General features: G+C 42.3%; 5 non-coding genes across 5 annotated transcripts; 3 read left to right on the top strand and 2 right to left on the bottom strand.

Moving 5' to 3' along the window:
- Positions 1-40442: 40442 nt before the first annotated feature.
- LOC135053720 (5S ribosomal RNA) lies at positions 40443-40561 on the bottom strand. The gene has a single exon (XR_010243035.1). It is a non-coding gene; the product is annotated as a 5S ribosomal RNA (ribosomal RNA).
- A 6607-nt stretch (positions 40562-47168) lies between these two features.
- Positions 47169-47287, bottom strand: LOC135053603 (5S ribosomal RNA). The gene has a single exon (XR_010242933.1). It is a non-coding gene; the product is annotated as a 5S ribosomal RNA (ribosomal RNA).
- A 7281-nt stretch (positions 47288-54568) lies between these two features.
- LOC135053484 (5S ribosomal RNA) lies at positions 54569-54687 on the top strand. The gene has a single exon (XR_010242829.1). It is a non-coding gene; the product is annotated as a 5S ribosomal RNA (ribosomal RNA).
- Positions 54688-61289: 6602 nt separating this feature from the next.
- LOC135054439 (5S ribosomal RNA) lies at positions 61290-61408 on the top strand. Its single transcript, XR_010243521.1, has one exon. It is a non-coding gene; the product is annotated as a 5S ribosomal RNA (ribosomal RNA).
- Positions 61409-68012: 6604 nt separating this feature from the next.
- LOC135053368 (5S ribosomal RNA) lies at positions 68013-68131 on the top strand. Its single transcript, XR_010242728.1, has one exon. It is a non-coding gene; the product is annotated as a 5S ribosomal RNA (ribosomal RNA).
- Positions 68132-72089: the final 3958 nt, after the last annotated feature.

Raw genomic sequence — 72089 nt, 5'->3', positions numbered from 1 at the left:
ACTGGACATATACGGCAGTATCACTGGACTGGACTTATACGCCAGTACCACTGGCATTATACGGCAGGATCACAGGATTTATACGGCAGTACCACTGGACATATACAGCAGCACTGCTGTATATACGGCAGTATCAATGGACATATACGACAGGATCACTGGACTTATACGGCAGGATCACTGTAATTTTACGGCAGGATCACTGGAATTATACGGCAGGATCACTGGATTTATACGGCAGTACCGCTGGACATATATGGCAGTGTCGATGTACATATACGGCAGTATCAATGGACATATACAGCAGGATCACTGGACATATACGGCAGTACCACTGTACATATATACGGCAGCACAGGGACACCACCACTGGTCTGATGCAGGATAACAAGGCACCACTGCAATGGACTGGACTTATACAGCAGCACTGGACATATGGCAGCTGAGGACACCACCATTGTGACTGGGCTGATGCAGCACAACACACCACCACTGGACTGATGCAGCACAACACAGCACCACTGCACTGGACTGATGCAGCACAACACAGCAACACTGTAAGGGACTTATACAGCAGCACTGGACATATGGCAGCAGAAGACACAACCACTGTGACTGGACAGATGCAGCACAAGACACGGACATTGAGGACACTGAGAAAACAGAGACATGTCCTCTCTCTACACTCTCCAATGCCGGAGTGAAAATGGCAGGGACGCCCGGCTCCTTATATGGAATCCAAACCCCGCGAGAATCCGACAGCGGGATGATGAAATTTTGCCTCGTTCTGGTTTCCGAGTCAGGTGGGAAAACCCAAGCCTGTCTCGGATCCGGGATTGGATGGTGAAGTCTGGTAGGGTTCGGTTCTCTGAGAACCGAACCCACTCATCTCTAGTAAAAATAAAGCAGCCAGTATTTACCCTGCACAGAAACACAATAATCCACCCAATCTAACTATCTCTGCACATGTTTTATCTGCCCCACCTGCAGGGCCGGATTAAGCCTTGGAATGTCCAGAGCACTTAAGGCAGGGGGGCCCTGGTGGAAGGTGGGGGTGTATATTAGATTGCGCATACCTCCCAACATGCCCTATTCCAGGAGGGACAAAATGCTCTCTACCGGGACTTCCCACTCAATATATGATTGGCGTCACCTGTGTTGAACTATTTAATTGACAAGAAAGGTATTTCAACACAGGTGATTGCAATCATAAATTAAGAGCATGTTGTCCCGCCTGGAATGTGTCGTGGTGAGAGGTATGGATTGTGTATATTAAATTTAAACAATGGCGTTTATTAGTTTGAAACTAATTGTTTAATAATGGCTGGGTACTGTTATAGCTGCAGCTAATTGAAAGTCAAATATTATATAACATTTTTAGGCAACTTATTCTTAAAATACACATACAAAAATAAAATAATTTATCTTATCACATGCAAGAATAGCAGCAGCCTCTGTATTACTTACACACTGGGACAGGACTCACAAGGACTCTGTGTGTGTGTGTGTGTGTGTGTGTGTGTGTGTGTGTGTGTGTGTGTGTGTGTGTGTGTACTGTGTGTGTCTACCTCTAGACCCAAATAGTTTAGTTGCATATCAGTTTACACAAGACTCAGACACCCAAGCAGGGAAGAGGAGAAGCTGGGATCCCGGTGTCACTTACAGCTCTCTCCACCCTCCTATCTCTGCTCTGGTTGGAAAGGTCTATCGGTAGCTCATAAAACCTGATACTACTGTGTCTTTGCCTTCACTGCATACTGTCCAGCTCACATTCTGTCTGCTGGTTCTGCTGCTGCTTAAGAGGGAAAGCTAGCTGACAAAGGGGGGCCTGGGATACAGTATGCCCTGCATCCCCCCTTAATCTGGCTATACCCACCTGCAGTGCACATGGTTTTACCCATTAGAGAAAGATTGTGCTTTTGTGATCAGGTCTGAATTAGGCCCTGAGTTTCAAATTCAGCTTCAGTAATAAGGAATATTCCCTGTATTTATAACTCTCAGTAATGCACTGCTGGTATGTTAATGTCCTATGAACGTATTTTGGTGTGAGGTGTATAAAATTATACTCTTAATATTATATGCGGTTCAAATCTGGAGCTCTCTATTTGCTAATTTAACTGCAGTTGATGTGTTCCACACATGATTGTAAAATGTGTCCAGTTATAACATTATTTCACAAAGTCTTACCTATATACAGTCTAAAATCACCACTCGTGCAGCGTCCTTGGCTCGCCCAAGGACCAACTTCCGGTTACGTCATCTTCCATGGACAATCCTGCCCTTACGATGTCGTAGACCGGTGTGTGAGTTTCCCCATCACATGACAACATATACACAAAGAAGCTCCGATAACGGATCACCACAGGATCTATCATTATAAAACAGCTCATTAGAAGAATGGCCGCATACATCAAAGAGAAAGCTTGACATGCACCATAGTTGTACTGTTGTCATTAATACATAGCTTAGACATACTCTAAAACATATTTATAAAAATACATTTTATAAAAAGTATGCAAACGATAGAGTCTCATTGAGGCCGTTTGGAGCCACCGCACAACAAGTACCTTTGGCGGTCCAAACGAGGGCCCAGCGAGAAAGCCCAGTCGAGCCAGAACCTGACATGGCGGGCAGTGCGAAAGGGAAGGGCGGAAAAGGCGCAAAGCCGAAGAAGTAATTTACAATCTATCTTCGAGTTCCCTTTCCCAAGATGACATTAACGTGCTATCCAAAGGTTTCAACTTTGTACCCACCAACTTGCACAGTGACTTTGATAGTAGAATTGATCTTTGCAGACTCAATAGACAGCTACGTCTTAAAGAGTTATTTAACTCTAGAGTTGATGTGAATGTTAAATCCACATATTGCCCGATTAGGTCTAGATCCTCGTTTGATCCGTATTCAACTAACCCGGCAATCAGAGTATTCACAAGAACTGTTTCTAATTGTATTCATGACTGTGGAAAACGCTGCTCTCACCATGATTCAGGCTCGGTGGCAAACTTAGCTCACCAAACTATTATATTCCCCTTCGGGTGGTGGTCAATACCGGGCGGCTGTCGGGGTTTAAACCACCGGTAATTTCTCTGCTATCAGGATTCCGGCGTCATTTTTTCTCAGCCGGGATCCCGTCATTCAGGAAATTAACTGTGTCCTGTACCTAATCGGTGTGGAGGGAGAAATTCTGAGTTGATTGTAGATGTGCTAAATTTAGCACATCTATGATCATTTACTCTGACCTGCGGGTGGACGCCCAGCACAGGGCTAGTCCACCACGTATGTTAGGCCCCACCCCTCGCACAAGTACAAAAGCATTGTCACATCCTGAGTCACAGCGGCTTCGTGTGACATCACACAGCCACCGCAGCCCGTCCCCCGCATGGTCAGGGCATGCCTGCACTGCCCGGACTGCGCCCCCCAAAACGGCAGCCAAACACTGCCGGCATGCACCCTCCCGCCCAGGCAGAGGCGATCGCTGTGCTGAGATGCTGATAGCATCTCTGGCATGCACATGCGCACTGCGGCACATGCGCATGCGCAGTCCAGACCTGATCGCCCACTGTGCAAAGAGGCACAGCAGCGATCAGGTCTGAATTAGCCCTTTATTTCCAGCCCTAATTATAGTGTGATAATATTGTAAAATAATGTTTTATATGGTACAATTTTTTTCTATTTTTTTTTGTTGTACTGTATATTAAATGTTGATTGATAAAAAAAAGTCTAGAGGTTACTGAACTCAAAGTTGTAAATGTACATTTTTTTGTCATTTTTACTCTTTGACTTTCTCTACTTTGGCTAAGGATAACAGACAGATCAGCTGAACGTGATCTCATTATATACCCCACTGGAAACACTGTATTATTTCTCTAAAGTTTGTGTTTAATAAATATTATACAGCTAATTTTGAGAAATACTTTCCACTAGAGATGAGCGGGTTCGGTTCCTCGGAATCCGAACCCGCCCGAACTTCATGTTTTTTTACACGGGTCCGAGCGACTCGGATCTTCCCGCCTTGCTCGGTTAACCCGAGCGCGCCCGAACGTCATCATGACGCTGTCGGATTCTCGCGAGGCTCGGATTCTATCGCGAGACTCGGATTCTATATAAGGAGCCGCGCATCGCCGCCATTTTCACTAGAGATGAGCGGGTTCGGTTCCTCGGAATCCGAACCCGCCAGAACTTCATGTTTTTTTTCACGAGTCCGAGCGACTCGGATCTTCCCGCCTTGCTCGGTTAACCCGAGCGCGCCCGAACGTCATCATGACGCTGTCGGATTCTCGCGAGGCTCGGATTCTATCGCGAGACTCGGATTCTTTATAAGGAGCCGCGCGTCGCCGCCATTTTCACACGTGCATTGAGATTGATAGGGAGAGGACGTGGCTGGCGTCCTCTCCGTTTAGACACTTGATTTACTAATTTTGGGGAGCATTAGGAGTACTCAGTAGTGTACAGTGCAGAGTTTTGCTGATAGTGACCAGTGACCACCACTTTTATTTATAATCCGTTCTCTGCCTGAAAAAAGCGATACACAGCACACAGTGACTCAGTCACATACATACCATATCTGTGTGCACTGCTCAGGCTCAGGCCAGTGTGCTGCATCATCTTATTATATATCTGTCTGACTGCTCAGCTCACACAGCTTATAATTGTGGGGGAGACTGGGGAGCACTACTGCAGTGCCAGTAGGTTATAGCAGGAGCCAGGAGTACATAATATTATATTAAAATTAAACAGTGCACACTTTTGCTGCAGGAGTGCCACTGCCAGTGTGACTAGTGACCAGTGACCTGACCACCAGTATATAATATTAGTAGTATTCTATCTCTTTATCAACCAGTCTATATTAGCAGCAGACACAGTACAGTGCGGTAGTTCACGGCTGTGGCTACCTCTGTGTCGGCACTCGGCAGCCCGTACATAATTGTATATACCAGTGACCTAACCGTGGTTTTTTTTTCTTTCTTTATACATACATACTAGTTACGAGTATACTATCTCTTTATCAACCAGTCTATATATTAGCAGCAGACACAGTACAGTGCGGTAGTTCACGGCTGTGGCTACCTCTGTGTCGGCACTCGGCAGCCCGTCCATAATTGTATATACCAGTGACCTAACCGTGGTTTTTTTTTCTTTCTTTATACATACATACTAGTTACGAGTATACTATCTCTTTATCAACCAGTCTATATATTAGCAGCAGACACAGTACAGTGCGGTAGTTCACGGCTGTGGCTACCTCTGTGTCGGCACTCCGCAGCCCGTCCATAATTGTATATACCAGTGACCTAACCGTGGTTTTTTTTTCTTTCTTTATACATACATACTAGTTACGAGTATACTATCTCTTTATCAACCAGTCTATATATTAGCAGCAGACACAGTACAGTGCGGTAGTTCACGGCTGTGGCTACCTCTGTGTCGGCACTCCGCAGCCCGTCCATAATTGTATATACCAGTGACCTAACCGTGGTTTTTTTTTTCTTTCTTTATACATACATACTAGTTACGAGTATACTATCTCTTTATCAACCAGTCTATATATTAGCAGCAGACACAGTACAGTGCGGTAGTTCACGGCTGTGGCTACCTCTGTGTCGGCACTCCGCAGCCCGTCCATAATTGTATATACCAGTGACCTAACCGTGGTTTTTTTTTCTTTCTTTATACATACATACTAGTTACGAGTATACTATCTCTTTATCAACCAGTCTATATATTAGCAGCAGACACAGTACAGTGCGGTAGTTCACGGCTGTGGCTACCTCTGTGTCGGCACTCCGCAGCCCGTCCATAATTGTATATACCAGTGACCTAACCGTGTTTTTTTTTTCTTTCTTTATACATACATACTAGTTACGAGTATACTATCTCTTTATCAACCAGTCTATATATTAGCAGCAGACACAGTACAGTGCGGTAGTTCACGGCTGTGGCTACCTCTGTGTCGGCACTCCGCAGCCCGTCCATAATTGTATATACCAGTGACCTAACCGTGGTTTTTTTTTCTTTCTTTATACATACATACTAGTTACGAGTATACTATCTCTTTATCAACCAGTCTATATATTAGCAGCAGACACAGTACAGTGCGGTAGTTCACGGCTGTGGCTACCTCTGTGTCGGCACTCCGCAGCCCGTCCATAATTGTATATACCAGTGACCTAACCGTGGTTTTTTTTTCTTTCTTTATACATACATACTAGTTACGAGTATACTATCTCTTTATCAACCAGTCTATATATTAGCAGCAGACACAGTACAGTGCGGTAGTTCACGGCTGTGGCTACCTCTGTGTCGGCACTCGGCAGCCCGTCCATAATTGTATACTAGTATCCAATCCATCCATCTCCATTGTTTACCTGAGGTGCCTTTTAGTTGTGCCTATTAAAATATGGAGAACAAAAATGTTGAGGTTCCAAAATTAGGGAAAGATCAAGATCCACTTCCACCTCGTGCTGAAGCTGCTGCCACTAGTCATGGCCGAGACGATGAAATGCCAGCAACGTCGTCTGCCAAGGCCGATGCCCAATGGCATAGTACAGAGCATGTCAAAACCAAAACACCAAATATCAGTAAAAAAAGGACTCCAAAACCTAAAATAAAATTGTCGGAGGAGAAGCGTAAACTTGCCAATATGCCATTTACCACACGGAGTGGCAAGGAACGGCTGAGGCCCTGGCCTATGTTCATGGCTAGTGGTTCAGCTTCACATGAGGATGGAAGCACTCAGCCTCTCGCTAGAAAACTGAAAAGACTCAAGCTGGCAAAAGCACCGCAAAGAACTGTGCGTTCTTTGAAATCCCAAATCCACAAGGAGAGTCCAATTGTGTCGGTTGCGATGCCTGACCTTCCCAACACTGGACGTGAAGAGCATGCGCCTTCCACCATTTGCACGCCCCCTGCAAGTGCTGGAAGGAGCACCCGCAGTCCAGTTCCTGATAGTCAGATTGAAGATGTCAGTGTTGAAGTACACCAGGATGAGGAGGATATGGGTGTTGCTGGCGCTGGGGAGGAAATTGACCAGGAGGATTCTGATGGTGAGGTGGTTTGTTTAAGTCAGGCACCCGGGGAGACACCTGTTGTCCGTGGGAGGAATATGGCCGTTGACATGCCAGGTGAAAATACCAAAAAAATCAGCTCTTCGGTGTGGAGGTATTTCACCAGAAATGCGGACAACAGGTGTCAAGCCGTGTGTTCCCTTTGTCAAGCTGTAATAAGTAGGGGTAAGGACGTTAACCACCTCGGAACATCCTCCCTTATACGTCACCTGCAGCGCATTCATAATAAGTCAGTGACAAGTTCAAAAACTTTGGGTGACAGCGGAAGCAGTCCACTGACCAGTAAATCCCTTCCTCTTGTAACCAAGCTCACGCAAACCACCCCACCAACTCCCTCAGTGTCAATTTCCTCCTTCCCCAGGAATGCCAATAGTCCTGCATGCCATGTCACTGGCAATTCTGACGAGTCCTCTCCTGCCTGGGATTCCTCCGATGCATCCTTGCGTGTAACGCCTACTGCTGCAGGCGCTGCTGTTGTTGCTGCTGGGAGTCGATGGTCATCCCAGAGGGGAAGTCGTAAGCCCACTTTTACTACTTCCAGTAAGCAATTGACTGTTCAACAGTCCTTTGCGAGGAAGATGAAATATCACAGCAGTCATCCTACTGCAAAGCGGATAACTGAGGCCTTGGCATCCTGGGTGGTGAGAAACGTGGTTCCGGTATCCATCATTACTGCACAGCCAACTAGAGACTTGTTGGAGGTACTGTGTCCCCGGTACCAAATACCATCTAGGTTCCATTTCTCTAGGCAGGCGATACCGAAAATGTACACAGACCTCAGAAAAAGAGTCACCAGTGTCCTAAAAAATGCAGCTGTACCCAATGTCCACTTAACCACGGACATGTGGACAAGTGGAGCAGGGCAGGGTCAGGACTATATGACTGTGACAGCCCACTGGGTAGATGTATGGACTCCCGCCGCAAGAACAGCAGCGGCGGCACCAGTAGCAGCATCTCGCAAACGCCAACTCTTTCCTAGGCAGGCTACGCTTTGTATCACCGCTTTCCAGAATACGCACACAGCTGAAAACCTCTTACGGCAACTGAGGAAGATCATCGCGGAATGGCTTACCCCAATTGGACTCTCCTGTGGATTTGTGGCATCGGACAACGCCAGCAATATTGTGTGTGCATTAAATCTGGGCCAATTCCAGCACGTCCCATGTTTTGCACATACCTTGAATTTGGTGGTGCAGAATTTTTTAAAAAAACGACAGGGGCGTGCAAGAGATGCTGTCGGTGGCCAGAAGAATTGCGGGACACTTTCGGCGTACAGGCACCACGTACAGAAAATTGGAGCACCACCAAAAACTACTGAACCTGCCCTGCCATCATCTGAAGCAAGAAGTGGTAACGAGGTGGAATTCAACCCTCTATATGCTTCAGAGGTTGGAGGAGCAGCAAAAGGCCATTCAAGCCTATACAATTGAGCACGATATAGTAGGTGGAATGCACCTGTCTCAAGTGCAGTGGAGAATGATTTCAACGTTGTGCAAGGTTCTGATGCCCTTTGAACTTGCCACACGTGAAGTCAGTTCAGACACTGCCAGCCTGAGTCAGGTCATTCCCCTCATCAGGCTTTTGCAGAAGAAGCTGGAGGCATTGAAGGAGGAGCTAACACGGAGCGATTCCGCTAGGCATGTGGGACTTGTGGATGCAGCCCTTAATTCGCTTAACAAGGATTCACGGGTGGTCAATCTGTTGAAATCAGAGCACTACATTTTGGCCACCGTGCTCGATCCTAGATTTAAAGCCTACCTTGGATCTCTCTTTCCGGCAGACACAGGTCTGCTGGGGTTGAAAGACCTGCTGGTGACAAAATTGTCAAGTCAAGCGGAACGCGACCTGTCAACATCTCCTCCTTCACATTCTCCCGCAACTGGGGGTGCGAGGAAAAGGCTACGAATTCCGAGCCCACCCGCTGGCGGTGATGCAGGGCAGTCTGGAGCGACTGCTGATGCTGACATCTGGTCCGGACTGAAGGACCTGACAACGATTACGGACATGTCGTCTACTGTCACTGCATATGATTCTCTCAACATTGATAGAATGGTGGAGGATTATATGAGTGACCGCATCCAAGTAGGCACGTCACACAGTCCGTACTTATACTGGCAGGAAAAAGAGGCAATTTGGAGGCCCTTGCACAAACTGGCTTTATTCTACCTAAGTTGCCCTCCCACAAGTGTGTACTCCGAAAGAGTGTTTAGTGCCGCCGCTCACCTTGTCAGCAATCGGCGTACGAGGTTACATCCAGAAAATGTGGAGAAGATGATGTTCATTAAAATGAATTATAATCAATTCCTCCGCGGAGACATTGACCAGCAGCAATTGCCTCCACAAAGTACACAGGGAGCTGAGATGGTGGATTCCAGTGGGGACGAATTGATAATCTGTGAGGAGGGGGATGTACACGGTGATATATCGGAGGGTGAAGATGAGGTGACATCTTGCCTCTGTAGAGCCAGTTTGTGCAAGGAGAGATTAATTGCTTCTTTTTTGGGGGGGGTCCAAACCAACCCGTCATATCAGTCACAGTCGTGTGGCAGACCCTGTCACTGAAATGATGGGTTGGTTAAAGTGTGCATGTCCTGTTTTGTTTATACAACATAAGGGTGGGTGGGAGGGCCCAAGGATAATTCCATCTTGCACCTCTTTTTTCTTTTCTTTTTCTTTGCATCATGTGCTGATTGGGGAGGGTTTTTTGGAAGGGACATCCTGCGTGACACTGCAGTGCCACTCCTAGATGGGCCCGGTGTTTGTGTCGGCCACTAGGGTCGCTAATCTTACTCACACAGCTACCTCATTGCGCCTCTTTTTTTCTTTGCGTCATGTGCTGTTTGGGGAGGGTTTTTTGGAAGGGACATCCTGCGTGACACTGCAGTGCCACTCCTAGATGGGCCCGGTGTTTGTGTCGGCCACTAGGGTCGCTAATCTTACTCACACAGCTACCTCATTGCGACTCTTTTTTTCTTTGCGTCATGTGCTGTTTGGGGAGGGTTTTTTGGAAGGGACATCCTGCGTGACACTGCAGTGCCACTCCTAGATGGGCCCGGTGTTTGTGTCGGCCACTAGGGTCGCTAATCTTACTCACACAGCTACCTCATTGCGCCTCTTTTTTTCTTTGCGTCATGTGCTGTTTGGGGAGGGTTTTTTGGAAGGGACATCCTGCGTGACACTGCAGTGCCACTCCTAGATGGGCCCAAGGATAATTCCATCTTGCACCTCTTTTTTCTTTTCTTTTTCTTTGCATCATGTGCTGATTGGGGAGGGTTTTTTGGAAGGGACATCCTGCGTGACACTGCAGTGCCACTCCTAGATGGGCCCGGTGTTTGTGTCGGCCACTAGGGTCGCTTATCTTACTCACACAGCGACCTCGGTGCAAATTTTAGGACTAAAAATAATATTGTGAGGTGTGAGGTATTCAGAATAGACTGAAAATGAGTGTAAATTATGGTTTTTGAGGTTAATAATACTTTGGGATCAAAATGACCCCCAAATTTTATGATTTAAGCTGTTTTTTAGTGTTTTTGGAAAAAAACACCCGAATCCAAAACACACCCGAATCCGACAAAAATAATTCGGTGAGGTTTTGCCAAAACGCGTTCGAACCCAAAACACGGCCGCGGAACCGAACCCAAAACCAAAACACAAAACCCGAAAAATTTCAGGCGCTCATCTCTAATTTTCACACGTGCATTGAGATTGATAGGGAGAGGACGTGGCTGGCGTCCTCTCCATTTAGATTAGAAGAGAGAGAGTGAGATTGAGACAGAGACACTTGATTTACTGGAGCTTAGGAGTACTAGAGAGTGCAGAGTTTACTAGTGACTGACCACTGACCAGTGACCACCAGTGCAGTTTTATTTAATATAATCCGTTCTCTGCCTGAAAAAAACGATACACAGTGACTCAGTCACATACCATATCTGTGCTCAGCCCAGTGTGCTGCATCATCTATGTATAATATCTGACTGTGCTCACACAGCTTAATTGTGGGGGAGACTGGGGAGCAGTTATAGGTTAAAGCAGGAGCCAGGAGTACATACATATTATTAAAATTAAACAGTGCACACTTTTGCTGCAGGCAGGAGTGCCACTGCCAGTGTGACTGACCAGTGACCTGACCACACTGACCACCAGTATAGTATACTATATTGTGATTGCCTGAAAAAGTTAAACACTCGTCGTGTGACTTGTGTGGTGTTTTTTTTTTTATTCTATAAAAAACTCATTCTGCTGACAGTGTCCAGCAGGTCCGTCATTATATAATATATACCTGTCCGGCTGCAGTAGTGATATATATATATTTTTTATATCATTATTTATCATCCAGTCGCAGCAGACACAGTACGGTAGTTCACGGCTGTAGCTACCTCTGTGTCGGCACTCGGCAGTCCATCCATAATTGTATACCACCTACCCGTGGTTTTTTTTTTCTTTCTTCTTTATACATACTACATCTCATTATCATCCAGTCTATATTAGCAGCAGACACAGTACAGTACGGTAGTCCACGGCTGTAGCTACCTCTGTGTCGGCACTCGGCAGTCCATCCATAATTGTATACCACCTACCCGTGGTTTTTTTTTTCTTTCTTCTTTATACATACTACATCTCATTATCATCCAGTCTATATTAGCAGCAGACACAGTACAGTACGGTAGTCCACGGCTGTAGCTACCTCTGTGTCGGCACTCGGCAGTCCGTCCATAATTGTATACCACCTACCCGTGTTTTTTTTTCTTTCTTCTTTATACATACATACTACATCTCATTATCAACCAGTCTATATTAGCAGCAGACACAGTACAGTACGGTAGTCCACGGCTGTAGCTACCTCTGTGTCGGCACTCGGCAGTCCATCCATAATTGTATACCACCTACCCGTGGTTTTTTTTTCTTTCTTCTTTATACATACTACATCTCATTATCATCCAGTCTATATTAGCAGCAGACACAGTACAGTACGGTAGTCCACGGCTGTAGCTACCTCTGTGTCGGCACTCGGCAGTCCGTCCATAATTGTATACCACCTACCCGTGGTTTTTTTTTCTTTCTTCTTTATACATACATACTACATCTCATTATCATCCAGTCTATATTAGCAGCAGACACAGTACAGTACGGTAGTCCACGGCTGTAGCTACCTCTGTGTCGGCACTTGGCAGTCCATCCATAATTGTATACCACCTACCCGTGGTTTTTTTTTCTTTCTTCTTTATACATACTACATCTTATTATCAACCAGTCTATATTAGCAGCAGACACAGTACAGTACGGTAGTCCACGGCTGTAGCTACCTCTGTGTCGGCACTCGGCAGTCCATCCATAATTGTATACCACCTACCCGTGTTTTTTTTTTCTTTCTTCTTTATACATACATACTACATCTCATTATCATCCAGTCTATATTAGCAGCAGACACAGTACAGTACGGTAGTCCACGGCTGTAGCTACCTCTGTGTCGGCACTCGGCAGTCCATCCATAATTGTATACCACCTACCCGTGGTTTTTTTTTCTTTCTTCTTTATACATACTACATCTCATTATCATCCAGTCTATATTAGCAGCAGACACAGTACAGTACGGTAGTCCACGGCTGTAGCTACCTCTGTGTCGGCACTCGGCAGTCCATTCATAATTGTATACTAGTATCCATCCATCTCCATTGTTTACCTTAGGTGCCTTTTAGTTGTGCCTATTAAAATATGGAGAACAAAAATGTTGAGGTTCCAAAATTAGGGAAAGATCAAGATCCACTTCCACCTCGTGCTGAAGCTGCTGCCACTAGTCATGGCCGAGACGATGAAATGCCAGCAACGTCGTCTGCCAAGGCCGATGCCCAATGTCATAGTACAGAGCATGTCAAATCCAAAACACCAAATATCAGTAAAAAAAGGACTCCAAAACCTAAAATAAAATTGTCGGAGGAGAAGCGTAAACTTGCCAATATGCCATTTACCACACGGAGTGGCAAGGAACGGCTGAGGCCCTGGCCTATGTTCATGGCTAGTGGTTCAGCTTCACATGAGGATGGAAGCACTCAGCCTCTCGCTAGAAAACTGAAAAGACTCAAGCTGGCAAAAGCACCGCAAAGAACTGTGCGTTCTTCGAAATCCCAAATCCACAAGGAGAGTCCAATTGTGTCGGTTGCGATGCCTGACCTTCACAACACTGGACGTGAAGAGCATGCGCCTTCCACCATTTGCACGCCCCCTGCAAGTGCTGGAAGGAGCACCCACAGTCCAGTTCCTGATAGTCAGATTGAAGATGTCAGTGTTGAAGTACACCAGGATGAGGAGGATATGGGTGTTGCTGGCGCTGGGGAGGAAATTGACCAGGAGGATTCTGATGGTGAGGTGGTTTGTTTAAGTCAGGCACCCGGGGAGACACCTGTTGTCCGTTGGAGGAATATGGCCGTTGACATGCCTGGTGAAAATACCAAAAAAATCAGCTCTTCGGTGTGGAAGTATTTCAACAGAAATGCGGACAACAGGTGTCAAGCCGTGTGTTCCCTTTGTCAAGCTGTAATAAGTAGGGGTAAGGACGTTAACCACCTCGGAACATCCTCCCTTATACGTCACCTGCAGCGCATTCATAATAAGTCAGTGACAAGTTCAAAAACTTTGGGTGACAGCGGAAGCAGTCCACTGACCAGTAAATCCCTTCCTCTTGTAACCAAGCTCACGCAAACCACCCCACCAACTCCCTCAGTGTCAATTTCCTCCTTCCCCAGGAATGCCAATAGTCCTGCAGGCCATGTCACTGGCAATTCTGACGAGTCCTCTCCTGCCTGGGATTCCTCCGATGCATCCTTGCGTGTAACGCCTACTGCTGCTGGCGCTGCTGTTGTTGCTGCTGGGAGTCGATGGTCATCCCAGAGGGGAAGTCGTAAGCCCACTTGTACTACTTCCAGTAAGCAATTGACTGTTCAACAGTCCTTTGCGAGGAAGATGAAATATCACAGCAGTCATCCTGCTGCAAAGCGGATAACTGAGGCCTTGACAACTATGTTGGTGTTAGACGTGCGTCCGGTATCCGCCGTTAGTTCACAGGGAACTAGACAATTTATTGAGGCAGTGTGCCCCCGTTACCAAATACCATCTAGGTTCCACTTCTCTAGGCAGGCGATACCGAAAATGTACACGGACCTCAGAAAAAGACTCACCAGTGTCCTAAAAAATGCAGCTGGACCCAATGTCCACTTAACCACGGACATGTGGACAAGTGGAGCAGGGCAGGGTCAGGACTATATGACTGTGACAGCCCACTGGGTAGATGTATGGACTCCCGCCGCAAGAACAGCAGCGGCGGCACCAGTAGCAGCATCTCGCAAACGCCAACTCTTTCCTAGGCAGGCTACGCTTTGTATCACCGCATTCCAGAATACGCACACAGCTGAAAACCTCTTACGGCAACTGAGGAAGATCATCGCGGAATGGCTTACCCCAATTGGACTCTCCTGTGGATTTGTGGCATCGGACAACGCCAGCAATATTGTGTGTGCATTAAATATGGGCAAATTCCAGCACGTCCCATGTTTTGCACATACCTTGAATTTGGTGGTGCAGAATTTTTTTAAAAACGACAGGGGCGTGCAAGAGATGCTGTCGGTGGCCAGAAGAATTGCGGGACACTTTCGGCGTACAGGCACCACGTACAGAAGACTGGAGCACCACCAAAAACTACTGAACCTGCCCTGCCATCATCTGAAGCAAGAAGTGGTAACGAGGTGGAATTCAACCCTCTATATGCTTCAGAGGTTGGAGGAACAGCAAAAGGCCATTCAAGCCTATACAATTGAGCACGATATAGGAGGTGGAATGCACCTGTCTCAAGCGCAGTGGAGAATGATTTCAACGTTGTGCAAGGTTCTGATGCCCTTTGAACTTGCCACACGTGAAGTCAGTTCAGACACTACCAGCCTGAGTCAGGTCATTCCCCTCATCAGGCTTTTGCAGAAGAAGCTGGAGACATTGAAGGAGGAGCTAACATGGAGCGATTCCGCTAGGCATGTGGGACTTGTGGATGGAGCCCTTAATTCGCTTAACAAGGATTCACGGGTGGTCAATCTGTTGAAATCAGAGCACTACATTTTGGCCACCGTGCTCGATCCTAGATTTAAAGCCTACCTTGGATCTCTCTTTCCGGCAGACACAAGTCTGCTGGGGTTGAAAGACCTGCTGGTGAGAAAATTGTCAAGTCAAGCGGAACGCGACCTGTCAACATCTCCTCCTTCACATTCTCCCGCAACTGGGGGTGCGAGGAAAAGGCTCAGAATTCCGAGCCCACCCGCTGGCGGTGATGCAGGGCAGTCTGGAGCGACTGCTGATGCTGACATCTGGTCCGGACTGAAGGACCTGACAACGATTACGGACATGTCGTCTACTGTCACTGCATATGATTCTCTCAACATTGAAAGAATAGTGGAGGATTATATGAGTGACCGCATCCAAGTAGGCACGTCACACAGTCCGTACTTATACTGGCAGGAAAAAGAGGCAATTTGGAGGCCCTTGCACAAACTGGCTTTATTCTACCTAAGTTGCCCTCCCACAAGTGTGTACTCCGAAAGAGTGTTTAGTGCCGCCGCTCACCTTGTCAGCAATCGGCGTACGAGGTTACATCCAGAAAATGTGGAGAAGATGATGTTCATTAAAATGAATTATAATCAATTCCTCCGCGGAGACATTGACCAGCAGCAATTGCCTCCACAAAGTACACAGGGAGCTGAGATGGTGGATTCCAGTGGGGACGAATTGATAATCTGTGAGGAGGGGGATGTACACAGTGATATATCGGAGGATGATGATGAGGTGGACATCTTGCCTCTGTAGAGCCAGTTTGTGCAAGGAGAGATTAATTGCTTCTTTTTGGGGGGGGGTCCAAACCAACCCGTCATATCAGTCACAGTCGTGTGGCAGACCCTGTCACTGAAATGATGGGTTGGTTAAAGTGTGCATGTCCTGTTTATACAACATAAGGGTGGGTGGGAGGGCCCAAGGACAATTCCATCTTGCACCTCTTTTTTCTTTTATTTTTCTTTGCGTCATGTGCTGTTTGGGGAGGGTTTTTTGGAAGGGCCATCCTGCGTGACACTGCAGTGCCACTCCTAGATGGGCCCGGTGTTTGTGTCGGCCACTAGGGTCGCTAATCTTACTCACACAGCTACCTCATTGCGCCTCTTTTTTTCTTTGCGTCATGTGCTGTTTGGGGAGGGTTTTTTGGAAGGGACATCCTGCGTGACACTGCAGTGCCACTCCTAGATGGGCCCGGTGTTTGTGTCGGCCACTAGGGTCGCTTATCTTACTTACACAGTCAGCTACCTCATTGCGCCTCTTTTTTTCTTTGCGTCATGTGCTGTTTGGGGAGGGTTTTTTGGAAGGGACATCCTGCGTGACACTGCAGTGCCACTCCTAGATGGGCCCGGTGTTTGTGTCGGCCACTAGGGTCGCTTATCTTACTCACACAGTCAGCTACCTCATTGCGCCTCTTTTTTTCTTTGCGTCATGTGCTGTTTGGGGAGGGTTTTTTGGAAGGGCCATCCTGCGTGACACTGCAGTGCCACTCCTAGATGGGCCCGGTGTTTGTGTCGGCCACTAGGGTCGCTAATCTTACTCACACAGCTACCTCATTGCGCCTCTTTTTTTCTTTGCGTCATGTGCTGTTTGGGGAGGGTTTTTTGGAAGGGACATCCTGCGTGACACTGCAGTGCCACTCCTAGATGGGCCCGGTGTTTGTGTCGGCCACTAGGGTCGCTTATCTTACTTACACAGTCAGCTACCTCATTGCGCCTCTTTTTTTCTTTGCGTCATGTGCTGTTTGGGGAGGGTTTTTTGGAAGGGACATCCTGCGTGACACTGCAGTGACACTCCTAGATGGGCCCGGTGTTTGTGTCAGCCACTAGGGTCGCTTATCTTACTCACACAGTCAGTTACCTCATTGCGCCTCTTTTTTTCTTTGCGTCATGTGCTGTTTAGGGAGGGTTTTTTGGAAGGGACATCCTGCGTGACACTGCAGTGCCACTCCTAGATGGGCCCGGTGTTTGTGTCGGCCACTAGGGTCGCTAATCTTACTCACACAGCTACCTCATTGCGCCTCTTTTTTTCTTTGCGTCATGTGCTGTTTGGGGAGGGTTTTTTGGAAGGGACATCCTGCGTGACACTGCTGTGCCACTCCTAGATGGGCCCGGTGTTTGTGTCGGCCACTAGGGTCGCTTATCTTACTCACACAGCGACCTCGGTGCAAATTTTAGGACTAAAAATAATATTGTGAGGTGTGAGGTATTCAGAATAGACTGAAAATGAGTGGAAATTATGGTTTTTGAGGTTAATAATACTTTGGGATCAAAATGACCCCCAAATTCTATGATTTAAGCTGTTTTTTAGGGTTTTTTGAAAAAAACACCCGAATCCAAAACACACCCGAATCCGACAAAAAAAATTCGGTGAGGTTTTGCCAAAACGCGGTCGAACCCAAAACACGGCCGCGGAACCGAACCCAAAACCAAAACACAAAACCCGAAAAATTTCAGGCGCTCATCTCTACTTTCCACTAGGTATAAGTCATTTCAGAATAATATCAGGCTGTGTATTAATGCCTACATTTTCTGCAAAGTTGCACATTATAATAACACAGTTTACACAGCATTTTTGTAATAAAGTTTCTATTTGCTCAGTATGAAACTCCCTTTCAAAATATCATATGATTGAATCAACAGTGCTACAGTAGTTTGAAATACACAATGTCCTAATATATCCCTGTGTAGTGTGCTAGAGTTATGATAAAAAATTGTCAAATAAAAAAATCCACAAATTGAAATATTAAAACCCCTCAGAGCAGGCAGTTCAGAAGGTAAAAAGGTTAGGAGTGATGGCATAATAAATCAAGGTTCTGCATTATAATACAACTGTTAAGTGTCTAAACAGTAATTCACCCTTACATGTGACGTTCATCCATTTGAACTATTTAGATAACCGACCAGTCAGCTTGCAAAGACAGAAAACTATAGATATTTATTATCTCTCTGTAAATGGATTCAAATCCTTAAAGCAAATTATTGATCATACAGTACAATAGGAAACATTTTTATCTAAAGACCTGGCATACCCAACTTCTGTACTCAAGGCACACTAAAGCTGGGAATACACTATACAATTATATGGCAGATCATCTGCCAGATCTGGTTGGTTGGAATGAAAATTTACTAATGGATGAGAGCAAATGACAATCAACCATTTGCTCCCAAACAGTGGAAAATGGACAAAAGATATAATTAATACAAATTGGTTAAATCCATGATTTAACTAATGTGTCTGAATGACAGATAATTGTATAGTGTATGCCAGCTTAATAGTGCAGGTTTTAAGGGTATTCAGGCATCAGCACAGATGGTTGAATCAAAATAACTAAGGTACTGTACGAATTAAGTCACCTGTGCTCAAGCATGGACCGAGGTTGGGAATGCCTGCTATAGACACATATTAGAGTCTCTAACAGGGAAGTATCATTGCTAGCTACAATTGTTACATAACATAGCTGATGAGGTTTAAAAAAAGACATCGGTCCATCAAGTTCAACGTATATTGGATCTCCTGTGGTGCACAGCTTATATTTGTAAATGACACAGATGAAATACTACCAATCAGTTTCAAACCAGAATCCCCGATGACCCAAAATGGCAGTCCTATTTCACTATGGGTCCACCTGTGACGAGCATGTACTTGTGACGAGCGGGCTGAACAGGCTGCGAGCGGATGCGGCTGTGCAGGCTGTGGGCGGAAGCGGATGTGCGGGCAGTGATGAAGCGAAAGTGATGCGCACGAGGGTGCGCGAGTGCCCGAGGGAGCCAGGAGCTGGAGAGCAAGCCGGGCACCAAGGGGGAGTCGAAGGCAGGGGGGAGCCGAAAAAAGCTGTTCCATCAGCAGGGTAGACAGGGGCAAAGAGGTGGTGGGCAGCGGCGGTGAGCAGAAGAGCAAGGAGCCAGGAGAGTGAAAGCGGCGGGGGCTGACTGAGGCTGAGGGTGGAGCAGGACTGCTGAAAAGAACCAACCCAAGGGAAGCAAGTAGCAGTGAGTAGGTGCTGCTGCAGGTGGTCGCGACTCCCCCGGACATGCAAGTATCATATTTATTATTGTATTGACTGTTTTATTGACTGTTTTCCATTGATACATTTTTTATACATTGCATTGCCAATTACTTTACTGTGTTGAAAATTGTTTCCCTCCACAGCTAGGCTATAGTATCGTATTGTGTGGCATAATCTGTACTGTTTGTATTGTATTGCATAGTCTGTATCATTTGTATTGTACTGTATTGTTTTTCTAAAGGTACAGGAAGTTAGAGTTTTTTAAACAAAATGGGGATTGCCATGATTGAGAATCTCACTCAGTGCATGTCGTGCATGATGTATGCGCACCTGGAGCAACCGGCCCAGTGTGAATACATCTGTGCAAGGTGTATGAGAGCAGTTGTCCTGGAAGCCCAGGTAACTGATCTAGAGCAAACCATTAAGCGACTGAGGGAGATTTTCAATCTCGAGCAGAGCTTATATAGTATGGTGGAGGAGTTGCAAGGGGGCCACCGGTAGAGGAGTATGAAGATAATCAGGTAGCTAGCAGGGTCACGGTTAGACGGAAGAAGAAGAGGGGGAGACAGGACATCTCCGATCTGCCAAAACGCAATAAATTCGCCCGATTGGATGAAGATTCTGGGGATAGCAGTGAGGAAATTACGGCACTGGAGGATTCCGTTCCCTCTAGCAACCACAGGATCGGCCCCTCCAGGACAAAGGGAATAAAAGAAAGCAAGGTACCTAACCAGATTGTCGTGGTAGGGGATTCTATTATCAGGAGAACAGACAGGGCAATCTGCTACTGGGACCATGATCGCCGTACAGTCTGTTGCCTCCCGGGTGCTCGGGTACAGCACATTGCGGTCCAGGTAGAAAGATTGTTGGGAGGGGCCGGGAAAGACCCGGCGGTCTTGGTGCATGTTGGCACCAACGACAAAGTTAGTGGTAGGTGGGATGTCCTTAAGAAAGACTATAGGGACCTAAGCCAAAAATTAAAGGCAAGGACATCTAAAGGTGGATACACAATGGCCGATATATTGACCGTTCTCTTGAACGGACTGTATTTTGTGGGTCTGTCAGCCAGTGTGTACGGGCAATATGTCTGTGAACTCCGTTGTTCACAGACATATCGTGTCGGCCCGCAGCACAGCCGACAGCCAATATACGCTGTGTGTGTATGGGCGTCCATCCGTCCGGCCGTACACATGCTGCGGCAGCCGGCGGTGAATGACAGCTGAATTGGCGGGCGGGTGTACCCGACCAGTTCATGACGTTAGTCCACAACGGATCGGGCAGTGTGTATGCACAGCACACTGCCCGATCCGTCCATAGATATATCTGCCGATCAATTGATCGGCAGATATAGTTATCAGTGTGTACCCACCCTAAGCTAATATTCTCTGAAATATTACCTGTGCCACGCACTAGTCCAGGGAAGCAGAGGGAGATTAGGGAGGTAAATGTGTGGCTCAGGGACTGGTGCAGTAAAGAGGGGTTTTTGTTTTTAGAAAACTGGGTGGACTTCTCAGTCAGGCGCCATCTTTTTTGTTGCAATAGATTGCACCTGAATGAGGAGGGGGCAGCGGTGCTATGGGGAAGGATGGTTGGACGGTTGGAGATTTTAAACTAGGTGCCTGGGGAGAGGGATTAGAAAGAATTAATGGGACAACTAGAGAGTGAAGAAAAATGGGATGTATAAAGTATAATGAGGGTGGAGGGGGAGAGAAAAATAGTCAGCAATGGTAATTTAAGGGAAACTCAGGTTCCCAAGGAAACGTTATCCACAACAAATCTTACAGATCAGTGAATTACCAAAATTAAGTGTATGATTACAAATGCAAGAAGCCTAACAAGTAAAATGGGGGAATTAGAAACAATTGCACTTAATGACCAATATGATATAATAGGCATTACAGAGATATGGTGGGACGATTCTCATGACTGGGCGGCAAACATGGAGGGGTACACCCTCTTCAGGAGAGATAGGACTAATAAAAAGGGAGGGGGTGTTTGTCTATATGTTACACCTTTCTTAAAACCGTATTTAAAAGAGGTCATTTACGAGGGGACTGGCGATAACGTGGAGTCATTGTGGGTTGAGATTACGAGTGGGGGTAAAGATACAAAAAAACTTTTAATAGGGATATGCTATAAACCACCAGATATTAGTGTGTCTGATGAATTACTACTCTTGCAGCAAATCGAAAAAGCTGCAGGTATGGGGGATGTCATTATTGTTGGGGACTTTAATTACCCAGACATAAACTGGAACACCGAAACAGTAAATACAACTAGGGGTAATAGATTCTTAAACATGCTAAAAGATCATTACTTGTCTGGGTAATCAGGGAACCAACTAGGCATATGGCTAAACTGAACTTAGTACTAACTAATAATGAGGAAATAATATCAAATACTAAAGTAGGGGAGACCCTAGGAAATAACGATCACAATATGATCACATTCGATATCGGCTTCCAAAAACAACAATATAAGGGTCTAATGAAGACTTTTAACTTTAAGAAAGCTAATTTTATATTGCTGAAACAAGCAATGAGGAACATCAATTGGGAAATTGTATTTCATGGTAAGAATACTGCTGAAATGTGGGATGTTTTTAAAACTACGGTACACTCATTTGTATATTCCCAAAGTCAACAAAAACAGGAGTAGTAAATACAAACCGATGTGGCTTAATAAGAGGGTCAAGGAACAAATGGATAAAAAAAGGCGCGCCTTCAAAGCATTTAAGTCTGACGGAATGGTGGAATCATTCCAGTACTACAAGGAATGTAACAAAAAATGCAAAAAAGAAATCAGAGCAGCTAAAATAGAAAACAAAAAACAAGTTGCAAAGGAGAGTATAACAAAACCCAAAAAGTTCTTTAAGTATATAAACGGTAAAAGGTTAAAAAGGGAGAATATTGGGCCTTTAAGGGACGAGTTGGATGTCTTCATTAATGATGATAGGGAAAAAATGGATTTATTTAATAAATTCTTTTCATCAGTATTCACGAATGAGGACCGGTTGATGATAGTAGAGCATAACAATAGCTACGATAATGACCCAATGCTAGGTACTTGGTTAAATGGGGAAGTAGTCCGGGAGAGACTAAGTAAAATTAAAATAAATAAATCTCCTGGGGCGGATTGACTCCACCCCAGGGTTCTTATGGAACTTAATGTAGAGATATCAAGACCCCTATATTTGATTTTCAGAGAGTCAATTCGATCAGGAAAGGACTGGCATATAGCAGAGGTACTCCCAGTATTTAAAAAGAGTATTAAAACTCACCCTGGTAACTAAAGACCGGTAAGTTTGACATCTATAGTGGGGAAATTATTACAAGGTATATTAAGGGACAGCATACTTGAGTACTTGGATACCTCCAAGGTTATTACTAGGAATCAGCATGGTTTTGTGAAGGACAGGTCAAAACTGGTTAAGGGGTTAGAGGCACTGGATTATGAGGAAAGACTTAAAAGGTTAGATTTGTTTACACTGGAAAAGAGTCGACTGAGAGGAGACATTATTAATATTTTTAAATACATTAAGGGACAATACAAGGATTTATCAAATGATTTGTTTATCAAAAAACACTACATAGGACACGAGGACATCCCCTGAGGTTAGAAGAAAAAAAAATTCCGTACACAATGGAGAAAAGGGTTCTTCACAGTAAGAATAGTAAGGATTTGGAATTCTCTGCCAGAGAAGGTAGTAATGGTGGACTCAATCAATAAGTTTAAAAATGGATTAAATTCCTAGCGGAAAAAAATATCCAAGGATACAGCATTTAATTCATATATTTAAAAAAATTATAATAAAGGTTGAACTCGATGGACATTTGTCTTTTTTCAACCTCAACAACTATGTAACTATGTAACTACTATACATTATAATAAATGGTTATAAGTCTGGATACCTTTTTCTGCTAAAAATGTGTCTAACCCTTTCGTAAACATATCAATTGAGTCTGCCATCACAGCCTTCTCTGGGAGAGCATTCCATATCTTGACTGCCCTTACTGTAAAAAAACCCTTTGTTCGCTGGGTATGAAACTTCCTCTCCTTTCTAATCTTAGGGGGTGACCGCATGTCCTGTGTACAGACCTCGGGGTAAACAGTTCACCCAATAGTTCTCTGTATTGACCCTTAATGTATTTGTATATAGTAATCATATCTCCTCTTACATGCCTCTTTTCTAGAGTAAACATACTTAAACTGGCTAGCCTTTCCCCATAACTCAATTCCTCCATACCCTTTATCAATTATGTTGCTCTTCTCTAAACCCTTTCTAGTTCCAATATGTCTTTTGTATGGAGCGGTGCTCAGAACTGTACACTGTATTCAAGATGAGACCATACTAACGATTTATACAATGGTAAAATTACACTGTCTTCCCTTGCATCTATATCCCTTTTTATTCATGCTAAAACCTTATTGGTCTTTGCTGCTGCTCCTTGACATTGAGCACTGTTGCTAAGTCTTCTGTCAATCAGTACCCCCAAATCCTTCTACATTAATGATTCCCCTACATTTACCCCATTTAATTTATAGATTGTACACTTGTTTTTGGTCCCAAAATGCATAACCTTACATTTATCTATGTTAAACCTCATCATCCATTTTGCTGCCCAATTCTCTAGTTTATCGCTCTGTAGAGAGACTACATCCTGATCTGATTTTAATACCTTACATAGTTTAGTGTCATCTGCAAAAATGGAAACTTTGCTCACTAGACCATTGCCAAGGTCATTAATAAAAAAATTATAAAGAAGTGGCTCCAACACAGAACCTTGAGGTACACCACTTAAAACTTTAGCCCAGTTTGAAAATGTTCCATTTACCACAACTCTCTGTTCCCTATTCTCCAACGAGTTTTTGACCCAAGAACAAATGTTGTTTCCTAGACCCAGCTCCCTTATTTTGTAGACTAACCTCATGTCAGGCACGGTATCTAAGAAGACCACATTTACTGTGCTACCATGGTCTAAGTTCCCACTTACTTCCTAATAGAAGCTAATTAGATTAGTTTGACATGACCTATCCCACACATATCCATGCTGGTTCCCACTAACTAATGTTCTGATACATATAGAAGCCCATGAATGGTGCATAAACTGCATAATAAGTATTTTACTGCTGGAGTAATCCCTACAGAGAACCAAGGGTTGGTATTAAAGCCTTATAAGTCCAAAATTAAAAGGCTAGTTTGAACAAGTACAAAAACACCACTCAGGTGTAAGAGGGAGATGTATCAAAGCCTTTAGAAAGATAAAGTGGAGAGAGATAAAATATCAACCGATCAACTGTAATTTTAATAGCTATGTTTAAGAAATGACAGGAGACAATTTATTTGGTACTATATCTCTCTCCACTTTATCACTCTTCAATTTTGATAAATCTTTACCTTAATCCACTGTTCTTGCTGATATCTCATGTAGGGTGTTATGTCCCATATTTGTAAATAGTTGTCGAGTAAGGAAGCTTATCCTCAAACTAAAGTAAGATACAGATATCATAATCAAATACCTCTTAGAAATATTGTATGATCGCGGGTGTGACTATTCACACTTGCTCGCATGTAGACGCTGCTGTGATATGTGCACATGTGTGAATGCTTCGCATCAAAGATGAGGGGGGTCTTATCTGTACATTGCAGAAAACCACTAAAGAGCTGACTGATTACACAGAGTCATGGTTGGACACTAACAAAGTGCCCTTAGTCCGATACATCAGTTCTTTCAGAAGCCATGCAAGTTACACATATGACTATACATGGATAATCACAATATTTTAATATTCAGGGGATGGTGTACCATTTCATTCATTAATAATATACTCTAACATTCAATGTTAAACATACGTATTTAAAAAAAAAAAGCAATATCAATAATGGTTAATATTTTAACTGATTTAATTTATTCATGTATTAGTCATTATACCAATTCCAGGTAAGTACAGTTTTTGTCTGTGTCTAGAGTATATTATTATCATTTACCTTGTTATCACCTCCCTCACATAAATTATTAAACAAAGGAGTTTATAATTAGAAATAACAGATAGTGCTACTCGTGCACATGTTCCCTTTCTTTAGTGTACAAGATTAACTGATTAGCAAGATTAGTTGTACATAGTTTCCACCATTTACCCCAAGAAATTCAAGGACACATAAATACAGTCTACGGTTTAGATATATATCTTTACATGGTAACAATATTATGATAATATCATACAGTACCTAGTTACAGAAGATGCATTTAGCATTCCTTTGTTCCTGTACAATAGATTCCCTGATCTATAACAGTTACTAGTGAATAAACAAGATCAGTCGCTCCCAAACTGTTTTGAATTACAGCGCCCTAGACTATCAGAATTTTTTATCATGGTGCCCCTAGGCCAAAAGTTTCTTATTGAGAAATGTAGAAAAAAAAATTAAATTAAGTAAATTGTGTTTATTTGTTATCCTTAGGTCCAATTATGTGGTGAGGTATTTATTTTATTTTATTTATTAGCAGTTTCTTATATAGCGCAGCATATTCCGTTGCGCTTTACAATTGGAACAACAATTATAGAACAAAACTGGGCAAAGACAGACAGACAGAGGTAGGAAGGCCCTGCTCACAAGCTTACAATCTATAGGGAAATAGGCATTGATACACAAGGATAGATGCTACCTGTCACATAATGGTTCCCCAGGTTGCTAGGTTCTTAATGGGTTGTATATGATATGATCACCCAGCAATGTTGGAAGACAAAATGTGAGTTTATGTGGACTGTACAGAGGGGATGTAACTTGATAGGGAAGCTGTGAAGGTTATGTGTGTGGGTCTGAAATTTGGTAGGCTTGTCTGAAAAGATGAGTTTTCAGAGAACGTTTAAAGGTTTGGAGACTAGAGGAGAGTCTTATTGTGCGTGGGAGTGCATTCCACAGAGTGGGTGAAGCCCGGGTAAAGTCCTGTAATTTTGAGTGGGAACAGGTAATACATGTGGATGAGAGATGCAGATCTTGTGCAGAGCGGAGAGGTCTGGTAGGGAGATATTTTGAGATGAGTGGGGAGATGTATGATGGTGCAGTTTGGTTAATAGCCTTGTATGTAAGTAAAAGTATTTTATATTTGACACGGTACAATATTTGCTTCTGTTTGTCCACATATTTTATAATTTACAGCCACCAGCACTGGTTTTGCTTATTACATTGACCATAAATAATTTTAATTGGCCCTGGACCACCAAACCATGGCACCACTGTAAGTGTCCCGAGCCATCCCAGGGTGCCTAGGCACACATTTTGAGAACCAATGAACTAGATGATAAGTTCTGTTCCACGCAATGGAATGTTGTCTCCTTTCCAGTTCCCTGGAGACCATTTTTATTTTTTTATAGATGGAGACATCTTTGTCTTGTCTCTACAATGGCTGCAATGTGGATTTGCTGTTCATTGTATAGATAAAATAACCATCAAAATGTTAAGTTGCCACATACCGGAACAATAAAGTAATAATGCTTACCTATCCAGCAAAATAATGATCCTTCCATGACATGATGCAACTGGTCACAGATTAATGGAGCAATGTTGTAATTTATCAAATAATACCTACATAGTGCAGTATTTATTATAAAAAAATCTTTACATTATTACACACTCTAAATACTCAATATGTACAGAAAAAATAAAAGAAATGATAGCTTATCTGTATTCTTGTGGGAGCAAACCTGTCCAGAGAATTCTTAAACAAGAATGGTATAGCAGTACTTAAGATAGAGGAAGCTATTGACCATTTACAATATAATACAATAAGAATATACAGTAATAAGGAGATGTGACTTACTTATTACATAATACAATGATCAACACAGAATAATAAATGTAAACAAATATCACTGCTTCTTACACTAATTCATAAAATAACACATATGGACATTCATAGTTCGACAGTAGACAAATCATATCTTAAAAATATATAAAATATATTTTTAAAAATACATAAATATCATAAATCCCATGTTAAGAATATTGCCTTACAGTGATGTCGGTAATTGCCCAATAGAACCAATGTAACAAGTTACAGACACAGAGCAATTTCATACGTTTTATTCAGTCCATTGGGGTATTATTGTGTACCTAATGTATTTCAAAGATCCAATACTGTACATCTCAATTAGTTTGAGCTTCTGTAGTACAGTAAATCACCCCTCTTGGATCTAATTCAACATGTTGTTTGGCTTTAAAGGTCAGACATTCTAGATTTGAGTTGTGGTGACTGAGAAAATGTCTGCAAACTGAGTAGCTCTTTAAAGAATAATAATATGTTTCTATACACAGTACAATTGTCACAATTTTAAAATACTGTACACTTGAAAAATAAATATTTTTTAAGTTATATAGGTTATAAATTTATAGGTTAGATATATTTCATTAAATCGTAACAATGTTATTGTAATGTCATACAGTAACTAGTTAAGGAGATGTAATTGGTGTAAGTATAGGATGTTATCTCTTTTCTAGTGCCCTGGGCAAGGATGTAGCTACTATAGGTGCAGGGAGTGCAACTGCTATGGGGTACCACCTTACCTGTCAAAGTTAGATGTATTACGTACTGTACATTGTTCATCATTGGTGGATACATAGGGCACCTATCAAACTTGCATTAGGGCCAACAATATATCTAGTTATGCCCCTGGACCAGCTCATTGTAATAAGGTATAAACTGGATGCATTATAATGTTTCATAATATGAACTGGGGCACTGTAATGTGACACAATATGAAGTGGAGACACTATAGCAGAGGCGGATGTAGACTTCATGGGGCCCTAAGCAAGACACCGATTTGGGACTCACCTTCCTTAAACAATCCTCAGTGTGCCCCCCCACCCACCCATCAATTGTAGCAGACAGGTCCTCGCTCATTATGCCACCCCCTAAGTCAGTGTATGTTCCCCAATCTGCCCACAGCCAATTATAGCAGGCGGTTGGTAGTTGTACTAGTGTATTGATTATTATTTATTACCAGTTATTTATATAGCGCACACATATTCCGCATCACTTTACAGAATACATTTGGTCATTCACATCAGTCTCTTCCCCAGTGGAGTTTACAATCTACCACATGTAAACATTCAAGCTAGGGTTAATTTTGTTGGGAGCCAATTAACCTATCAGTATGATTGTGGGAGGAAACCGGAGTACCCGGAGGAAACCCCACGTAAGTATGCGGAGAATATGCAAACTCCACACAGTTAGGGCCATGGTGGGAATCGCACCCCTGACCTCAGTGCTGTGAGGCACTAATGCTCACCATTACACCATCCGTGCTGCCCTTAAAATCACACCTGGCAACTATCTAGTCACTGACAGCCTGCTGGGAGCATTCAGCCAACCCAGCATTCTGACATTTTTGGCTGAAATCAGAAATGCCCTCCCAACTCGGCAGGCCCCCAGGGACCCACTGGGCCCTTTAGGCTGCTTTAGTTGACTAGTGGTAAATCCGCTACTGCACGGTGGCGAGTTCACTAACCTAATTGTCAGACCTTGTATAATGGAGTCACACTAAAAGCACTGATATATAGTCGATACAGTCACTGACTGAGGGGTGCAATAATGGATATTATCAGGGATGGGGGACCTTTCCTATAGGGGATGGGCAATGTGCTACAATCAGTGTGTGTGGAGGGGGCGGCACTGATATATAATGCAGGCAGAGCCGCAACTAGGGGGGGCTAAGGGGTCACGTGCCCCGGGCGCGGGAGTCGAGGGGGCGCGGCCGGGGAACTCTGCCTGGCTCCCTGACAGCTGCTCCCTCACCCCCCCGCGATTGTCACCCACAGCCGCGAATGGCGCCATCATGGACCCACCGCGGCTGCGTCTCCAGTCTCCCTCTGCCCGACCACCGAGTGCACCTCCTGCGCGCCCTGCCCGCATCTTTACCGCCTGGCGGCCGCTGTTTCCGGTGGACGGAGACGCGGCTGTGCGCGCACTGTCACCTGCCGCCCCTCTGACCTCCGGCACCTGCTGCAAGCCCCAGACACTGGCCTCACTCACTGCACCGCGGCTAATGATTGATCTACAGCGGTGAGTGGAGAGAGATTGTATATATATATATATATATATATATATATATATACTGTAGTGATTTATTCTTTTTATATATATATATATATATATATCAATATGTCTATGTGTGTGTGTATATATATATATATATATATATACTGTAGTGATTTATTATTTTTATATATATATATATATATACATACTCTCCTGGGATGCGGTACTCCTGGCGATTTCAAATAATCATGCCTGTTTGAAGTTTCTTATTTGAAGCCGCCAGGAGTGCCGCATCCCAGGAGAGTATGTGTTTACGTTTATGGAGGTACCCCGCTGCATTACTGGGAGAGCCGGGCATTTTGGTCGGTTTTATATATATATATATATCTTAAAATAAGTCCAGCACTCTCCTCTTAGCAGTTAACCTCTTGAGTGTCAGTGCAGCTGTGAATATACTCCGGAGGTTCTCAATGTTAGAAAACATGCACTACACTGCAGATCTGTTTAGAAAGGAATATTTTACTTCATGCTAATTACGATGTTTCTGGGATTGCACAAATGTATGCTTCCTGAAGACTGGGTGTGCAATCCTAAAACTTCGTAATTATCGTGAAGTAAAATATTAATTTCTAAACAACTCTACAGTGCATGTTTTCTATCATTGAGAACCTCCATATATAATGTGAATGGAGAGCCGGCACTCACTGTTGTTAAACTTGAAGTGTGCCCGGTTGCCATCAAGTATAGTGCATATAGTCCATCATACAAGGTGCGGCACTCACGGGTTCTAATGCAAGCAGAATACAGCAGGTTTTCCTGGCTTGTCAACATTTCATTTACTCACATAAATTTAGTCAGGATACAACGACATTTATATGAATAAATGAAACGTTGACAAGCCAGGAAAACCTGCTGCATTCTACTTAAAACCCGTGAGTGCCACACCTTGTATGATGGACTAGATAGATAGATAGATAGATAGATAGATAGATAGATAGATAGATAGATAGATAGATAGATAGATAGATAGATAGATAGATATGTTAATGTGGGATACTATTGTGCAGTGTAAAGTGATTAAGGGTTCACTACCATTTGGCATAGTCTGTATTTTTAGTCATTTATTTTATTATCATTTTTATAAATCTTATTTATTTTTATCTATCTTTTTTTTTTGGAGTGAATGAGGGGGAGGGGGGGGGGGCTTGCCACGGGTGCTGAAAATCCTAGTTTCGGCAGGCATTTCCCATACACGGGAGAACTTAAAATAGAGTATTATAGCATATTGACATATCACCAGTCAGTGTGTGCCTGCTCCCCAGCCATGATTGTAGCAGGTGGATGTTGGGCACTGTACTTAAAATGACACTGTCCAGCCCCCTGGTTAAAGGGTTAGAGGCACTGGACTATGAGGAAAGACTTAAAAGGTTAGATATGTTCACACTGGAAAAGAGGCGACTAAGAGGGGGCATTATTAATATTTAAAAATACATTAAGGGACAATACAAGGATTTATCAAACAATTTGTTTACAAAAAAAACACTACATAGGACACGAGGACACCCCCTGAGGTTAGAAGAGAAAAAATGTCATACACAACGGAGAAAAGGATTCATCACAGAAAGAGCAGTAAGGATTTGGAATTCTCTGCCAGAGAAGGTAGTAATGGTGGACTCAGTCAATAAGAGCAGTAAGGATTTGGAATTCTCTGCCAGAGAAGGTAGTAATGGTGGACTCAGTCAATAAGTTTAAAAATGGATTAGATAAATTCCTAGCGGAAAAAATATCCAGGGATACAGCATTTAATTAACATAAAAAAAATCTATAACTTGAACTTGATGGACATTTGTCTTTTTTCAACCTCAACAACTATGTATGTAACTATGTAATGTAGGTCATAATGTGAATTGGGGGTATTGTATTGCATAATGTGTACTGACAGCCCTAGAATGTGACATAACTTGAGCTACTGCAGAGCACTACTATGGTTCATAAAAAAAACTGGGGCACTACTATGGGACATAATGTTAACTAAGCCACTGCTTTGGTTCAGAAAATGAACTGGGGCACAATTTTGGGGCATAAAATTAACAACTGCTATGTTGCTATGGGGCATATAAAGTTCTGGCTATGCCCCTGGCCCTTGAGATCAATTTTGTTTTTATATGGAGACATCTCTATTTCCGCCTCTACAGTGGGCATGAAGTGAAGCTCCAGTTTCTCACAGAGAGGTCCTAGTTCCGATTTGTAAGGTATTGCACAGCCACAGGGATGCAGCTGTGCAATACTGTGCAAATAAAATACAAGTGCAGCAGGGGGCATCTGTAGGAGATAGATGCCTCCTGTATGAATCTATAAATTCCAAGCTCCTCATCTGAGGACACAGCATCGGATCATCATAGCGTTTATCACAACTATCAGTTGCAACTTTCAGTGGTAGCTTACTCAGACTGGCCCTCAGAACTTGACTGCCGGGTCACAAAGTCTGCCCTGATGATGCAGACCCTGGGCCCAGCACACCTACAAAATGGGGGTGAATGGTGAAGAGCGGTTGCCGCCTACCAAACACCGTAGCATGTCAATCATACTGTAAGAGGGGGCTGTGAGTGATATCATGCGTAGACTCCTAACCATCGGATCTGTATTTAAACTATAGGTTTTGCATACAAATCCAAATCTCTTTGTTTACTGTATGGAAAAATCTCTCGTCAGTTACAATCTTATATCAGTGACACAATCTCTCTGCAGTAATTCAGTGTTTAGGTGCCCTCTAAATGTTGGCAACCTATGTGTTTTCCTGTATTTCTCTAATGTTAGTGCAGGATCTGGGTACAATAAAAAGAGAGCATTTACTGGGATAGTCTCAGACAGGTGAGTGGCTAACAGTTCCAGAAAAAGAGTTTTTATATGAACTTACTGTTTCAGGTTACACAATGTGCCTTCTTGTCTGATGTATTATATGTTCCGATTAGTTTCAGTCTCAGATCAGACTGACACAATTCTGTCCAATGATGTGTATTTATTATCATTAAATGCTTTTACTTCATATAAGTCATATGAGTACAGATAAAAAGTGTCAGTAGCTATTTCGATCTATCGTACAAAAAAGTTCACATAAATCGGTAAATGACCTACCTTTTTTTCTGAGTTCCCACTGTCAACATTTCTGATAAGAAAGGTGAAAGCCTTGGCCAGAAGGAGCACTTTAAATGCTCAGGAGAAGCCAAAGACAATGAAACACAGCTTAGAATTTAAACATCAATTAACTAAAAGCTAGTTAAATATTTACTGCATAGGATTTACTACACCTAACATTAAAGGCAATCTCGCATCTCTTGGCTGTGTGCATGCTTTGTGGAAGTTTTACCAAACAAAGCTAAATAGGTTTTGCAATAAAAAAATGTTTTACTGTGTGCATATTTAGAACAAAACTGATTTAAACTTAAGCTGGCCATACATGGACCGATTTTAATAGGATTCCTTTCTACTTTTGTTGCATACGTGGTCGGTCTAATTGGAAAGAACTGTCCCTCAACAACGATGCTGTGCGAAGCCCCTGACATTCTGCTTACTGAGAGTTGGCCAAATGTTTTATATATATATATATATATATATATATATATATTGCATATGGAACTCGGCACTCTGTGCTTTAGAAGTCAACTCGCCCGGTGCCCTCTTAAACAGCTCTGCGACTGTAAAATAGCCAAACAATCATATGCCTCTTATGATTGTTTGGCTATATATATATATATATATATATATATATATATATATATATATAAACATAAACGAGGCAGCACATCAAGACTAATAATAACCAGTGAATGACTTTAGTGTGGTAACATCATCATTTCGGGGAATTGCGCTCCATCATCAGGATAAAGTGTAACAGTGTAACAGTATAAATACCTGTATACTTACAAACAAAGCCATTCCCACTCCACACCAGCCGCCATCCCGGGACTCCGCACTAAACTTCCAGTTTCTGGCACAATGTGTCACCAGGAGTGACATCATTGCGGGACCAGCGTTGAAGAGATGCTAGGAATGGGATACAACAAATATGATTACCTAGGTAACAAACTCCATGCTCATACATATACAAGGTGTTGTTAATACATGCAAAATAATATTAAGGTGTAAAGATAAACTATTACACAAGTGATATACAGCTACACAGTGTAAAAAAGGGAGAAAAAAGAAAACAATTAAAAAACTCATACAATGTACAACAAGGAAACGGCCGGGTAGCATATGTCAGCCAACAATAAATGAAGAGTATAATAATAAAATATAATAGACCTAAGGCATGTCATTAAATATACAAAGGAACATTGGAGACCTGCAGAGAGTTGAACATGTTAAATAGGACAACCAGCATAATTCCATTAACAACAAAAAAAAAAAATATTCTTTTATGTTGTCTGCAACACGTGATGAATTAGATGCCCCCTTTTAAGGAAAACATGGAAGGCTGAGTGATTCATTTAAACCCCTCAAGCTAATAGTGTCTAAAGTGTAGAGTATATAAAAAAGTATATATATATATATATATATATATATATATATATATATATATATATAGTGCCCTACAGCGACTTTTACCACTGTGGAGCTCTCTGCGCCTATCTCCATGTATTTGACAGCTGTCAGTCAGCAAATGGTGCAGGTAGACATGCACAGAGAGCTCCACAGAGGCCAAGGTCACTGCAGGTGGCTGGTCCGGTCTGGCGTTCCGGTGTCTGGACCATTCTGGCTGTGACCTATTCCCTAAAAACTGTTGGATACAGTGACAGGTATAGGTTCCTTCCTGTGATAAAATATACGTCCTACATGTTCAAAGTGATAAGGGAATCTGTGTATTGGCTGACAAACAGTGTAATCCAAATAAGGGGCACCCAGAATAGTCAATGAAAAAGCATAAACATCCTAGTGTATTAAGTAGTGATGTGCACCGGACATTTTTCGGGTTTTGTGTTTTGGTTTTGGGTTCGGTTCCGCGGCCGTGTTTTGGATTCGGACGCGTTTTGGCAAAACCTCACCGAAAAATTTTTGTCGGATTCGGGTGTGTTTTGGATTCGGGTGTTTTTTTTCAAAAAACCCTAAAAAACAGCTTAAATCATAGAATTTGGGGGTCATTTTGATCCCATAGTATTATTAACCTCAATAACAATAATTTACACTCATTTTCAGTCTATTCTGAACACCTCACACCTCACAATATTATTTTTAGTCCTACAATTTGCACCGAGGTCACTGGATGGCTAAGCTAAGCGACACAAGTGGCCGACACAAACACCTGGCCCATCTAGGAGTGGCACTGCAGTGTCAGGCAGGATGGCACTTCAAAAAAATAGTCCCCAAACAGCACATGATGCAAAGAAAAACAGAGGCGCACCAAGGTCGCTGGATGGCTAAGCTAAGCGACACAAGTGGCCGACACAAACACCTGGCCCATCTAGGAGTGACACTGCAGTGTCAGGCAGGATGGCACTTCAAAAAAATAGTCCCCAAACAGCACATGATGCAAAGAAAAAAAGAAATGCACCAAGGTCACTGTGTGACTAAGCTAAGCGACACAAGTGGCCGACACAAACACCTGGCCCATCTAGGAATGGCACTGCAGTGTCAGGCAGGATGGCACTTCAAAAAAATTGTCCCCAAACAGCACATGATGCAAAGAAAAAAAGAGGCGCACCAAGGTCGCTGTGTGACTAAGCTAAGCGACACAAGTGGCCGACACAAACACCTGGCCCATCTAGGAGTGGCACTGCAGTGTCAGGCAGGATGGCACTTCAAAAAAATTGTCCCCAAACAGCACATGATGCAAAGAAAAAAAGAGGCGCACCAAGGTCGCTGTGTGACTAAGCTAAGCGACACAAGTGGCCGACACAAACACCTGGCCCATCTAGGAGTGGCACTGCAGTGTCAGGCAGGATGGCACTTCAAAAAAATTGTCCCCAAACAGCACATGATGCAAAGAAAAAAAGAGGTGCACCAAGGTCGCTGTGTGACTGAGCTAAGCGACACAAGTGGCCGACACAAACACCTGGCCCATCTAGGAGTGGCACTGCAGTGTCAGGCAAGATGGCACTTCAAAAAAATTGTCCCCAAACAGCACATGATGCAAAGAAAAAAAGAGGCACACCAAGGTCGCTGTGTGACTAAGCTAAGCGACACAAGTGGCCGACACAAACACCTGGCCCATCTAGGAGTGGCACTGCAGTGTCAGGCAGGATGGCACTTCAAAAAAATTGTCCCCAAACAGCACATGATGCAAAGAAAAACAGAGGCGCACCAAGGTCGCTGGATGGCTAAGCTAAGCGACACAAGTGGCCGACACAAACACCTGGCCCATCTAGGAGTGACACTGCAGTGTCAGGCAGGATGGCACTTCAAAAAAATAGTCCCCAAACAGCACATGATGCAAAGAAAAAAAGAGGCGCACCAAGGTCGCTGTGTGACTAAGCTAAGCGACACAAGTGGCCGACACAAACACCTGGCCCATCTAGGAGTGGCACTGCAGTGTCAGGCAGGATGGCACTTCAAAAAAATTGTCCCCAAACAGCACATGATGCAAAGAAAAAAAGAGGCGCACCAAGGTCGCTGTATTTATATATACTGGTGGTCACTGTCAGCAAACTGCAAAACTAAAATGCACCACAGGTATAGAATGTAGATGGATAGTATACTTAATGACGACACAGAGGTAGGCACAGCAGTGGCCTTCCGTATCGTACTGCTATATATAGTATACTGGTGGACACTGTGTCGGCAAACTGCAAAACTAAAATGCACCACAGGTATAGAATGTAGATGGATAGTATACTTAATGACGACACAGAGGTAGGAACAGCAGTGGCCTTCCGTATCGTACTGCTATATATAGTATACTGGTGGACACTGTGTCGGCAAACTGCAAAACTAAAATGAACCACAGGTATAGAATGTAGATGGATAGTATACTTAATGACGACACAGAGGTAGGCACAGCAGTGGCCTTCCGTATCGTACTGCTATATATAGTATACTGGTGGACACTGTGTCGGCAAACTGCAAAACTAAAATGCACCACAGGTATAGAATGTAGATGGATAGTATACTTAATGACGACACAGAGGTAGGCACAGCAGTGGCCTTCCGTATCGTACTGCTATATATAGTATACTGGTGGTCACTGTGTCGGCAAACTGCAAAACTAAAATGCACCACAGGTATAGAATGTAGATGGATAGTATACTTAATGATGACACAGAGGTAGGCACAGCAGTGGCCTTCCGTATCGTACTGCTATATATAGTATACTGGTGGACACTGTGTCGGCAAACTGCAAAACTAAAATGCACCACAGGTATAGAATGTAGATGGATAGTATACTTAATGACGACACAGAGGTAGGCACAGCAGTGGCCTTCCGTATCGTACTGCTATATATAGTATACTGGTGGTCACTCTGCACTGTACTCCTCCTATATAATATTAATTATACTGCTGGTCCCCAGTCCCCACAATAAAACAGCACACTGAGCACAGATATGGAGTGTTTTTCAGGCAGACAACGTATACTGGTGGTCACTGTCAGCAAAACTCTGCACTGTACTCCTGCTATATAATACAGCTGCTCCCCAGTCCCCACAATTAAGCAGTGTGAGCACAGATATATTATTATGCAGCACACTGAGCACAGATATGGAGCGTTTTTTTCAGGCAGAAAACGGACTGGTGGTCACTGATCAGCAAAACTCTGCACTGTACTCCTCCTAACAGCTGCTCCCCAGTCCTCCCCACAATTAAGCAATCAAGTTCAACAATAAAGTGAATAAACGGAGAGGACGCCAGCCACGTCCTCTCCCTATCATCTCCAATGCACGAGTGAAAATGGCGGCGACGCGCGGCTGCTTATATAGAATCCGAATCTCGCGAGAATCCGACAGCGGGATGATGACGTTCGGGCGCTCTCGGGTTAGCCGAGCAAGGCGGGAAGGTTCGAACCTGCCTCGGACCCGTGTAAAATGGGTGAAGTTCGGGGGGGTTCGGTTTCCGAGAAACCGAACCCGCTCATCACTAGTATTAAGTTCAATAAATTAATAGTGGCTATGCAGTAAATGTGCGCATCGAGCAAAACAGTCCAGACTGGTTCACATTGCCACTCTAAAATCTGCAGTACCTCGGCCGCACACTCTAAACAACAAGAGATGGCACACAGATTGCAGTCACTTGAAGCAATGGACTGAGAGACCACCCTGGGCAATATGGGGAGGAATTCAATTTATTATCGCACCCGATCTCCTGTCTAAAGTGATGGGAGATCATAGGGGTGATATTCAGTTGAGTCCTGTTATGGCTCTGATCACACCCATAGAGGTCGGATTTAGCCGCATAAAGCAGCAAAACCTGACCAAAGAGCTGGGCGCGATCGAGAAAAGTGCCATTTGGGCACCCAAATGGGTCACTTTTCACACATTTCAGCCTCCACCCCACTATCAGGGGGTGCAAGCTGAAATGCATATGCCGGCAGTCATTGTGCCTGAACAGAGCTACAATTTAATAGCTCCGATTGAGTTCATGTGGGTATATAACAGTTCAAACTCTGCTAAATGACAGTCCACTGCTAGATGACTTGTGGTCTCCTGTGACACCTGTTTGAAAGGTAAATAAGGAGTATGCTATTACCTCTATCTGGTATGTGTTTAAAATACCGCCCATCAGGATCCCGGCGGTCGCAATACCAACGCCGTAATCCGAACAGGGCAACAGTGCCGCTGCCGGAATAGCAGCGAGGTCGGTGATTCTCCATCTGTGGGTGTCCACAACACCCATAGAAGGAGAATAGAACCTGTGGCGAGTGAAGTGAGCAAGGGGACTTGATGCACTCACCCCGCTGCCGGCATTCTGGCAGATGAAATGCCACTGTCGGTATAGTGACAGCCAGCATCTCGTATGCCGGGATCCCATACTGATCCCTTCTACCTACTTGTATAGGGAGGAGCAACACCAATATATTTATTGGGACTGATACTAAATCTAGGTCCTTAGAGAACAAGGTCCCATTTGTACAAAGGTTCAACATCGATAAGTAAACAAATTAATAAACATATGAGAGAAACGTGGCCCATTATTACTACAGATAAGGATCTGAGTATACTTAAAGATGTTTCTATACTACCCAGTTATACGAGGAATAAGAGCTTGAAGGACTTTCTTGTGCATAATGACATCTCAGGATATAGGCCCATCCCTCAACAGACTTTTCTTACTAAGAAACCGGAGTGTTATAGATGTATAGGCTGCAGGTCCTGGTTTCTCCCATCCACATTCAGGCAAGTTTATTAAAATTGACAACATTTTTACTTGTACCAGCAAACACGTCGTTTATTTTATCAGATGTCCGTGTGGACTCCTTTATGTGGGTAAAACCACACAACAATTTTGTGAAAGAATGGCCATGCATAGGTCGGGCATACGGGCCGCTTTAGGTGATGAGTGTCAGGCACAACCAGTGGCGAGGCACTTTGTTAAGTTTAAACACAATTTGTCTGCACTTAAGTACAAAATTATAGATCAACAACCTGATAGTGTTAGAGGAGGAGACAGAAATAAGCTACTACTGCAGTGAGAGGCTAGATGGATACACTGCCGGGGGTCTTAATGAGCATTTTTCGTTGAATTGTTTCATTAAATAGAATATTGATAACTAGTCATTGTTTGATGGTCCATAATGTATTTAATATCTGCTTAAGAATAATGATATTTAATAACAGACTTGCTGACATTTACGTTTGTGTACTGCTCTTTGTTATTCAGTATATCTGCATATGGTTCGGTTTTGTGCATCACCTGTGAGTGATGGTACAGTATTTACACAAATTACACTTGATGTTATTTGTTTATTGGTCTCCTAGGTTACCGGAGCGAGGACAGGGTGGGGAGCGCGCTGCACACGGCAGTGAGCTATTATGTCATCCACCCCCGCCGACGCACCGGGCCGGAAGGGAGTTTGCACGAGGAGTGGTGGAGGTATAAAGGTATGTGTTTGTAAATGTCTTATGGATTCTGACGAAAGTTAAAATATAACTGAAACGTTAACTTGCCCAAGGCGCTTAGTCTCGTCATTTTTCCGCTGCCTTTCAAGTCCTCATTGAGTGCCACCTAGCCGTCTACGTCTACATTTGCATCCAGCACGGGAAAGCACTGGAGCGATTACGGAGGAGGTCTGAGTGCTGGTAGCATACAACTATATATATATATATAGATACAGTATATATATATACAGTATATATATATACATATATATATATATATTTCTTGATTAGTTTTTTAGCTAATCCAAACCAAAATTAAGTATACAAGTGCAGTACCTAAAAGGTTCTTTTAAAATACAGTATGTCTGAAAAAACCTCCAACTGGTGGAAAAAGGATACTCTCACCAAACTGATGCCAGTACAACAGTCCTGGAACCCAGAATTGCCACAGCCAACCTAATAAAGGATTTCACCTGGATGGGAATAGCCATAAAGCAGTAAAACAGGATACAAATAGTAGCATTACTCTGTAGTACCAGACAGTTAAGATGTAATGTTTTGTGCAATGAATAAGTGACTATGGTACAGTAAATATATAAAGTGACTATTGTACAGTAAATGTATAAAGTGACCATGCTTTTTCCTGACATGCTATTTAAGTTTTAGAACATGGGGAGAAAAAAGAAGGCTCTTGTGTGGGCGCACTCTTGTAGAAAAAATTCAAAATAATATGATAATTGAGAAAAATTACTTAAAACATAACTTTTATTAGCATAGTTACAATTATATGTTTTTTCCTGAGATCTGTCCTTCAAAATGCAATATATGTAGCATCTTAATTAAAATGTTCTGGTCTCTTTAATGGTAAAGAATGTATGAAAGGGTTGTAGACATTGAATTGGTCATACCCCCATTCCCCTTGACCAGTACAGACTTGCTGTATTGATGGAACCACGGGGTGGTCGACACACAATGATATATGAGAGGTATAAGGTTATGCTCTATGGCTTATAAGAGATTAGAGTAATGATCAAAGGTCATTCCTCTAAGATGATAGACAAAATTCACTTTATACTTATGAGCGTTGAAAACACTGATGATAATAGTAAGAAGTTTTGTACATCACGGTAATGGTGCCACTGACATTAGAATAAAATCAGAAAAATAGTAGAAAGTGGTGATACTGCTGTTGGTGATATTTCCACATAAATGAGGAAGAAATCCTGCTCTACAACACCAAGTATTCCCAGGTGGTCTCCCTTCCTGGTACTGACCTGGCCCAACGTTGTTTAGCTTCCAAGATCAGACGAGATCGGGCGCTGGCAACGTGGTATGGTAGTAGAGGGTTTTATGCGAACGCCAATGAGAGTGCACCTATTTAGGAATATGGAAAATATAGGGTAGAGGTTGATAGAAAAGTATCAGATAAGAATCGTGGAAATGTGTGGATCTGCTTTTTACGTTAGACCCGATTCCAAAATTCCCACTCTCGTGGTGCAATGTACCGAGAATCGTAAATGAGAGTCCACGAAAAAAATTTGGTGATCTTAGAGAAATATATTAATCAAATTGACACTAGGATTAGCAGTTGAAGAAAAACTGGCTGCTGATATGTAATAAAAATATTGAGACAGATAATAACATAATCTGCAATCCTAAGTGAGCTTGATAAATACGTCGTTGCTCTAGTGATGCAATTTTGTTCTAAGGCACAGGAAGAGGCAGGAATCTGCCAAGTTATGTGCTGGTATATCAGATTATCTCCAGACTCTACACGTATGAATCAATTTCCAAGTGCATTAACACATGAATCACAAGATATTTGCTATTGCCACCGGCTACAAATAAGATATTGGAGTACTAAGAACCTATACTCCTTATGATGCTGCATTAGTTGCTGAGGAGGTATGAGGTAATACAGGCAGATAAGAACAAATGCATTTCTGGAAAAAATAGATATATATTGTTTGCATGCAACAACTGGTGAAACTTTGGATGTTATCACTGCTTAAATTATAACCAATTAGGTGCCCCTAATTAGTTGTCACTTGTGATACACATAGAAAGCTAGATAATTGGGGCAGATCAGCTGAGATTTACAGTGAAAATTACTATCCGTGGCATGCAGTCACCGGATAGTAGACCTTACGGTTTCACCAAGGATTGAGAAAGCCAACAGAGCACATAGATGGATGTGACAAGATGCCAGGATAGGGTGGTGTCGACGAGACCCCTGTTGTAGGATGCGGAAGACGCGTTTCGCCCTAAGGCTTGTTCACTTCCGGGTTCCGCGTAGTCCGGTGTGGGGAGCGGGCTTTTAAACCTGCTGCTAGTAGAGCTGTCCAATCCGGAGGCGCTATAAGGTGGGTGTAATCTTATGATGTAGGCGGTTGCTAGGAGACCGCAGCGGTAACATCAAATCAGGAGGACGGAAGGTAATCTCATCTCGCGAGATTACGGACGCCATATTGGATAAGGTGGGTGAGATCTTACGATGTAGGCGGTTGCTAGGAGACCGCAGCGGTAACATCAAATCAGAAGGACGGAAGGTAATCTCATCTCGCGAGATTACGAACGCCATATTGGATATGGGAACGGTGTCTGCTGTTTGTATGGGCAGTTGCTAAGTGACTGCAGCGGCGGAATAGGTGTAACAAATCCGAATGTCTATAGGAATTATCTATAGTGAATACTGATGGTTGCTAAGAGACTAGCTGAGCAAAGCTAGAACGACATTGGAGATTATTAACACGCATTGAGATCTCCGTTATGGATATGGAAAGGATATAGCTATTCTAATGGTGACAATAATGTTAAAATTAAATTTAAAAGCAGGGGAAAAATTGAAGAAATTAAAATATATATGAGAGGAAACTATGTATGTGAGAAGAATGGAAAAGATGAAATGATAAAGAAAATAAAACTTAAATATGAATAATTAAATGAGTAGAATTAGGAAATTAATAAGTATACCTGTGCGGCATATTATACAGAGGGTGTGTTGGGAATTGGTGAGGGGTAGGGGAAGGGAAAAAGGGGGGGGGGGAAAGAAAAGGGGGAAGTGCCTGTATTAATAGGAATAGAGATTCGAGGGTAGTGAATTAGTGCCTTCATTTGGGGATTAAAAGGTGGTTATTTAGGTGAATATAAGTGAAAAATATAAACATTATGTAATAATAAATATCATATATGTATATAAATTAAAATGGGCTGCTGTTAAGAGATTGAGGTGATTGGTGTGTGTGTTAGATACTTGGGAAAATCGGTGTAAGGGTGGTGTGTGGTGGGTGAGTGAAATGTGAGTAGGTATATTGAAATGATGGTGCAATGTGTGCGATGTGGGCAAATGTGATGGTGGGGGATAGTAGCAGTATGGAATTGGTATGGAGGAGAGAAGACTGGGCGAGGGAGATGGGGGCGGGGCAGGGCCTGGGGGGGGGGGGGGAAAGGGGGGGGGGGAGAAAAGTGGGAGGAAATAGGCGGCAATGTGAGGTAGTGTGAGTGAGGTGGGGTAGGTGATTAGAAGTGTGAGGAATGGTGGTGTCAGAGTAAGTGGTGAATCCTATAGGCGGTGTCTGGGAGATTGATGGATAATAAATTCAGAACAATTGATAATGTTCCATTGTGCTGATAAAAATATATTATAAGAAAATAAATAAATAAGAAAAATTTATTATATAAAAAGAAAAATAATATAAATAGAAAAAAATGAAATAATATAAAATAAATACAAATGGAAAGGGAAAAATTTTTTGGTTGGTTAAATTTACAGAAATTGACGTAAGATGTAGATGAAACCTTCATTACAAGAAAACTCCGTAGTTGATAGTTTCATTCAAACCGAAGGGTTTCAGGCTATTTAAACGGAAGATCCATTCACTCTCCTTTTTGAGTAGTTCTTTAGTTATATCTCCTCCCCGTATTCCAAGACGTACTTGATCTAGGCAGAAGGTCTTAAAACCTTTGATGGAGCCTTTATGGACGAAATTGAAATGTCTCGCTACCGATGTGAGCTGTTTCATTCTCTCAAGATCTCGGGAGGCATTGCGGATGTTTCCAAGGTGTTCTAGTATTCTTTCTTTCCATTTACGTGTGGTCATGCCTACATACTTTAAATTGCATTCACATGTTATGCAGTATATCACCGCCTGTGTGTTACAATTAAAGAAATGTTGTAGCTTGACCACCTGGTCAAATCTATCAATGACCGTGTTGGTTTGCAGGATTTGCGGACATGATTTACAGTGGCCGCAAGGAAAAGAACCTGTGATAGAAGGTTTCTTAGTATTTATGGAGATCAAATGGCTGTGCACTAGATGGTCTCTCATATTTTTTGATCTGCGCCAGCTCATTTGTAGTGGGGACTCAAAGAGAGGTGCCAAGTCTGGGTCCAATTGTAGGATAGGGAGATGTCTAGTAATTGCTCCCTTCAACTTCCTCCATTCGGGGCAGAACGTGCCAATAAAACGAACTGTATCTTCCTGCTCCGTGTTCTTACTCTTCTTTCCAAATATTAGACCCTCTCTCTTGGTTGCTGCAACAGCGGTGTATGCCCGTTTTAGTGAGCGTCTGCTGTAGCCTCTATCAAGGAGACGGTTAGTTAGTTCCAAACTTTTGGTTTTGAAGGTAAGGTCTTCTGAGCAGTTACGTCTTAGGCGTAGATATTCCCCTTTGGGGATGTTTTCCACGGTGGGCGGAAAATGAGAACTTGTTTGATGTAGGAGACTGTTGGTTGCAGTCTCCTTGCGGAATAATTCAGTTTCTAAGAATCCTGTATTGGATTTATAGATACTGAGGTCTAGGAATGGTACTCTTGTGGGGCTAATGAAGTGTGTTAAAGTAATGTTAAGTTCATTTTGATTGAGAATCTGAATAAACTCCAAAAGTAAGTTTTTATTGCCGTTCCAAATCAAGAAGACATCATCGATGTATCTTAGCCACAGTATTATATGTGTGGTATATTTTTCATTCTTGATGTTAAATACATGTAGGTGCTCCCACCACCCTAGAAAAAGATTTGCGTATGTAGGTGCGCATGCTGCCCCCATAGCGGTTCCCCTGATTTGTAAGAAAAAGCGGTCTTGAAAAACGAAATAATTTTTAGAAAGAACAAACATGAGTAGTTGCAAGAGAAAATCGGAGAAGTCATTGGAGCCAATTCGGTCCAGGAAGAATTTGACTGCAGACAGGCCTTGATGGTGGTTGATACTGGAGTAAAGTGCCTCGACATCTAAAGTCCCTAAGAGGAAGTCATCCTCAAAATGGATATCGTGAATTTTACGTAATAGATCAGCGGTGTCTTGTAGATAGGATGGTAAGTCAAGAACAAAATCACGTAGATGTAAATCTAAGAAACGACTCGGTTGCTCCAGAAGTCCGCCATTACCTGACATTATTGGTCTGCCAGGTGGCACCTGGATGTCTTTGTGGATCTTCGGCAGAAGATAGAAAGTTGGAGTTCTTGGATTTTGTACAGTCAGATATGCGGCTTCTTGTTTTGTGATGGTTCCCTGTGTTGCAGCCTCTTGTATCAACAAAGTATAGGCTTTTTGGAACCTTTTTGTGGGATCGTTGAGAAGTTTCTGGTAGCAGAGGGGGTTGAGCAGTTGTCTATGGGCTTCCGTAATATACATTTCTGTCGGCCATAGAACAATGTTGCCCCCTTTGTCCGAAGGTTTGATGATTACATCCCGCCATGTTTCCATCTCACGTAATGCTTTCCTTTCTTGGAAGTTGAGATTTCTAGATGGATATTGGTGGGAAGTTTTTATGCGGACATAAATATCGTCAAATTCTTTTGATACCCTGTTAAGAAAAACCCTAATTTCAGGGCTGGTATTGTCAGGCGGAAAGAATGAAGACTTTGGTTTACATTTGGCTCTGTCGGGAGTACTGTCCTGTGTGTTTGATTCCATTAATAGGTCCTCCAAGACTTGGACTGTTTGGAGCTCATCAGCGGATAAGTCAGTGATACCAACACTATCTTGTCTGGTATGATGTTTAGCGAAGAACTTTTTGAGGAGGAGTTTTCTGCCAAATAGTCTAAGGTCTTTCTCCCAAGAGAATCTGTTAAATGATCTGGAGGGTGAGAAAGAGAGGCCTTTGGCCAACACAGCCATGTGTACAGATGAAAGGGGTCTCCCAGATAGGTTAATAACCTGTAATGAGGATGTGGATAGATGAGTTACCGTAGGGTCTTCCTCTGTCGGGCCGGATACCTGGCAGTCCTCGATGTGTCCCAGTCTGGGTTGCGTCTGTCTCCTCTTCTTTCCCCCCCGCCGGGTTTTCCTGGGTTTTTGTCTCGGCCTCTTTGTTTCGAACCCTGGCCTAAAAAACGTGGGGAAAATTCTCCTTCTCCCTGATTAAATCTGGTGTTGTCTGGAGTCTCACTGGATGAGTCCCCACTATTTGAAGATTCAAATTCTGAGAAAGTCGAGTCGTCCCTCTGTCTTCGATTTCTGTTGTAGGATATGGTATTCCACCTGAAAATGTCCCCACGTGAGAAATCTCGTTTGTCCCTGATAAATTTATCCCGCTTTCGATCTACTATTGTTTGTTCATAAAGCTTCAGTTCTTTTTGATGTTTTTCAAAAGCTGTTTGAAATGACAAATCTTTTTCCCAAATCTCTAGGTTGTGACCCAAATCCTCTATTTCTTTTTCCACTTGATCTATGAGTAGTGTGTCATGTTTGACCAGAAGCTGTAATAATTCTTGGGAGCACTTTAAAAGTGCTGTCTCCCACTCGGTCTTCAAATTCTCCGTAGCCAGTGGGAAAGAGGGGAATATTTTGGGTCTCAACCCCCGGGGCACGATCTTATGTTTGATGTAATTCTGTAATGTGGTGATGTCCCACGATAAGCGAGTCCTTTTCTGCAGACTTTTTTGTAATTTAGAGAAGGTCGTTTTCCAGTCAGAGTTAGTGGGGGATTCTTCGAAATTCTCTGAGAAGAAATCACCAAAAGTCTCCGGATTTTGTCGTTTTGTTAGCTCTGCTTTGAGTGAGAAAGTGGTCATAGTAAAGACTACTACGAAAAATTAATTACACGTATAGCTGCTAAAAGGGGCAGATCTGATAAGGAAGAAATTATATGATAAAGAAAATGTAAAGAGAGGAAGGAGAAGGCCGTGCCACGGATCAGAGACTGTTTTTACAACAGTAGAGAATGCTGCAAAGAAACTTGGGCGATCCGGCACCGGATTTATAATTAAAGATAGTACTGTAATTAAGAAGAAATACCAAAATTGGACAATAGAGTTCCCTTGTAACTCAAGGGAGAGAAGGGGCAAAAAGTGGCCCTTCCTATGTTGTGTATGGAAAATATATACACATGTATATGTTAGTCTTGTCCTGTTGGTGGTGCACCCAGAGCCAGAAAGTATGCAAACTTTAGAACATGGGGAGAAAAAAGAAGGCTCTTGTGTGGGCGCACTCTTGTAGAAAAAATTCAAAATAATATGATAATTGAGAAAAATTACTTAAAACATAACTTTTATTAGCATAGTTACAATTATATGTTTTTTCCTGAGATCTGTCCTTCAAAATGCAATATATGTAGCATCTTAATTAAAATGTTCTGGTCTCTTTAATGGTAAAGAATGTATGAAAGGGTTGTAGACATTGAATTGGTCATACCCCCATTCCCCTTGACCAGTACAGACTTGCTGTATTGATGGAACCACGGGGTGGTCGACACACAATGATATATGAGAGGTATAAGGTTATGCTCTATGGCTTATAAGAGATTAGAGTAATGATCAAAGGTCATTCCTCTAAGATGATAGACAAAATTCACTTTATACTTATGAGCGTTGAAAACACTGATGATAATAGTAAGAAGTTTTGTACATCACGGTAATGGTGCCACTGACATTAGAATAAAATCAGAAAAATAGTAGAAAGTGGTGATACTGCTGTTGGTGATATTTCCACATAAATGAGGAAGAAATCCTGCTCTACAACACCAAGTATTCCCAGGTGGTCTCCCTTCCTGGTACTGACCTGGCCCAACGTTGTTTAGCTTCCAAGATCAGACGAGATCGGGCGCTGGCAACGTGGTATGGTAGTAGAGGGTTTTATGCGAACGCCAATGAGAGTGCACCTATTTAGGAATATGGAAAATATAGGGTAGAGGTTGATAGAAAAGTATCAGATAAGAATCGTGGAAATGTGTGGATCTGCTTTTTACGTTAGACCCGATTCCAAAATTCCCACTCTCGTGGTGCAATGTACCGAGAATCGTAAATGAGAGTCCACGAAAAAAATTTGGTGATCTTAGAGAAATATATTAATCAAATTGACACTAGGATTAGCAGTTGAAGAAAAACTGGCTGCTGATATGTAATAAAAATATTGAGACAGATAATAACATAATCTGCAATCCTAAGTGAGCTTGATAAATACGTCGTTGCTCTAGTGATGCAATTTTGTTCTAAGGCACAGGAAGAGGCAGGAATCTGCCAAGTTATGTGCTGGTATATCAGATTATCTCCAGACTCTACACGTATGAATCAATTTCCAAATGCATTAACACATGAATCACAAGATATTTGCTATTGCCACCGGCTACAAATAAGATATTGGAGTACTAAGAACCTATACTCCTTATGATGCTGCATTAGTTGCTGAGGAGGTATGAGGTAATACAGGCAGATAAGAACAAATGCATTTCTGGAAAAAATAGATATATATTGTTTGCATGCAACAACTGGTGAAACTTTGGATGTTATCACTGCTTAAATTATAACCAATTAGGTGCCCCTAATTAGTTGTCACTTGTGATACACATAGAAAGCTAGATAATTGGGGCAGATCAGCTGAGATTTACAGTGAAAATTACTATCCGTGGCATGCAGTCACCGGATAGTAGACCTTACGGTTTCACCAAGGATTGAGAAAGCCAACAGAGCACATAGATGGATGTGACAAGATGCCAGGATAGGGTGGTGTCGACGAGACCCCTGTTGTAGGATGCGGAAGACGCGTTTCGCCCTAAGGCTTGTTCACTTCCGGGTTCCGTGTAGTCCGGTGTGGGGAGCGGGCTTTTAAACCTGCTGCTAGTAGAGCTGTCCAATCCGGAGGCGCTATAAGGTGGGTGTAATCTTATGATGTAGGCGGTTGCTAGGAGACCGCAGCGGTAACATCAAATCAGGAGGACGGAAGGTAATCTCATCTCGCGAGATTACGGACGCCATATTGGATAAGGTGGGTGAGATCTTACGATGTAGGCGGTTGCTAGGAGACCGCAGCGGTAACATCAAATCAGAAGGACGGAAGGTAATCTCATCTCGCGAGATTACGAACGCCATATTGGATATGGGAACGGTGTCTGCTGTTTGTATGGGCAGTTGCTAAGTGACTGCAGCGGCGGAATAGGTGTAACAAATCCGAATGTCTATAGGAATTATCTATAGTGAATACTGATGGTTGCTAAGAGACTAGCTGAGCAAAGCTAGAACGACATTGGAGATTATTAACACGCATTGAGATCTCCGTTATGGATATGGAAAGGATATAGCTATTCTAATGGTGACAATAATGTTAAAATTAAATTTAAAAGCAGGGGAAAAATTGAAGAAATTAAAATATATATGAGAGGAAACTATGTATGTGTGAAGAATGGAAAAGATGAAATGATAAAGAAAATAAAACTTAAATATGAATAATTAAATGAGTAGAATTAGGAAATTAATAAGTATACCTGTGCGGCATATTATACAGAGGGTGTGTTGGGAATTGGTGAGGGGTAGGGGAAGGGAAAAAGGGGGGGGAAAAAGAAAAGGGGGAAGTGCCTGTATTAATAGGAATAGAGATTCGAGGGTAGTGAATTAGTGCCTTCATTTGGGGATTAAAAGGTGGTTATTTAGGTGAATATAAGTGAAAAATATAAACATTATGTAATAATAAATATCATATATGTATATAAATTAAAATGGGCTGCTGTTAAGAGATTGAGGTGATTGGTGTGTGTGTTAGATACTTGGGAAAATCGGTGTAAGGGTGGTGTGTGGTGGGTGAGTGAAATGTGAGTAGGTATATTGAAATGATGGTGCAATGTGTGCGATGTGGGCAAATGTGATGGTGGGGGATAGTAGCAGTATGGAATTGGTATGGAGGAGAGAAGACTGGGCGAGGGAGATGGGGGCGGGGCAGGGCCTGGGGGGGGGGGGGGGGGGGGAAGGGGGGGGGGGAGAGAAAAGTGGGAGGAAATAGGCGGCAATGTGAGGTAGTGTGAGTGAGGTGGGGTAGGTGATTAGAAGTGTGAGGAATGGTGGTGTCAGAGTAAGTGGTGAATCCTATAGGCGGTGTCTGGGAGATTGATGGATAATAAATTCAGAACAATTGATAATGTTCCATTGTGCTGATAAAAATATATTATAAGAAAATAAATAAATAAGAAAAATTTATTATATAAAAAGAAAAATAATATAAATAGAAAAAAATGAAATAATATAAAATAAATACAAATGGAAAGGGAAAAATTTTTTGGTTGGTTAAATTTACAGAAATTGACGTAAGATGTAGATGAAACCTTCATTACAAGAAAACTCCGTAGTTGATAGTTTCATTCAAACCGAAGGGTTTCAGGCTATTTAAACGGAAGATCCATTCACTCTCCTTTTTGAGTAGTTCTTTAGTTATATCTCCTCCCCGTATTCCAAGACGTACTTGATCTAGGCAGAAGGTCTTAAAACCTTTGATGGAGCCTTTATGGACGAAATTGAAATGTCTCGCTACCGATGTGAGCTGTTTCATTCTCTCAAGATCTCGGGAGGCATTGCGGATGTTTCCAAGGTGTTCTAGTATTCTTTCTTTCCATTTACGTGTGGTCATGCCTACATACTTTAAATTGCATTCACATGTTATGCAGTATATCACCGCCTGTGTGTTACAATTAAAGAAATGTTGTAGCTTGACCACCTGGTCAAATCTATCAATGACCGTGTTGGTTTGCAGGATTTGCGGACATGATTTACAGTGGCCGCAAGGAAAAGAACCTGTGATAGAAGGTTTCTTAGTATTTATGGAGATCAAATGGCTGTGCACTAGATGGTCTCTCATATTTTTTGATCTGCGCCAGCTCATTTGTAGTGGGGACTCAAAGAGAGGTGCCAAGTCTGGGTCCAATTGTAGGATAGGGAGATGTCTAGTAATTGCTCCCTTCAACTTCCTCCATTCGGGGCAGAACGTGCCAATAAAACAAGAAGCCGCATATCTGACTGTACAAAATCCAAGAACTCCAACTTTCTATCTTCTGCCGAAGATCCACAAAGACATCCAGGTGCCACCTGGCAGACCAATAATGTCAGGTAATGGCGGACTTCTGGAGCAACCGAGTCGTTTCTTAGATTTACATCTACGTGATTTTGTTCTTGACTTACCATCCTATCTACAAGACACCGCTGATCTATTACGTAAAATTCACGATATCCATTTTGAGGATGACTTCCTCTTAGGGACTTTAGATGTCGAGGCACTTTACTCCAGTATCAACCACCATCAAGGCCTGTCTGCAGTCAAATTCTTCCTGGACCGAATTGGCTCCAATGACTTCTCCGATTTTCTCTTGCAACTACTCATGTTTGTTCTTTCTAAAAATTATTTCGTTTTTCAAGACCGCTTTTTCTTACAAATCAGGGGAACCGCTATGGGGGCAGCATGCGCACCTACATACGCAAATCTTTTTCTAGGGTGGTGGGAGCACCTACATGTATTTAACATCAAGAATGAAAAATATACCACACATATAATACTGTGGCTAAGATACATCGATGATGTCTTCTTGATTTGGAACGGCAATAAAAACTTACTTTTGGAGTTTATTCAGATTCTCAATCAAAATGAACTTAACATTACTTTAACACACTTCATTAGCCCCACAAGAGTACCATTCCTAGACCTCAGTATCTATAAATCCAATACAGGATTCTTAGAAACTGAATTATTCCGCAAGGAGACTGCAACCAACAGTCTCCTACATCAAACAAGTTCTCATTTTCCGCCCACCGTGGAAAACATCCCCAAAGGGGAATATCTACGCCTAAGACGTAACTGCTCAGAAGACCTTACCTTCAAAACCAAAAGTTTGGAACTAACTAACCGTCTCCTTGATAGAGGCTACAGCAGACGCTCACTAAAACGGGCATACACCGCTGTTGCAGCAACCAAGAGAGAGGGTCTAATATTTGGAAAGAAGAGTAAGAACACGGAGCAGGAAGATACAGTTCGATTTATTGGCACGTTCTGCCCCGAATGGAGGAAGTTGAAGGGAGCAATTACTAGACATCTCCCTATCCTACAATTGGACCCAGACTTGGCACCTCTCTTTGAGTCCCCACTACAAATGAGCTGGCGCAGATCAAAAAATATGAGAGACCATCTAGTGCACAGCCATTTGATCTCCATAAATACTAAGAAACCTTCTATCACAGGTTCTTTTCCTTGCGGCCACTGTAAATCATGTCCGCAAATCCTGCAAACCAACACGGTCATTGATAGATTTGACCAGGTGGTCAAGCTACAACATTTCTTTAATTGTAACACACAGGCGGTGATATACTGCATAACATGTGAATGCAATTTAAAGTATGTAGGCATGACCACACGTAAATGGAAAGAAAGAATACTAGAACACCTTGGAAACATCCGCAATGCCTCCCGAGATCTTGAGAGAATGAAACAGCTCACATCGGTAGCGAGACATTTCAATTTCGTCCATAAAGGCTCCATCAAAGGTTTTAAGACCTTCTGCCTAGATCAAGTACGTCTTGGAATACGGGGAGGAGATATAACTAAAGAACTACTCAAAAAGGAGAGTGAATGGATCTTCCGTTTAAATAGCCTGAAACCCTTCGGTTTGAATGAAACTATCAACTACGGAGTTTTCTTGTAATGAAGGTTTCATCTACATCTTACGTCAATTTCTGTAAATTTAACCAACCAAAAAATTTTTCCCTTTCCATTTGTATTTATTTTATATTATTTCATTTTTTTCTATTTATATTATTTTTCTTTTTATATAATAAATTTTTCTTATTTATTTATTTTCTTATAATATATTTTTATCAGCACAATGGAACATTATCAATTGTTCTGAATTTATTATCCATCAATCTCCCAGACACCGCCTATAGGATTCACCACTTACTCTGACACCACCATTCCTCACACTTCTAATCACCTACCCCACCTCACTCACACTACCTCACATTGCCGCCTATTTCCTCCCACTTTTCTCCCCCCCCCCCTTTCCCCCCCCCCCCCCCAGGCCCTGCCCCGCCCCCATCTCCCTCGCCCAGTCTTCTCTCCTCCATACCAATTCCATACTGCTACTATCCCCCACCATCACATTTGCCCACATCGCACACATTGCACCATCATTTCAATATACCTACTCACATTTCACTCACCCACCACACACCACCCTTACACCGATTTTCCCAAGTATCTAACACACACACCAATCACCTCAATCTCTTAACAGCAGCCCATTTTAATTTATATACATATATGATATTTATTATTACATAATGTTTATATTTTTCACTTATATTCACCTAAATAACCACCTTTTAATCCCCAAATGAAGGCACTAATTCACTACCCTCGAATCTCTATTCCTATTAATACAGGCACTTCCCCCTTTTCTTTCCCCCCCCCCCTTTTTCCCTTCCCCTACCCCTCACCAATTCCCAACACACCCTCTGTATAATATGCCGCACAGGTATACTTATTAATTTCCTAATTCTACTCATTTAATTATTCATATTTAAGTTTTATTTTCTTTATCATTTCATCTTTTCCATTCTTCTCACATACATAGTTTCCTCTCATATATATTTTAATTTCTTCAATTTTTCCCCTGCTTTTAAATTTAATTTTAACATTATTGTCACCATTAGAATAGCTATATCCTTTCCATATCCATAACGGAGATCTCAATGCGTGTTAATAATCTCCAATGTCGTTCTAGCTTTGCTCAGCTAGTCTCTTAGCAACCATCAGTATTCACTATAGATAATTCCTATAGACATTCGGATTTGTTACACCTATTCCGCCGCTGCAGTCACTTAGCAACTGCCCATACAAACAGCAGACACCGTTCCCATATCCAATATGGCGTTCGTAATCTCGCGAGATGAGATTACCTTCCGTCCTTCTGATTTGATGTTACCGCTGCGGTCTCCTAGCAACCGCCTACATCGTAAGATCTCACCCACCTTATCCAATATGGCGTCCGTAATCTCGCGAGATGAGATTACCTTCCGTCCTCCTGATTTGATGTTACCGCTGCGGTCTCCTAGCAACCGCCTACATCATAAGATTACACCCACCTTATAGCGCCTCCGGATTGGACAGCTCTACTAGCAGCAGGTTTAAAAGCCCGCTCCCCACACCGGACTACACGGAACCCGGAAGTGAACAAGCCTTAGGGCGAAACGCGTCTTCCGCATCCTACAACAGGGGTCTCGTCGACACCACCCTATCCTGGCATCTTGTCACATCCATCTATGTGCTCTGTTGGCTTTCTCAATCCTTGGTGAAACCGTAAGGTCTACTATCCGGTGACTGCATGCCACGGATAGTAATTTTCACTGTAAATCTCAGCTGATCTGCCCCAATTATCTAGCTTTCTATGTGTATCACAAGTGACAACTAATTAGGGGCACCTAATTGGTTATAATTTAAGCAGTGATAACATCCAAAGTTTCACCAGTTGTTGCATGCAAACAATATATATCTATTTTTTCCAGAAATGCATTTGTTCTTATCTGCCTGTATTACCTCATACCTCCTCAGCAACTAATGCAGCATCATAAGGAGTATAGGTTCTTAGTACTCCAATATCTTATTTGTAGCCGGTGGCAATAGCAAATATCTTGTGATTCATGTGTTAATGCATTTGGAAATTGATTCATACGTGTAGAGTCTGGAGATAATCTGATATACCAGCACATAACTTGGCAGATTCCTGCCTCTTCCTGTGCCTTAGAACAAAATTGCATCACTAGAGCAACGACGTATTTATCAAGCTCACTTAGGATTGCAGATTATGTTATTATCTGTCTCAATATTTTTATTACATATCAGCAGCCAGTTTTTCTTCAACTGCTAATCCTAGTGTCAATTTGATTAATATATTTCTCTAAGATCACCAAATTTTTTTCGTGGACTCTCATTTACGATTCTCGGTACATTGCACCACGAGAGTGGGAATTTTGGAATCGGGTCTAACGTAAAAAGCAGATCCACACATTTCCACGATTCTTATCTGATACTTTTCTATCAACCTCTACCCTATATTTTCCATATTCCTAAATAGGTGCACTCTCATTGGCGTTCGCATAAAACCCTCTACTACCATACCACGTTGCCAGCGCCCGATCTCGTCTGATCTTGGAAGCTAAACAACGTTGGGCCAGGTCAGTACCAGGAAGGGAGACCACCTGGGAATACTTGGTGTTGTAGAGCAGGATTTCTTCCTCATTTATGTGGAAATATCACCAACAGCAGTATCACCACTTTCTACTATTTTTCTGATTTTATTCTAATGTCAGTGGCACCATTACCGTGATGTACAAAACTTCTTACTATTATCATCAGTGTTTTCAACGCTCATAAGTATAAAGTGAATTTTGTCTATCATCTTAGAGGAATGACCTTTGATCATTACTCTAATCTCTTATAAGCCATAGAGCATAACCTTATACCTCTCATATATCATTGTGTGTCGACCACCCCGTGGTTCCATCAATACAGCAAGTCTGTACTGGTCAAGGGGAATGGGGGTATGACCAATTCAATGTCTACAACCCTTTCATACATTCTTTACCATTAAAGAGACCAGAACATTTTAATTAAGATGCTACATATATTGCATTTTGAAGGACAGATCTCAGGAAAAAACATATAATTGTAACTATGCTAATAAAAGTTATGTTTTAAGTAATTTTTCTCAATTATCATATTATTTTGAATTTTTTCTACAAGAGTGCGCCCACACAAGAGCCTTCTTTTTTCTCCCCATGTTCTAAAGTTTGCATACTTTCTGGCTCTGGGTGCACCACCAACAGGACAAGACTAACATATACATGTGTATATATTTTCCATACACAACATAGGAAGGGCCACTTTTTGCCCCTTCTCTCCCTTGAGTTACAAGGGAACTCTATTGTCCAATTTTGGTATTTCTTCTTAATTACAGTACTATCTTTAATTATAAATCCGGTGCCGGATCGCCCAAGTTTCTTTGCAGCATTCTCTACTGTTGTAAAAACAGTCTCTGATCCGTGGCACGGCCTTCTCCTTCCTCTCTTTACATTTTCTTTATCATATAATTTCTTCCTTATCAGATCTGCCCCTTTTAGCAGCTATACGTGTAATTAATTTTTCGTAGTAGTCTTTACTATGACCACTTTCTCACTCAAAGCAGAGCTAACAAAACGACAAAATCCGGAGACTTTTGGTGATTTCTTCTCAGAGAATTTCGAAGAATCCCCCACTAACTCTGACTGGAAAACGACCTTCTCTAAATTACAAAAAAGTCTGCAGAAAAGGACTCGCTTATCGTGGGACATCACCACATTACAGAATTACATCAAACATAAGATCGTGCCCCGGGGGTTGAGACCCAAAATATTCCCCTCTTTCCCACTGGCTACGGAGAATTTGAAGACCGAGTGGGAGACAGCACTTTTAAAGTGCTCCCAAGAATTATTACAGCTTCTGGTCAAACATGACACACTACTCATAGATCAAGTGGAAAAAGAAATAGAGGATTTGGGTCACAACCTAGAGATTTGGGAAAAAGATTTGTCATTTCAAACAGCTTTTGAAAAACATCAAAAAGAACTGAAGCTTTATGAACAAACAATAGTAGATCGAAAGCGGGATAAATTTATCAGGGACAAACGAGATTTCTCACGTGGGGACATTTTCAGGTGGAATACCATATCCTACAACAGAAATCGAAGACAGAGGGACGACTCGACTTTCTCAGAATTTGAATCTTCAAATAGTGGGGACTCATCCAGTGAGACTCCAGACAACACCAGATTTAATCAGGGAGAAGGAGAATTTTCCCCACGTTTTTTAGGCCAGGGTTCGAAACAAAGAGGCCGAGACAAAAACCCAGGAAAACCCGGCGGGGGGGAAAGAAGAGGAGACAGACGCAACCCAGACTGGGACACATCGAGGACTGCCAGGTATCCGGCCCGACAGAGGAAGACCCTACGGTAACTCATCTATCCACATCCTCATTACAGGTTATTAACCTATCTGGGAGACCCCTTTCATCTGTACACATGGCTGTGTTGGCCAAAGGCCTCTCTTTCTCACCCTCCAGATCATTTAACAGATTCTCTTGGGAGAAAGACCTTAGACTATTTGGCAGAAAACTCCTCCTCAAAAAGTTCTTCGCTAAACATCATACCAGACAAGATAGTGTTGGTATCACTGACTTATCCGCTGATGAGCTCCAAACAGTCCAAGTCTTGGAGGACCTATTAATGGAATCAAACACACAGGACAGTACTCCCGACAGAGCCAAATGTAAACCAAAGTCTTCATTCTTTCCGCCTGACAATACCAGCCCTGAAATTAGGGTTTTTCTTAACAGGGTATCAAAAGAATTTGACGATATTTATGTCCGCATAAAAACTTCCCACCAATATCCATCTAGAAATCTCAACTTCCAAGAAAGGAAAGCATTACGTGAGATGGAAACATGGCGGGATGTAATCATCAAACCTTCGGACAAAGGGGGCAACATTGTTCTATGGCCGACAGAAATGTATATTACGGAAGCCCATAGACAACTGCTCAACCCCCTCTGCTACCAGAAACTTCTCAACGATCCCACAAAAAGGTTCCAAAAAGCCTATACTTTGTTGATACAAGAGGCTGCAACACAGGGAACCATCACAAAACAAGAAGCCGCATATCTGACTGTACAAAATCCAAGAACTCCAACTTTCTATCTTCTGCCGAAGATCCACAAAGACATCCAGGTGCCACCTGGCAGACCAATAATGTCAGGTAATGGCGGACTTCTGGAGCAACCGAGTCGTTTCTTAGATTTACATCTACGTGATTTTGTTCTTGACTTACCATCCTATCTACAAGACACCGCTGATCTATTACGTAAAATTCACGATATCCATTTTGAGGATGACTTCCTCTTAGGGACTTTAGATGTCGAGGCACTTTACTCCAGTATCAACCACCATCAAGGCCTGTCTGCAGTCAAATTCTTCCTGGACCGAATTGGCTCCAATGACTTCTCCGATTTTCTCTTGCAACTACTCATGTTTGTTCTTTCTAAAAATTATTTCGTTTTTCAAGACCGCTTTTTCTTACAAATCAGGGGAACCGCTATGGGGGCAGCATGCGCACCTACATACGCAAATCTTTTTCTAGGGTGGTGGGAGCACCTACATGTATTTAACATCAAGAATGAAAAATATACCACACATATAATACTGTGGCTAAGATACATCGATGATGTCTTCTTGATTTGGAACGGCAATAAAAACTTACTTTTGGAGTTTATTCAGATTCTCAATCAAAATGAACTTAACATTACTTTAACACACTTCATTAGCCCCACAAGAGTACCATTCCTAGACCTCAGTATCTATAAATCCAATACAGGATTCTTAGAAACTGAATTATTCCGCAAGGAGACTGCAACCAACAGTCTCCTACATCAAACAAGTTCTCATTTTCCGCCCACCGTGGAAAACATCCCCAAAGGGGAATATCTACGCCTAAGACGTAACTGCTCAGAAGACCTTACCTTCAAAACCAAAAGTTTGGAACTAACTAACCGTCTCCTTGATAGAGGCTACAGCAGACGCTCACTAAAACGGGCATACACCGCTGTTGCAGCAACCAAGAGAGAGGGTCTAATATTTGGAAAGAAGAGTAAGAACACGGAGCAGGAAGATACAGTTCGATTTATTGGCACGTTCTGCCCCGAATGGAGGAAGTTGAAGGGAGCAATTACTAGACATCTCCCTATCCTACAATTGGACCCAGACTTGGCACCTCTCTTTGAGTCCCCACTACAAATGAGCTGGCGCAGATCAAAAAATATGAGAGACCATCTAGTGCACAGCCATTTGATCTCCATAAATACTAAGAAACCTTCTATCACAGGTTCTTTTCCTTGCGGCCACTGTAAATCATGTCCGCAAATCCTGCAAACCAACACGGTCATTGATAGATTTGACCAGGTGGTCAAGCTACAACATTTCTTTAATTGTAACACACAGGCGGTGATATACTGCATAACATGTGAATGCAATTTAAAGTATGTAGGCATGACCACACGTAAATGGAAAGAAAGAATACTAGAACACCTTGGAAACATCCGCAATGCCTCCCGAGATCTTGAGAGAATGAAACAGCTCACATCGGTAGCGAGACATTTCAATTTCGTCCATAAAGGCTCCATCAAAGGTTTTAAGACCTTCTGCCTAGATCAAGTACGTCTTGGAATACGGGGAGGAGATATAACTAAAGAACTACTCAAAAAGGAGAGTGAATGGATCTTCCGTTTAAATAGCCTGAAACCCTTCGGTTTGAATGAAACTATCAACTACGGAGTTTTCTTGTAATGAAGGTTTCATCTACATCTTACGTCAATTTCTGTAAATTTAACCAACCAAAAAATTTTTCCCTTTCCATTTGTATTTATTTTATATTATTTCATTTTTTTCTATTTATATTATTTTTCTTTTTATATAATAAATTTTTCTTATTTATTTATTTTCTTATAATATATTTTTATCAGCACAATGGAACATTATCAATTGTTCTGAATTTATTATCCATCAATCTCCCAGACACCGCCTATAGGATTCACCACTTACTCTGACACCACCATTCCTCACACTTCTAATCACCTACCCCACCTCACTCACACTACCTCACATTGCCGCCTATTTCCTCCCACTTTTCTCCCCCCCCCTTCCCCCCCCCCCCCAGGCCCTGCCCCGCCCCCATCTCCCTCGCCCAGTCTTCTCTCCTCCATACCAATTCCATACTGCTACTATCCCCCACCATCACATTTGCCCACATCGCACACATTGCACCATCATTTCAATATACCTACTCACATTTCACTCACCCACCACACACCACCCTTACACCGATTTTCCCAAGTATCTAACACACACACCAATCACCTCAATCTCTTAACAGCAGCCCATTTTAATTTATATACATATATGATATTTATTATTACATAATGTTTATATTTTTCACTTATATTCACCTAAATAACCACCTTTTAATCCCCAAATGAAGGCACTAATTCACTACCCTCGAATCTCTATTCCTATTAATACAGGCACTTCCCCCTTTTCTTTTTCCCCCCCCTTTTTCCCTTCCCCTACCTCTCACCAATTCCCAACACACCCTCTGTATAATATGCCGCACAGGTATACTTATTAATTTCCTAATTCTACTCATTTAATTATTCATATTTAAGTTTTATTTTCTTTATCATTTCATCTTTTCCATTCTTCTCACATACATAGTTTCCTCTCATATATATTTTAATTTCTTCAATTTTTCCCCTGCTTTTAAATTTAATTTTAACATTATTGTCACCATTAGAATAGCTATATCCTTTCCATATCCATAACGGAGATCTCAATGCGTGTTAATAATCTCCAATGTCGTTCTAGCTTTGCTCAGCTAGTCTCTTAGCAACCATCAGTATTCACTATAGATAATTCCTATAGACATTCGGATTTGTTACACCTATTCCGCCGCTGCAGTCACTTAGCAACTGCCCATACAAACAGCAGACACCGTTCCCATATCCAATATGGCGTTCGTAATCTCGCGAGATGAGATTACCTTCCGTCCTTCTGATTTGATGTTACCGCTGCGGTCTCCTAGCAACCGCCTACATCGTAAGATCTCACCCACCTTATCCAATATGGCGTCCGTAATCTCGCGAGATGAGATTACCTTCCGTCCTCCTGATTTGATGTTACCGCTGCAGTCTCCTAGCAACCGCCTACATCATAAGATTACACCCACCTTATAGCGCCTCCGGATTGGACAGCTCTACTAGCAGCAGGTTTAAAAGCCCGCTCCCCACACCGGACTACACGGAACCCGGAAGTGAACAAGCCTTAGGGCGAAACGCGTCTTCCGCATCCTACAACAGGGGTCTCGTCGACACCACCCTATCCTGGCATCTTGTCACATCCATCTATGTGCTCTGTTGGCTTTCTCAATCCTTGGTGAAACCGTAAGGTCTACTATCCGGTGACTGCATGCCACGGATAGTAATTTTCACTGTAAATCTCAGCTGATCTGCCCCAATTATCTAGCTTTCTATGTGTATCACAAGTGACAACTAATTAGGGGCACCTAATTGGTTATAATTTAAGCAGTGATAACATCCAAAGTTTCACCAGTTGTTGCATGCAAACAATATATATCTATTTTTTCCAGAAATGCATTTGTTCTTATCTGCCTGTATTACCTCATACCTCCTCAGCAACTAATGCAGCATCATAAGGAGTATAGGTTCTTAGTACTCCAATATCTTATTTGTAGCCGGTGGCAATAGCAAATATCTTGTGATTCATGTGTTAATGCATTTGGAAATTGATTCATACGTGTAGAGTCTGGAGATAATCTGATATACCAGCACATAACTTGGCAGATTCCTGCCTCTTCCTGTGCCTTAGAACAAAATTGCATCACTAGAGCAACGACGTATTTATCAAGCTCACTTAGGATTGCAGATTATGTTATTATCTGTCTCAATATTTTTATTACATATCAGCAGCCAGTTTTTCTTCAACTGCTAATCCTAGTGTCAATTTGATTAATATATTTCTCTAAGATCACCAAATTTTTTTCGTGGACTCTCATTTACGATTCTCGGTACATTGCACCACGAGAGTGGGAATTTTGGAATCGGGTCTAACGTAAAAAGCAGATCCACACATTTCCACGATTCTTATCTGATACTTTTCTATCAACCTCTACCCTATATTTTCCATATTCCTAAATAGGTGCACTCTCATTGGCGTTCGCATAAAACCCTCTACTACCATACCACGTTGCCAGCGCCCGATCTCGTCTGATCTTGGAAGCTAAACAACGTTGGGCCAGGTCAGTACCACGAAGGGAGACCACCTGGGAATACTTGGTGTTGTAGAGCAGGATTTCTTCCTCATTTATGTGGAAATATCACCAACAGCAGTATCACCACTTTCTACTATTTTTCTGATTTTATTCTAATGTCAGTGGCACCATTACCGTGATGTACAAAACTTCTTACTATTATCATCAGTGTTTTCAACGCTCATAAGTATAAAGTGAATTTTGTCTATCATCTTAGAGGAATGACCTTTGATCATTACTCTAATCTCTTATAAGCCATAGAGCATAACCTTATACCTCTCATATATCATTGTGTGTCGACCACCCCGTGGTTCCATCAATACAGCAAGTCTGTACTGGTCAAGGGGAATGGGGGTATGACCAATTCAATGTCTACAACCCTTTCATACATTCTTTACCATTAAAGAGACCAGAACATTTTAATTAAGATGCTACATATATTGCATTTTGAAGGACAGATCTCAGGAAAAAACATATAATTGTAACTATGCTAATAAAAGTTATGTTTTAAGTAATTTTTCTCAATTATCATATTATTTTGAATTTTTTCTACAAGAGTGCGCCCACACAAGAGCCTTCTTTTTTCTCCCCATGTTCTAAAGTTTGCATACTTTCTGGCTCTGGGTGCACCACCAACAGGACAAGACTAACATATACATGTGTATATATTTTCCATACACAACATAGGAAGGGCCACTTTTTGCCCCTTCTCTCCCTTGAGTTACAAGGGAACTCTATTGTCCAATTTTGGTATTTCTTCTTAATTACAGTACTATCTTTAATTATAAATCCGGTGCCGGATCGCCCAAGTTTCTTTGCAGCATTCTCTACTGTTGTAAAAACAGTCTCTGATCCGTGGCACGGCCTTCTCCTTCCTCTCTTTACATTTTCTTTATCATATAATTTCTTCCTTATCAGATCTGCCCCTTTTAGCAGCTATACGTGTAATTAATTTTTCGTAGTAGTCTTTACTATGACCACTTTCTCACTCAAAGCAGAGCTAACAAAACGACAAAATCCGGAGACTTTTGGTGATTTCTTCTCAGAGAATTTCGAAGAATCCCCCACTAACTCTGACTGGAAAACGACCTTCTCTAAATTACAAAAAAGTCTGCAGAAAAGGACTCGCTTATCGTGGGACATCACCACATTACAGAATTACATCAAACATAAGATCGTGCCCCGGGGGTTGAGACCCAAAATATTCCCCTCTTTCCCACTGGCTACGGAGAATTTGAAGACCGAGTGGGAGACAGCACTTTTAAAGTGCTCCCAAGAATTATTACAGCTTCTGGTCAAACATGACACACTACTCATAGATCAAGTGGAAAAAGAAATAGAGGATTTGGGTCACAACCTAGAGATTTGGGAAAAAGATTTGTCATTTCAAACAGCTTTTGAAAAACATCAAAAAGAACTGAAGCTTTATGAACAAACAATAGTAGATCGAAAGCGGGATAAATTTATCAGGGACAAACGAGATTTCTCACGTGGGGACATTTTCAGGTGGAATACCATATCCTACAACAGAAATCGAAGACAGAGGGACGACTCGACTTTCTCAGAATTTGAATCTTCAAATAGTGGGGACTCATCCAGTGAGACTCCAGACAACACCAGATTTAATCAGGGAGAAGGAGAATTTTCCCCACGTTTTTTAGGCCAGGGTTCGAAACAAAGAGGCCGAGACAAAAACCCAGGAAAACCCGGCGGGGGGGAAAGAAGAGGAGACAGACGCAACCCAGACTGGGACACATCGAGGACTGCCAGGTATCCGGCCCGACAGAGGAAGACCCTACGGTAACTCATCTATCCACATCCTCATTACAGGTTATTAACCTATCTGGGAGACCCCTTTCATCTGTACACATGGCTGTGTTGGCCAAAGGCCTCTCTTTCTCACCCTCCAGATCATTTAACAGATTCTCTTGGGAGAAAGACCTTAGACTATTTGGCAGAAAACTCCTCCTCAAAAAGTTCTTCGCTAAACATCATACCAGACAAGATAGTGTTGGTATCACTGACTTATCCGCTGATGAGCTCCAAACAGTCCAAGTCTTGGAGGACCTATTAATGGAATCAAACACACAGGACAGTACTCCCGACAGAGCCAAATGTAAACCAAAGTCTTCATTCTTTCCGCCTGACAATACCAGCCCTGAAATTAGGGTTTTTCTTAACAGGGTATCAAAAGAATTTGACGATATTTATGTCCGCATAAAAACTTCCCACCAATATCCATCTAGAAATCTCAACTTCCAAGAAAGGAAAGCATTACGTGAGATGGAAACATGGCGGGATGTAATCATCAAACCTTCGGACAAAGGGGGCAACATTGTTCTATGGCCGACAGAAATGTATATTACGGAAGCCCATAGACAACTGCTCAACCCCCTCTGCTACCAGAAACTTCTCAACGATCCCACAAAAAGGTTCCAAAAAGCCTATACTTTGTTGATACAAGAGGCTGCAACACAGGGAACCATCACAAAACAAGAAGCCGCATATCTGACTGTACAAAATCCAAGAACTCCAACTTTCTATCTTCTGCCGAAGATCCACAAAGACATCCAGGTGCCACCTGGCAGACCAATAATGTCAGGTAATGGCGGACTTCTGGAGCAACCAAGTCGTTTCTTAGATTTACATCTACGTGATTTTGTTCTTGACTTACCATCCTATCTACAAGACACCGCTGATCTATTACGTAAAATTCACGATATCCATTTTGAGGATGACTTCCTCTTAGGGACTTTAGATGTCGAGGCACTTTACTCCAGTATCAACCACCATCAAGGCCTGTCTGCAGTCAAATTCTTCCTGGACCGAATTGGCTCCAATGACTTCTCCGATTTTCTCTTGCAACTACTCATGTTTGTTCTTTCTAAAAATTATTTCGTTTTTCAAGACCGCTTTTTCTTACAAATCAGGGGAACCGCTATGGGGGCAGCATGCGCACCTACATACGCAAATCTTTTTCTAGGGTGGTGGGAGCACCTACATGTATTTAACATCAAGAATGAAAAATATACCACACATATAATACTGTGGCTAAGATACATCGATGATGTCTTCTTGATTTGGAACGGCAATAAAAACTTACTTTTGGAGTTTATTCAGATTCTCAATCAAAATGAACTTAACATTACTTTAACACACTTCATTAGCCCCACAAGAGTACCATTCCTAGACCTCAGTATCTATAAATCCAATACAGGATTCTTAGAAACTGAATTATTCCGCAAGGAGACTGCAACCAACAGTCTCCTACATCAAACAAGTTCTCATTTTCCGCCCACCGTGGAAAACATCCCCAAAGGGGAATATCTACGCCTAAGACGTAACTGCTCAGAAGACCTTACCTTCAAAACCAAAAGTTTGGAACTAACTAACCGTCTCCTTGATAGAGGCTACAGCAGACGCTCACTAAAACGGGCATACACCGCTGTTGCAGCAACCAAGAGAGAGGGTCTAATATTTGGAAAGAAGAGTAAGAACACGGAGCAGGAAGATACAGTTCGTTTTATTGGCACGTTCTGCCCCGAATGGAGGAAGTTGAAGGGAGCAATTACTAGACATCTCCCTATCCTACAATTGGACCCAGACTTGGCACCTCTCTTTGAGTCCCCACTACAAATGAGCTGGCGCAGATCAAAAAATATGAGAGACCATCTAGTGCACAGCCATTTGATCTCCATAAATACTAAGAAACCTTCTATCACAGGTTCTTTTCCTTGCGGCCACTGTAAATCATGTCCGCAAATCCTGCAAACCAACACGGTCATTGATAGATTTGACCAGGTGGTCAAGCTACAACATTTCTTTAATTGTAACACACAGGCGGTGATATACTGCATAACATGTGAATGCAATTTAAAGTATGTAGGCATGACCACACGTAAATGGAAAGAAAGAATACTAGAACACCTTGGAAACATCCGCAATGCCTCCCGAGATCTTGAGAGAATGAAACAGCTCACATCGGTAGCGAGACATTTCAATTTCGTCCATAAAGGCTCCATCAAAGGTTTTAAGACCTTCTGCCTAGATCAAGTACGTCTTGGAATACGGGGAGGAGATATAACTAAAGAACTACTCAAAAAGGAGAGTGAATGGATCTTCCGTTTAAATAGCCTGAAACCCTTCGGTTTGAATGAAACTATCAACTACGGAGTTTTCTTGTAATGAAGGTTTCATCTACATCTTACGTCAATTTCTGTAAATTTAACCAACCAAAAAATTTTTCCCTTTCCATTTGTATTTATTTTATATTATTTCATTTTTTTCTATTTATATTATTTTTCTTTTTATATAATAAATTTTTCTTATTTATTTATTTTCTTATAATATATTTTTATCAGCACAATGGAACATTATCAATTGTTCTGAATTTATTATCCATCAATCTCCCAGACACCGCCTATAGGATTCACCACTTACTCTGACACCACCATTCCTCACACTTCTAATCACCTACCCCACCTCACTCACACTACCTCACATTGCCGCCTATTTCCTCCCACTTTTCTCCCCCCCCCTTCCCCCCCCCCCCCCCAGGCCCTGCCCCGCCCCCATCTCCCTCGCCCAGTCTTCTCTCCTCCATACCAATTCCATACTGCTACTATCCCCCACCATCACATTTGCCCACATCGCACACATTGCACCATCATTTCAATATACCTACTCACATTTCACTCACCCACCACACACCACCCTTACACCGATTTTCCCAAGTATCTAACACACACACCAATCACCTCAATCTCTTAACAGCAGCCCATTTTAATTTATATACATATATGATATTTATTATTACATAATGTTTATATTTTTCACTTATATTCACCTAAATAACCACCTTTTAATCCCCAAATGAAGGCACTAATTCACTACCCTCGAATCTCTATTCCTATTAATACAGGCACTTCCCCCTTTTCTTTTTCCCCCCCCTTTTTCCCTTCCCCTACCCCTCACCAATTCCCAACACACCCTCTGTATAATATGCCGCACAGGTATACTTATTAATTTCCTAATTCTACTCATTTAATTATTCATATTTAAGTTTTATTTTCTTTATCATTTCATCTTTTCCATTCTTCTCACATACATAGTTTCCTCTCATATATATTTTAATTTCTTCAATTTTTCCCCTGCTTTTAAATTTAATTTTAACATTATTGTCACCATTAGAATAGCTATATCCTTTCCATATCCATAACGGAGATCTCAATGCGTGTTAATAATCTCCAATGTCGTTCTAGCTTTGCTCAGCTAGTCTCTTAGCAACCATCAGTATTCACTATAGATAATTCCTATAGACATTCGGATTTGTTACACCTATTCCGCCGCTGCAGTCACTTAGCAACTGCCCATACAAACAGCAGACACCGTTCCCATATCCAATATGGCGTTCGTAATCTCGCGAGATGAGATTACCTTCCGTCCTTCTGATTTGATGTTACCGCTGCGGTCTCCTAGCAACCGCCTACATCGTAAGATCTCACCCACCTTATCCAATATGGCGTCCGTAATCTCGCGAGATGAGATTACCTTCCGTCCTCCTGATTTGATGTTACCGCTGCAGTCTCCTAGCAACCGCCTACATCATAAGATTACACCCACCTTATAGCGCCTCCGGATTGGACAGCTCTACTAGCAGCAGGTTTAAAAGCCCGCTCCCCACACCGGACTACACGGAACCCGGAAGTGAACAAGCCTTAGGGCGAAACGCGTCTTCCGCATCCTACAACAGGGGTCTCGTCGACACCACCCTATCCTGGCATCTTGTCACATCCATCTATGTGCTCTGTTGGCTTTCTCAATCCTTGGTGAAACCGTAAGGTCTACTATCCGGTGACTGCATGCCACGGATAGTAATTTTCACTGTAAATCTCAGCTGATCTGCCCCAATTATCTAGCTTTCTATGTGTATCACAAGTGACAACTAATTAGGGGCACCTAATTGGTTATAATTTAAGCAGTGATAACATCCAAAGTTTCACCAGTTGTTGCATGCAAACAATATATATCTATTTTTTCCAGAAATGCATTTGTTCTTATCTGCCTGTATTACCTCATACCTCCTCAGCAACTAATGCAGCATCATAAGGAGTATAGGTTCTTAGTACTCCAATATCTTATTTGTAGCCGGTGGCAATAGCAAATATCTTGTGATTCATGTGTTAATGCATTTGGAAATTGATTCATACGTGTAGAGTCTGGAGATAATCTGATATACCAGCACATAACTTGGCAGATTCCTGCCTCTTCCTGTGCCTTAGAACAAAATTGCATCACTAGAGCAACGACGTATTTATCAAGCTCACTTAGGATTGCAGATTATGTTATTATCTGTCTCAATATTTTTATTACATATCAGCAGCCAGTTTTTCTTCAACTGCTAATCCTAGTGTCAATTTGATTAATATATTTCTCTAAGATCACCAAATTTTTTTCGTGGACTCTCATTTACGATTCTCGGTACATTGCACCACGAGAGTGGGAATTTTGGAATCGGGTCTAACGTAAAAAGCAGATCCACACATTTCCACGATTCTTATCTGATACTTTTCTATCAACCTCTACCCTATATTTTCCATATTCCTAAATAGGTGCACTCTCATTGGCGTTCGCATAAAACCCTCTACTACCATACCACGTTGCCAGCGCCCGATCTCGTCTGATCTTGGAAGCTAAACAACGTTGGGCCAGGTCAGTACCAGGAAGGGAGACCACCTGGGAATACTTGGTGTTGTAGAGCAGGATTTCTTCCTCATTTATGTGGAAATATCACCAACAGCAGTATCACCACTTTCTACTATTTTTCTGATTTTATTCTAATGTCAGTGGCACCATTACCGTGATGTACAAAACTTCTTACTATTATCATCAGTGTTTTCAACGCTCATAAGTATAAAGTGAATTTTGTCTATCATCTTAGAGGAATGACCTTTGATCATTACTCTAATCTCTTATAAGCCATAGAGCATAACCTTATACCTCTCATATATCATTGTGTGTCGACCACCCCGTGGTTCCATCAATACAGCAAGTCTGTACTGGTCAAGGGGAATGGGGGTATGACCAATTCAATGTCTACAACCCTTTCATACATTCTTTACCATTAAAGAGACCAGAACATTTTAATTAAGATGCTACATATATTGCATTTTGAAGGACAGATCTCAGGAAAAAACATATAATTGTAACTATGCTAATAAAAGTTATGTTTTAAGTAATTTTTCTCAATTATCATATTATTTTGAATTTTTTCTACAAGAGTGCGCCCACACAAGAGCCTTCTTTTTTCTCCCCATGTTCTAAAGTTTGCATACTTTCTGGCTCTGGGTGCACCACCAACAGGACAAGACTAACATATACATGTGTATATATTTTCCATACACAACATAGGAAGGGCCGCTTTTTGCCCCTTCTCTCCCTTGAGTTACAAGGGAACTCTATTGTCCAATTTTGGTATTTCTTCTTAATTACAGTACTATCTTTAATTATAAATCCGGTGCCGGATCGCCCAAGTTTCTTTGCAGCATTCTCTACTGTTGTAAAAACAGTCTCTGATCCGTGGCACGGCCTTCTCCTTCCTCTCTTTACATTTTCTTTATCATATAATTTCTTCCTTATCAGATCTGCCCCTTTTAGCAGCTATACGTGTAATTAATTTTTCGTAGTAGTCTTTACTATGACCACTTTCTCACTCAAAGCAGAGCTAACAAAACGACAAAATCCGGAGACTTTTGGTGATTTCTTCTCAGAGAATTTCGAAGAATCCCCCACTAACTCTGACTGGAAAACGACCTTCTCTAAATTACAAAAAAGTCTGCAGAAAAGGACTCGCTTATCGTGGGACATCACCACATTACAGAATTACATCAAACATAAGATCGTGCCCCGGGGGTTGAGACCCAAAATATTCCCCTCTTTCCCACTGGCTACGGAGAATTTGAAGACCGAGTGGGAGACAGCACTTTTAAAGTGCTCCCAAGAATTATTACAGCTTCTGGTCAAACATGACACACTACTCATAGATCAAGTGGAAAAAGAAATAGAGGATTTGGGTCACAACCTAGAGATTTGGGAAAAAGATTTGTCATTTCAAACAGCTTTTGAAAAACATCAAAAAGAACTGAAGCTTTATGAACAAACAATAGTAGATCGAAAGCGGGATAAATTTATCAGGGACAAACGAGATTTCTCACGTGGGGACATTTTCAGGTGGAATACCATATCCTACAACAGAAATCGAAGACAGAGGGACGACTCGACTTTCTCAGAATTTGAATCTTCAAATAGTGGGGACTCATCCAGTGAGACTCCAGACAACACCAGATTTAATCAGGGAGAAGGAGAATTTTCCCCACGTTTTTTAGGCCAGGGTTCGAAACAAAGAGGCCGAGACAAAAACCCAGGAAAACCCGGCGGGGGGGAAAGAAGAGGAGACAGACGCAACCCAGACTGGGACACATCGAGGACTGCCAGGTATCCGGCCCGACAGAGGAAGACCCTACGGTAACTCATCTATCCACATCCTCATTACAGGTTATTAACCTATCTGGGAGACCCCTTTCATCTGTACACATGGCTGTGTTGGCCAAAGGCCTCTCTTTCTCACCCTCCAGATCATTTAACAGATTCTCTTGGGAGAAAGACCTTAGACTATTTGGCAGAAAACTCCTCCTCAAAAAGTTCTTCGCTAAACATCATACCAGACAAGATAGTGTTGGTATCACTGACTTATCCGCTGATGAGCTCCAAACAGTCTAAGTCTTGGAGGACCTATTAATGGAATCAAACACACAGGACAGTACTCCCGACAGAGCCAAATGTAAACCAAAGTCTTCATTCTTTCCGCCTGACAATACCAGCCCTGAAATTAGGGTTTTTCTTAACAGGGTATCAAAAGAATTTGACGATATTTATGTCCGCATAAAAACTTCCCACCAATATCCATCTAGAAATCTCAACTTCCAAGAAAGGAAAGCATTACGTGAGATGGAAACATGGCGGGATGTAATCATCAAACCTTCGGACAAAGGGGGCAACATTGTTCTATGGCCGACAGAAATGTATATTACGGAAGCCCATAGACAACTGCTCAACCCCCTCTGCTACCAGAAACTTCTCAACGATCCCACAAAAAGGTTCCAAAAAGCCTATACTTTGTTGATACAAGAGGCTGCAACACAGGGAACCATCACAAAACAAGAAGCCGCATATCTGACTGTACAAAATCCAAGAACTCCAACTTTCTATCTTCTGCCGAAGATCCACAAAGACATCCAGGTGCCACCTGGCAGACCAATAATGTCAGGTAATGGCGGACTTCTGGAGCAACCGAGTCGTTTCTTAGATTTACATCTACGTGATTTTGTTCTTGACTTACCATCCTATCTACAAGACACCGCTGATCTATTACGTAAAATTCACGATATCCATTTTGAGGATGACTTCCTCTTAGGGACTTTAGATGTCGAGGCACTTTACTCCAGTATCAACCACCATCAAGGCCTGTCTGCAGTCAAATTCTTCCTGGACCGAATTGGCTCCAATGACTTCTCCGATTTTCTCTTGCAACTACTCATGTTTGTTCTTTCTAAAAATTATTTCGTTTTTCAAGACCGCTTTTTCTTACAAATCAGGGGAACCGCTATGGGGGCAGCATGCGCACCTACATACGCAAATCTTTTTCTAGGGTGGTGGGAGCACCTACATGTATTTAACATCAAGAATGAAAAATATACCACACATATAATACTGTGGCTAAGATACATCGATGATGTCTTCTTGATTTGGAACGGCAATAAAAACTTACTTTTGGAGTTTATTCAGATTCTCAATCAAAATGAACTTAACATTACTTTAACACACTTCATTAGCCCCACAAGAGTACCATTCCTAGACCTCAGTATCTATAAATCCAATACAGGATTCTTAGAAACTGAATTATTCCGCAAGGAGACTGCAACCAACAGTCTCCTACATCAAACAAGTTCTCATTTTCCGCCCACCGTGGAAAACATCCCCAAAGGGGAATATCTACGCCTAAGACGTAACTGCTCAGAAGACCTTACCTTCAAAACCAAAAGTTTGGAACTAACTAACCGTCTCCTTGATAGAGGCTACAGCAGACGCTCACTAAAACGGGCATACACCGCTGTTGCAGCAACCAAGAGAGAGGGTCTAATATTTGGAAAGAAGAGTAAGAACACGGAGCAGGAAGATACAGTTCGTTTTATTGGCACGTTCTGCCCCGAATGGAGGAAGTTGAAGGGAGCAATTACTAGACATCTCCCTATCCTACAATTGGACCCAGACTTGGCACCTCTCTTTGAGTCCCCACTACAAATGAGCTGGCGCAGATCAAAAAATATGAGAGACCATCTAGTGCACAGCCATTTGATCTCCATAAATACTAAGAAACCTTCTATCACAGGTTCTTTTCCTTGCGGCCACTGTAAATCATGTCCGCAAATCCTGCAAACCAACACGGTCATTGATAGATTTGACCAGGTGGTCAAGCTACAACATTTCTTTAATTGTAACACACAGGCGGTGATATACTGCATAACATGTGAATGCAATTTAAAGTATGTAGGCATGACCACACGTAAATGGAAAGAAAGAATACTAGAACACCTTGGAAACATCCGCAATGCCTCCCGAGATCTTGAGAGAATGAAACAGCTCACATCGGTAGCGAGACA

This window comes from Pseudophryne corroboree, chromosome 2, assembly GCF_028390025.1.
Source record: "Pseudophryne corroboree isolate aPseCor3 chromosome 2, aPseCor3.hap2, whole genome shotgun sequence".
NCBI classification, from domain to species: domain Eukaryota; kingdom Metazoa; phylum Chordata; class Amphibia; order Anura; family Myobatrachidae; genus Pseudophryne; species Pseudophryne corroboree.
The sequence above is the reverse complement of the archived record's forward strand: the minus strand, read 5'-3'. Positions and strand labels throughout refer to the sequence as shown.